Below are 72,089 nucleotides of genomic sequence, written 5' to 3' on the forward strand. Positions count from 1 at the left end.
ATTAATGGAGCAGATCGTGCAAGCAAATGAGATCAGTTTGTGCATCACATGCCTTGGCACCTTTAAAACAATAGTTAAATTCCCCCTTTTGAATGTCACCCTTTTTACAGCCCCAGATCATGCCAAGCTGAGCTGCCTCTGGTCACCTCAGCTGAATCTGGAGCTTGGGATCTGAAATTCAGCTGGAACACGGCCCTATTTTATATCCCTATATCTCTGTATATCTATCTCTGCACTGAACTTCACCGAATCAGGGAATGGAAGGGAAGTCTTGCCTTCCCTCAAGGCAGAATCAAGGATCAATATGAGTCCATTTGGCAAGAAGGCTGTGATAGATGATAGATAGATATAGATAGATGATAGATAGATAGATAGATAGATGATAGATAGATAGATGATAGATAGATAGATAGATAGATAGATAGATAGATATAGATAGATGATAGATAGATGATAGATAGATATCAGTCAAATCATTATCTGATATCCCTGAACCACTCCAGACAGGCCAAACATAACTGAAATGGTTTCTTTATTTACAGCACTCAACAAGGCACTGGCTTTTATGTCATCCTAACAGAACATTTTCTAAAGTGTAGAATGCAATATGTTTCATTTGGCATGGAAGCACCACCTGCACCAGAAATTCTTGACAAGATTGTGTCCTGACCTTTCTGTAGATAAGCAGGCTTAAGAAAGTTGACAAGATGTTTCTCAGCCCCCCACCCCTTGAAAAAGCAGCATGGGTGGGGCAGGGGGAATGACTGACAGGCTCGGTGCCATGTAAAATTAATCCACAATAGATTATGGGTTGTCTCGGTATATTTTTCTGCCTGAGGTAAAAGGCAAGCTGGAACACCCACCCACACCATTTCTTTTAAATCATTATATATATTTCTGTTGCTGATGCTTTTATTCGGAAACGGCCCAGAGTGGCTGTGGTAACCCAGTCAGATGGGTGGGATACAAATAATAAAATTATTATTATAAATAATAATAATTTATTATTATTGTGAAATCACTGTGAGATGTTTCATGGGAAGTGATTCATAAACTGAATTAAATATATAAATAAAGGCCTTGTACAGAAATGAACTTGACTTGCAGTTGACTCTTACTTTCAGTACTGGTGGCAGCATCCTGCACCACACCTGAGAACACAGTCTAGCTTTGGGGTTGGAGTGGTAAAGGGGGGGCAGGGCAGGCTATGTGGGACACACAGCTCAGTCCTTCGACACTATACTGCACCACCCTGCCCCTATTTTATGCCACCTGAGGCAGACACCTCATTCTGCCTAATGTCAGCCATGTGGGCTGTCCTCAAGTGTGGGGCATCAAACAGAAACCATTGCAAATTGTACACATAGGGTTTGTCCAAATGAGCTGCTTCTGGAGTATTCATCCTCATCTGCCAGCACAAAGCTTACATGAAGGTTAGTCTATGGGTACTTCCAGCCTGTTGCTATGTTCCAGTTCACATTCAATCACATACTGTAATTTTTGTGTTGTTATATTTAAAACCATCCTGTGATCCTTGGAGAAAGTATAGAAAATTTGATAAATAAATAAACATATTGCAGTTATAGTTGCGTGGGATGCCTTGCAGAACAAATCCGCTTTTTCCAAATATGTCAGATGGTGTCAGGTGATTGACAGGTGGGCAGCCACACCTACCTGTCAAAGTTGGTCCAAAGGTTGGGGGGACATAATGACAGGGCCTGCTGAATGGATCAACCCTCGATTTAACCCTTGATTATACCTCAATAACCACTGATATATACCATTGCTGTACTGTGTATTTGGGGTCTATTAACTGCAGTAAAGCTGTGTGTGATTTAAAGGAAATTCCCGATAGCATGAAGCATAGTTTACAATGGGCTCTTCCATCTCCATCTAGGACAACACCATATCATGTAAACATAAACCACTCCCTTCTCATCTCCCACTCAGGTAGGGTCTTACTCTGTGGCAGTTCGGTCTCTCACAATAAATGGGATTAAGCAGCTTTAGGACCCTCAAAAAATTACAAGCCAGACTCTCACTCTGGGCAACCAAACAACAAAACAAGCACACACACAATTCCAGTTCCCATCCATATACATGGCATAAATCTGTACACAATGTGCTGTATCTGTGCTCCAGGTGAAAGAAATATTATTCTCTCTGTGTTAGCTGGGTCCAAACAAAAAGCAGCCAACTTGTCATTTGTAGCATAGGTCCAGGTAGAAAGGATTCAGCTGCGCGGAGGATGCCATTTGCCACTGCCAAACCCACTGGATTTTCCCCTAGACAGTCCTAGCTGCCCTTTGTTCCATGCTATCTCATGCACTCAGGAGGCTTGCAAAAACATAATGGGCTCTAAATAAATCTATTGGCAGAAATCGGAGTCAGAATCTTCAGGCCAGCACGGACCAAAATTTGGCGACTTGTCACTGGGCACTCCTCAAAGCTTTGATGAACACCAGGCGCAAGTCTCCAGGCACGTCTTCAAGAAGCATTAGCTGAAGGTCAAAGGTCATTGGCTGCCAGCCACACAGTTAAAGCTGTACAATATTAAGTGCACCTGTGGTTCTTTGTGAGAAGAATGTCTTTTTTATGGCAGTAATTGCCAAGGGAGCTGAACTACAAAGTTCCCTACTGCTACTCTACTAAAGTTACTTAATAAAACTGGAGTGATTAGATTCTTCTAGCAGAGGAATGAAATGTGGGGCATATTGGGGCTTGCTGGAAGCAGAGCTTAGGTTGACCCAACAGACTTGGAACCCATAAGTTTGCCCCTTTATCATTCTGTGAAATAAGGATAAAGGAAAGAGGACCTTTGAGCACATCTAAAGTGTATTTCCATCACAAACAAGCTAGCACAGCCTAGAACATGTGACATCATGCTAAGGTTTATATTGATGCTGCTTTAGTCTTTGCAAACACTTGAGTGAATAGGTTTTTTCCCATCCAAAGGAAACTCGACTACAGTAGCCAGATCTGAAAGAAAACCAAATGTGAAGGAAGGCTCTTGTACCTGTAACAGTTATACAGAAGAGGAAATTGCAAAGGTGTTACTTTTCATTGAGGTGTCCAGAACGGCATCTGCCCAAATGTCTTCTTCTGTGACACTACAGGAGCCCAGTGCTTTGCTTTTGGTTACCTTTAAAAGACCAAAAGCAATAATCATAAATTCAGGATCACAGCTGTGAGACAACTTTCAGCTGGATAGCTGCAGGTTTTGCTGGATGTGTGACAGGTATCCACCGCTGACTAACATTTACAGAACTGGCTGTAATAATATGCTAAATGAAATAATGAGGCCCATTTCAGTATGTGGCACAGAGCAGTGGCTTGCTCAGCACTCTCTACACCATTATTTTTTTTAAATGGTTCATTTTTTTTTATCTTCCTCCCATAGGAGCCAGGGCACCTAACCAGAAAATACAAAAATAACTTTGAAAAATGGTTAAAATAGCTAAATAGCTAAATCTGTAAGAACCATTAAAATGCAACACAATATCAGCTGTTTGTTATGAAAAAAATCACACTAAAATACTGCTGGATTTTCATGGGGTGTTTTTTTTTTAAAGTGTACAAATTGCTATAGAAATGTGGACTGAGTTTAAGACTGAGAAAATGAAAAACTGAAATTGACAAATTGGCCCATTCCTAGTCAAGAGTATGATTCTGCTTGCCCTCCACATGTCGACTCTACACGCAGTTGTTGTATGAAAAGGGTTTTATTCTCTGCACAATGGTGAATTGGGCATTTTTCTATTCTGCTCGATAAAGAGTTCTTTGTAACCTCTTTTTTTTTTTTTTTTTTTTGCATCCACTAGCTTACTTGAATGCTCAGTGCAAGAGAAAAAGAAATGCACCAAATGATCTAGAGACTACCATGAAGATTTATTGGTGGATAAGCAGTATTCCAGCACAATATTATTAATCACATAAGCCATGCTGGTCAGCATTACAGTTTCAGCTGAACTCCATTTAGCAGCAGCAATGTTCGTAGAAACCCAGATAGAATAGAATAGATAGCAGCTCTACATGCCACAATACTGACGCTGGTGGTTTGAAAAGAACAGAGCTTACACAGAGGAGATTATGTATGGGAGGCAAACAGAAGGTTTATTTGTAAGTTGATGCACTGTTCATAAAAAGAGTGCTACGTAATGTAGTTTTTTGTTTAGCATACTGCAATTGAAGAGTTGGCTTATTGCAGTTTAGTAATTCACTGAAATTTCCAGCTGAGAGGTGGTCAGCATAATAAAGTCAGCCTTCGGAGCAAGTACAGTGGTACCTTGGAAGTTGAACGGAATCCGTTCCGGAAGCCTGTTCGACTTCCAAAATGTTCAGAAACCAAGGCGCGGCTTCTGATTAGCTGCAGGAAGCTCCTGCAGCCAATCGGAAGCCACAGAAGTTGCAGCGGACGTTCAGGTTCCAAAGAAGGTTCACAAACTGGAACACTCACTTCCAGGTTTGCGGCATTTGGGAGCCAAAACATTCGAGTAGCAAGGTGTTCGGGATCCAAGGTATGACTGTATATGAAAACAAATAGCTCAAGTCTAGACTGCTACAATGCACAGTATGCAGGACTACCCTTGGAACCTGCTCAGAAGTTTCATCTGATTCAAAGTGCGGCAGCCTGTGTTCTAACTCCATAGATCTCCACTGATCGTCAAGTACATAAAAAGTTATTGTGTTCATAGGATGCCTACTGTATAGTATAACAGAAAAGGGTAGTCTAGGAGTCAACAGAAAGAAAGAGCACAACATTCTTCCACTGGGGCAAGGCAGGCTGTGTGGCTACTCACTGGAACCAGTTGTTCCAACTGAGGAGTTGACTTGGACATGAGGCGGCTGCTCTCTCTTGGCCTGTGAGCTCAGTTGGGTTCAGGCTGTTCAAGCAATATTCAGAGTAGAGTTGCAGCCTGGATGGTACAGAATCTGATTTACCTGTTTATTAAAAGACCAGAGAACCAGTGGTGTACAAGGCAAGGCACTGCAGACTGGCTGCTGAGCCTGTTCTATATAGTTGTAAAACCATAGTCCTGTTCACTCATTGCTCTCATGTAAGGCAGGAGTGCATAAATGCTCAGAGCCTCCTCACCCCTGGTGCCTGTGTGACTGGTACAGGGAAGCCTAAAGGAAGTCTGATGCATGAACTATTGCTCATGCCTTGGGGTGTGATATGACCAGGGCACCTGGTTGCATAGACATCCCAACTGTAGGGAGCTCCTATATACAAACAGCTATTTATGCATAGAGGTTTGGGAGAAGGATCACAGGCCAGAGATGGGGAACCTCAGGCCCAAGGAGCCCACGTGCCCCTCCTCTGGCCTCTCTGTCTGACCCTTTGGGCTCTTCCAGGCCACACCCCTTTGCCAAGGCCCAGACCACCACCCTCACTAGTCCTGCTCTGCAACCTCCTTGGCTGCTTTTGCATGGCTGGAATTTGTGATAATAATGCCTTGGTGTCTTAGTGTGACCTCTGGTGAAGAAAACTTCTAAATGCTACCCCCCAAAAGACAATACTTTCTCATGGTTCTCTTCAAGAAAGCAATAAATCTTTATGCTGAGGGGATAAATTCCTATTCCTCTCTGTAGGGATGAGGAAGCTGCAGCCCTCCAGAAGTTGTACTACAACTCCCATCCCTCCTGACCATTGGCCATGCTGACTGAGGCTGGAGTCCAACAACACCTGAAGGGCCAAAGGTTTTCCACTCCTTGTTCCAAATGTCCAAATGTCATAGTCTTATTATATAGACATTTACTTGAACTAACCCTATGGTAAATTCTACGTATGTTTCCCCTCCACTTAATAATTAGGGATGCAGCTACACAGCTGCAAATAAAACGTTTTAAATGTGTTGCAATGTACAATATACAAATGTGACACTAGATAGTGACAGTGAGCTATGCAAAATTCAATGTATTTTTCAAAACATTTTTTTAAAGAAGCATTTTAAAAATATGTGTGTAGATTCCACCTAGGTGTCTGATAAACACCAGGAATAGCTGTGGAAGACTTTTAGTCAAATTCCCAGCGTCTTGAGACTAATAACTATAATGTCCAATATTATCCCATCTTTTCTCGCCAATATTTGTGTGTGTGTGTGTGTGTAGGGAAGAGCAATCTGCCTGGTCATTTAGTTATTAAGTCTTCATCATTGCTCAATATTTTTGGAGGGCAGTGAAGCCTAAATGTTCTTATGAGTTGGGAATCTTCCTGTCTTCCTTGAGCTTGTGTCCTTTCATGAAGGAGAAACCTTTAAGGAAAAGGCAGCCCGCCAGTCACAGTTTCTTCTCGGATGAGGAGACCAGATGTGCCTCTGTCAGAAGCCTATTAAAAATTGAAGTGTGCGTATCTGCCAGGCAGCCGAAAGCAACATATTGATTGACACACTCTTTTTCTCTGAGCGGAAAGGTTGTGTGATATGACATGGAAAAGCCGTCTGTTCCTTTCCTCTTTTGTCTGTTAGAAAGCAGACTTGCAGAAAAGGTCTCTAATGCAAGTGCAAAGTCATGAGGCCCATTACATCAGTATTGATCCCTGGGCTAAGAATGGGCCTTCTAGCGCTTGGTGTCGGTGATGGTCTAAGCTACTTACAGATTGTGCTTGGCAGCTGCTGTGGTATCAAGTGTTCAGCGCATGCAAACAAAGGCTTTTACATTCACTTGGGGCTTGTAAATGGCCTGTTGTTAATACCTTAACATCTGCATGGTAAACATAGGCAATTTTATAGCTTTCGGCATAAGATGCAGCCGGGGTCATGTAGCTTCAAACATACAAACACGGCGATTGGGTTCCATGAGGATTTATTAGTTCAGTGGGTGTCTAGGTAACTTGCAACACTTGGGAAAGTTCATGACCTGCTCAGATTTAGATGTGCTGCTCTGAATCAATATTGGTGAATTCATTTACTTTTAAATGCCATCTTTAATAGACATACCGTACAGTAACATGCTAGACACTGTATGAAATATATACATAATTGGTTAGGTGATTGAAAAAAAACCCCAAACTATGCCATGAACATAGTCCCATCAACCTCTGGATTTTCACACTAATCAGTCTATTCAAACGTTTTACTAAACTGCAATAAATCATGTATTTTAGTGCAATTTTCTTGGATCTCCCCATATGTGCCACCCTTCCCTTCTCTCAAAACTATTCCTATCCCACCTTTAAATTCCCTTCCCTATAATTTGCAGCAGTAAAAGTAGCATTGGTGGCAAGGAGTAAGGTATTTTTCCTTTCCTTTTCTCCTCCCCATTACTCTGACATGACAGGTAACAGCATGCCAAGGTATGGGGAAAGTTTGGGAGATGTAGTTCTCTTGAGAGTTTGTTAGAATTGCTATTATTATTAAAGATGGTGGATTTAGAAGCAACAGAGATACCCCCTTTTTGCTGTTGCATTTTGTTCCTCCATTTTCTACCACTTAAAATATTTTAGTCTTTGAATCATTTAGTAGAATGATTCCCCATCTACTTCCTTGAGGACAAGTTGGATAACCTATCTGAACTGTGTAATTCAATGATGTATAGGTGGTACGACTTGTACTGACTCATGTCCAGTTATTATCTACTGTTTAGAATTGTTTATCTTTCTGGAAGGTGATGGGTCAAGAGAAGGTAAAGTCCCAGAAGGTCACCAGCTTGTTAGTTTTTACAAGAACTTACTTAAATTATCTTTCAAATTCCATTGTTATCTGCCTTGTTGTCCTTTTGGCTTTCACTTGATTTATGGTACTACCATAAAACCAGAAGGAATTGTCTCTCTAACGGTATGTAAATGACAAGCACCAGTAGCTACATAGTTTACGTGTATGGTAATAATAAATCAACAAAAGCCCTTAGAAAGCTAGTCTCATTAACTCTGAAGTTAACAAGCCTCACTCCCTCGGTTTGCGCTCTTAAATAGTTTGAAAGAATAGAGAGCCATTAGTGATTATGTGCTGCTTCTAAGCCATGCTTCAAAATGTTCTTTATTCACTTCTAGAAAAAAAATGATTCTAATGAAACCCTGATAAATTATCAGGCTGACATCCTATGCACATTTCATTGGAATAGACACATTGAGCTTAATTGTATGCTTGATGAAATAGTAATAGGACAGCAGGAAGCTGCAGTATCACAAGTCAGACTAAGTCCACCTGGCTTGGTGTTTTCTATACTAGAGGTGGGAAACCTGTGGCTCTTAGAGGATGTTGAATGTCAGCTCCCATTAGCCCCTGCTAGAATGGCCAATGGTCAAGGATGAAATGTAGTCTAGCAACATCAGAAGGACCACAGGTGACCTACAGTGACTGACCTACAGTGACTGGTAGCAGTTCTCCAGGGTTACAGCTCTCAAATGAAACTATTTTCTGAAGAAGCGCTTTTCATTGATTCTAGAATAAAGTGTTTGAATGCAGCGTGGGATTCATTGGAACCACCAGGGGTTATGTCACGGACTGGCTGGATGCCAAGGAGGGATCAGCTGGGAAACCCCCAAGGGAACCCCCGGGAGAAGAAGACTCAGAGCCAGGGGATTGGTGGTGGGACAATGATGAATGGTCAGAGGGAGCAGACGGGGAGGAGCAGGTGTCAGAAACTGAAGAAGCAACAGAGTTTCGTGAGCAGAGAGCAGTCCAAACTCAGTGGCAAGAGAGGAGAGGGGCCAGGAGACAGAGATGAGGCAGGCAGCTCTCTCCCCACACACAGTCTCCCAGAACACAGAGAGAAATGAACAGGGCAGAGCAATGACAGACAAGACAATGGAGTCTCAGGTTGCTGAAGAAGGAACTAGGGAAGGACCCTTAGAGAGAGTTGAGAAGGCGGAGACCTTCAGTCCTTGCAAGACCTACTGGGAAGAGCTGCTATGATCAGTAGGCCTGTGCTGTTTTGCTTTCTTTGAATAAAGAGTTAACTTCACTGACATTGGGGTTTTTATTGCTGAACTATTCCTGATGCCGACTCCTGACATTAAGACTGCAATACCAAGATGAGAAACCTTTTATAGCCTAAGAGTTGTGTTCCCTTCTTGGCAAGATTTTCCCACGTCCTGCAATTAAAAATCCTATTCTTATTTCTTATGAAGGTAAGCTGATAATGTTTTTGATTGTCAACCTGAAGGCAGGGACTTTGTAAGCTGCTCTGGGAGTCCTTTCAGCTAAGGTTAGCTAAAGGCACTTCAAATAAATAAATAATTCCAGATTGCTGGGGAGCAGGATTAATTTTGCAATATGGCTTGAATGCAGTAAGCTTCTTTTCAAATTGTCTTCAATGATAAATACTCCCAGGTAAGTGTGAGAAAATCCCATTGAACTGAACTGATTAGACAGGCATAGGCTTTCATAGTACATCATTATGTGTGCACATATAACTTAAAAAACACACATAAGAAACCTACAACATCTACTCATGTTGCACTTACACATGTGATCTATCACTGAGGGAACATTGTGCAATGCAACATGCCCTCCACGCTTCATGTTGTTTCTTCCCAGTGGTAAAACCAGCACTAGTGTGATCTTCCAAGAGATGTTGCTTGTTCTACATTGTGGCTGAAACTTGAATGAGCTGAACTGAGTCAACTACTGGGCAAAAAGATAGCAGTTTGAGAAGGAAGTTCTAATCCACTGAGCTCTGTTTATCATGAGCTTGAATGTTTGACTACATAAGAATTGATACTCCAAAGAAGGAGAGCAGGGCAGATACTGCCCCAGTCTCCAACACATGAGCCCATTTGCCAGCGTGGCTGAATTTCTTCATCATTTGAGACAGTTTCCTTACAACTCCTTGTGCCCCTGGGGACACATAGCCCATTATTTCCTGCTTGGTGAAAGATTAATTGCATGTTTTAACTACCGTTGCTTAGTAGTCTCAGTGGAACACTGCCATTTTAAATATTTCCTAATGGCAAACAAGATGACTATTTAGAATGACACTGCCTAATCGACCTAAAATCATTTTCCCTTACAGTGTTCTCTAAGAGCAACCATCAGATGCACAATTCCTCAAGCGCCGTTGGCTCACTTGCTACAGAAGACCAAGGAAAGGCCATAGCTCTCTGGTAGAGCACATGAGGTCCATCTCAGTCTTGGAAATCTCTACCTAGAAGGACTTCATTTAGCAGGCCTACAAAAACCCCAGCCAGAGATGTGGGGGAATAGCTACCAATCATGATAGACCTTCACCCCTTTGGCAGAACACTTGTAAAACCGTGATTGCTGTTTTATCCATTCAATGAACTGATTGGAAGAGAAAACACTTTTCTTGTTGTGGGTCCCATACATGGGCAAAATTGTTCTTGGAGGAAACGATAATTCTTATGAAGAGTGGACTCTTCATAATAATTGGAAGTTTCTTATTATCATTCCTTTGATTTAAGGTGTTTTCAATTATATTTAGAGCCTCACATTGGACAATGCTGTAATATTTAGTGATACATGTATATGCCTAACACCATTTACCAGGGAGTAAGCACCACTGAATTCTATTGGACTTATTGTGAGTTAGGATTGTGCTGTAAAATACCTTCTTGACTAATGTCATAGAATCATAAAATTGTAGAGTTGGAAGGGTTCCTGAGGGTCATCTAGTCCAACCCCCTGCAATGCAGGAATCTCAACACATGGTCTTTCCATCCAATTAGAAACCATACTGGACCCTGCTTAGCTTTGCAAATGGGCTAGCAGTTTTATTGCTGCACTGTCAAATGCCTATTTTAGTAAGGAGATCCATGGAGTCTCTTAAACATGTTAAGTTTAGGAATGAAGGTATTTAAAAAGTTTTGTTCTTTAAAAAAATGTTTGTAGAAATTCTTGGTAGTTCAAGAGACCAGATTTTGATAACAAGTGAATATTCTTTTTCACTCTGCGTTGCTACAGTTCTCATTGTATTAGAAATAATTATAATGAAGGTTGTCGTTTTTTTAAAAAAGAAGTTCCAATGAAAAGGGGTTGAATAGCCCAAAACACCTTGAGTTTGCAGATATGTTTATGATTCTGTACATTTTCTGTGCATCTTCTTGATTCAATATATGACAGCCTCCATATGCTCACACAGGAAAGCAATTCATGTATTTGAAGATCCTTTAAGTCTCTTTTGATATTATTTTCATCCTTTTAGTAAATCCCTCCACAGGTTAAATCCCTTTGAATCAAAAAGCTTATTCAGCATTTTTCCATACATTCCAGGAAAATGTGCGAAAATGGACATTTGCTAAGGTTCTTTTTGCCTTTTTCATCAATCAGCTTTGTATACAAAACTGGCAGCAGAAAAAGAATTCACCGTAAGGTCTTTTCCCCAGACTGGAATAAAAAGCATCACAGCAACCTACAATAGAATTGATCAGCATCCTTGTAGGTTCCTTGCCATTGTTGGGCCTCTTAACCTTTGGGATGAATTTTGTGATTGGCTTTAAGGAGACTATGATTGTCAAGTCCAGGGATGGTCCAGGGAGGGTGAAGCAACCTGAAATACATGAAAGGAAGGTGAATGGTGGAACACACCTTTATAAAATCAAGGAAGCTCCTTTGTACATAGTCAGACCATGGGTCCCTCTAGTTCAGTGACTAGCTGTGGATTTCCAATTTGGTTACTTTCAAATATTTTAGTCTACAACTCCCACCAACCCTAGTCAGCAAAAGCCTATGCTATTGAATTTCTACCCCAAGCTTGGTTTTGCTAGCTTGATGTAGTTTTTATAGTAATAAAATCTCACAGAGCAGCAGAAGGGATTTTTTTTTCACACCTGCTCACGCTATTTTCTTTCTCTTGGATTCCTAGTATCAACTTTCAAAGGTATTTTCTCATTAAAGTTGGTGTTTGAAGAAATCACCAACCGAAAATGGAGGGGAAAGTGAGCATTTCAAATGTTAAAAAAACATTTTTTAAAAAAATTCAATACATGTGCTTGTGTTGACTTAGATTGTTGCATCCCTGCTAGACCTGCATCCCTGCATTGGAGGGAAATGCACTTGGCCAAAAAAGTTGAATGAAAGCAGGGCTGGTTTCTTTTAAATAAAACGAGCAAAGGAAGAATAACAGCAAGCTTTTGACAGGTGCTTAAGGGCTGTTTTATTTTGATTTTGGACTCAGCTAAGGGAATGGATAACTGATGTTTTGTTTCCTATATAAAAACTGTATGACAGACCATAAGTTGTAGTAATGAAAGAACCATTTGATAAACAACTAGCATTGTTATTATTGCCTATGATTCTGGTTATGAGGTAATAAGCATATATATAATGCACTCTAAAAAGCATTCAAAGCACTTCACATATACCAGTTATTTACAATAAAAATCGCTGACTGTGACTGTCTTCAGACCTCTTTTCTCTTTCACCCTTCAACTTACTCTCACACTTTTCCTTGACTTCCAACTTCTCAGCCTGCCATACCTCTGGCCTGGTTTACATGTGCAAATGCACCTAAAATGTAATAAAACACCCTCCAGCTAATGTGCAAAAAATATCCCCCAAATGCTCTTTGTTAAACAACATCTACTTATTGCATATTTCTGGATCACTTTCATTTAAAATATAATTACAATGCTGGAATAAGACAATAGCAACATAATAAAACATATCCACAAGACAAGAATAAAACATTTGCAGTACTATATTGGGCTCATTAAAAACTGGCACCATCAGTTAGGGAAATGCTAAGCAAAGAGGTATATTTTTAAAAGTAATGGAAGTGCATTGCTAAATTGCAGAGGGGAGCTCATCCCATAATGAAAGCCCAACTACAGAGAAGGCTCACTTCTGTTTTGCCACCTGCATGTATGTATATATTGGATTTATATCTCTTATTAATTTATTTTAGTCCACCCTCTTTTGTCCGTCCATCCCCAACTCTGACTTTCTAGTCTGGTCCACATATACAGCAGATATCCTTTGCAGAATTCATTAAGTTAGAATGAAAATGTGCATGAAAGCAACATCCTTGTGCCAACTCTGCCCTAATATATATGCTTTAATTTCAACATCTGAAGCAAATGTACAGGCGTAGGCTCACTCTGGAAACTGAAACAGATGTGTGCAAGTTAGGGCACAGCCCACCACCGCAATGTGGCTCTCATACCTATCCCATTGTGTGCTTTCCTTCTACCCAAATCAATTTCTGTCCAGGGCTAGAATGAGATGGGAATAAGTTGGTAGAGCCCTGACGTGGTATCACGGGAAGCATCCCTTCATGACAAAGAGTGGGACATCACATGTTTAATGTCCCTTTATGAGACATTATGCCAAGTGTAGACTGGAAGAACAGAGGATAGACTGAGCTAGATCTGCCTTTGCTATAGTTTTTTTTTTTTAAAAAAAAAAAAAAACCTCACAGGAAGGTTTTTTTAATGCCACCATGTACGGTAGCACTGCTGCTGGAAAAAAGGCACTGCCTGCCAATTAGCTGACAAGCCGAATTCTAGGTGCTGGTTTTGTGCATAAAGTCTTATAAAGCTTGGGACCAGGATATGTGAAAGATCATCTCACCCCTTATATACCCTGTTGATCACTGTACTATACAGGTGAAGTCTTCCTGCAGACACCATCTTATCAAGAGGGCCATTCCACACAGTACAGAAACTGGGCCTCTAGAGTTGTGGCTCCTACCTTTTGGAATTCCCTCCTATTATGCATTAGATCGGCACCATTTATGTTGACTTTTCGGTTCCTACTGAAGACCTTCTTCCTCCAACAAGCCTTTTAAGCCTCTTCCCCAGTCTGCAGCTGTATTGGAATTGTTTTTAGATGTTTGAATTCTTTTTCTCACGTGTGTTTGCTGCCCTGGGCTCCTTTGAGAGGAAGAACAGGATATTGGTGGTAATAATTTGAATAATTATAAGCATCCAAAAATGGCATTCTGTTTGGAGTCTAAAGTGGTGCTATCCACTGCAGTAGCTCTAGAGTCCATCACCTGTGGACCAGATCTGTTTTGATCCATTCACTGCTCCACTCTGGTGTCATGGCTTTGCAGGCCCTTCTAGAAGAAGATCCTCCTGGCTGATGGCAGCATGGAAACTCTGTTATCACTGCTGGGCTAGATAGTCAGATTGAAGCCAGATAGCAACATGCTTCAGGGGCCAATGATCTTGGATGTTAACTCTGAATCGCTTTTAGCAAATGAAATGCCTCCATCTATGGCAGTAGCCCATGGGTTTCCTAATGACATCTTGTTGGTGCCAATCAGCTTATAGGCTTTTCCTGGAAAAGGGCAGATAATGCTTGCCGCTTATGTGATTATGGCATGTTTATATACTTTTATAATTATTTGCTGAGTAGGTAACGGTGACAGTTTATGCTCTGGTGGTATTTAATATGATTGTGCCATTTGCATGCCACAGTGAAAAATCAGTTTTAAAATGTAAAGTTACGGTGAGGGGAAGGATTAGAAATTAGCTGATTCCAGTACAGAGGCACAGCCAGTACTCACGGCTCTTAGATTTCCCACAGAGTGCAGAGGAGATAAAATGAAACCCTTGAATAAAGAGCTTGTCTTGGCACTGCAGAACTGCATGCTTCACCTTTTTGAAGGCAAAGCAACTGAAGCTCTGACCTTTACCCTACTTAACAATGAAATAACAGATTCTTGTAGTGTGTTTAAAAATGAACTGGGACCATTAAAACCATGTAGCTGCTTTGATTTCGTCCACCTTCTGCTGCATGAATGCCCTTCTCTGTACTGTTAAAGACTTGCTCTATGTCTATGAACATTTATTTCTTTCCATTCCGTATGCTGTTTGATCTCAGCTTGGCCTGTGATGCAACTATCGCATCAGAAGCTAAAAGTAACATCTCCCCCAGCACACTCTCCTCACTGATCTGAATTCTAATTCATTTCTCCACCTGCCTAAAGAAATCAGCTAGATGCATTGTTTATACAGTTTCCCTTATTTCATTTCCCTGAAATCACATGCAATGAGCATAGAAGCAACACCACCAATCACTAGGTGGTGCTGTTCCATTCCCTTAATGCATAGCTCCCATAGGCTTGTTCACACATTACAATGAATGCAGGTGTAAGCTGTTTCTACACACACAAGTATTTGCATGAAAGGGTGTACTCTTGTTGGTTTGCAAAATTCAACTATTGTGCATGAAGGCACACAGACTATAGACATTCGTTTAAAAATTACATTATAATGAGTGTATCGCTTTACTATCTATGTAAACAGATACAGATGGGAAACGTGCTGAATGTAATGTGTGAACAGCCATAGTGTCTATGGCTGTTTAGGGAAGCTTTTAAGGTTTAATAGACGATTGCATTTTAATATTCCGTTGGAAGCCACCCAGAGTGGCTGGGGAAACCCAGCCAGATGGGTGGGGTATAAATAATAAATTATTATTATTATTATTATTATTATTATTATTATTATTATTATTATTTTGTTGATGATGTCGTTGTCGTCTTGTCTTCTTGTTCTGCTTTGCAGTCTTCCCTGGTTTGTGTTATCTTGCAAATGTTTCTTTAAGTAACAGCTCTTTTGTTAGGGGTCTGTTCTGCCAGTTTCACTACCAGATCATCAATGGTGTTTTATTCTCAGCCAGTATTGGTGCTGAGTTCCATCAGACATTGGGGGGGGGCTTGTCGCATGTACATGACATCACATGTATGACACACAGGTGTGATGTCACGCACGTCGGGAGGAGGTTGTGAGGCATGCCGAGGCATGCCACTACCGCGGAGAGGCCCAGCCCCTCAAGACTGGGGGGGCTAAGCCCTGTCCCCACATACTTGGTGCCTGTGTGTGTGTGTGCATGAGAGAGGGACAGAGGGGGGTCTCTCTGTGGGTGGAGATTTTTTATATATAGTTTTTAGATTCTGACTTGGTTCCAACAAACCTCTGGCAGGATGTTACGAATGCATCCTGTCTTACCACTTGCTACAGCCCACTATCAGGAACAGCATGAGATGCAACATATGGGTTGCAGCATGAAGATGATATCAACCCCATCATCCTCATTTGTTTGTATGCCACCTTTCCACAGTTAAACCAAGCTTTAGGCAGCTTACAGTATTTTAAAAGTATTACATAATTCGGTCCAGCAGCTAGCTACAAAAATATAACAACAAATTAAAAATTAAAAAACTAACAAAAACATCTCAGTAAAAACACAATATTTTTTAAAAAAAATAAAAATGATAATGATAAGGTCTACCAATAAAAAGAAAGCATAATTCCAATAACAGCAAAAACAATGAATCCCCAAAATTAAATCCTGAGCCCAATAAAAACTCTTAAACACCCCACCCTAATTGTCTGTATATACCCTGAGCAGCAGAATTTTCTGAAGTAAAAAAAGATGATCTCTGGCCCCTTCAAAGTAGCAGTGACTTCTGTAGCTGAGGTTAGTCTGGGCCCCACTGTCCAAGGCCAAGTGGAAAAACAGGTCAGCAAAGCAGGGAGAAGGTCTTGCATGACTCACAGGTAAGATGGTCTCTGGCCCCAGCAAGGATACAGGGATCATCCCTTCCTCTCACACTTATTGTGGGACTGGATCCAAGTCTCTCTGTTTTTCCATTTTCTGATAGTCAGGCTACATAAATGTATAATACATCATGCACTCCTTAGGCAAATAATGCAACCTTCATTTCCCTCCAATTGACCTGATTTTATTATACCTGCTGCTATGGGATCATCCTGCTTGCAGGATATTTCTAAGTTTAATTTGACTCCATATGTTCCTGCAAAATATCTCTGTTACGCAGTATTAAAATAGTCTAAAGTAGGGCAACAATCTGAATTTAAAACACACAATCAAACATTTTTATATTAACAAGTTCATGTTAGCTTTTCAAGAGAATTAATCATGGTGAATAGGCATCTGGCTAATATCAAGAGTATCATTTACATATTTACATTTGGTGAAATTCAACCCCCCCACATTTACGCCAATCTAACTATTGTAACCCATTTGTAAGAAACTCACATATGGGTTAAAAGGTAAAGGTAAAGGACCCCTGACAGTTAAGTCCAGTTGCGAACGACTCTGGGGTTGCAGCGCTCATCTCACTTTATGGGCCAAGGGAGCTGACGTTTGTCCGCAGACAGTTTTTCTGGGTCATGTGGCCAGCATGGTGAAACCAGAGCAGCACATGGAAACGCTGTTTACCTTCCCGCTGGAGCGGTACCTATTTATCTACTTGCACTTTGACATACTTTCGAACTGCTAGCTTGGCAGGAGCACATATAGGTTACTGTGAAACAAATTAGTCTAGCGCCCCCTCCCCAATTAATCAAGTCAATGGTTTATCCAAGCAGCGGTGAAATTTAAACCCCCATACAATTTTTAGTGGGAATGAGTTTGCAGAAAAATCTACCAAACTGTTATTAACAGATTAGAATAGCCAGATGTCCCTCATTTTTAGCATCATCCTTCAACAAGCTGTATTTTCAACAAGTTCTGCATTTTCCCAGAGGACAGCTGAGGAGCCTTAGGAAGTAGTGTAACTGCTTCCCCACTGGTAGTGAGGGAAATCCACCCACAGATTGATATTTATGTCCCCCAAAGGCCTCTTAGTGCACACAAAGAAAACTATACCAGGGCAGAAGTTTCATTGTAAAGAGGGGAAAGGGGCACATTGTGGATGCGTGTTTCGGGGTCAAGCATGAATATTCCTCCTCCAAAGACCTATCATTTCCCTGACACACTCATTGAACCAGCAAGACTCTATGCCAATCCTGCTGCTGATCTTTCCTCCTTCCTTGGGCACAGCAAACCCGGAGGGTTGTAGATGTGGTGGCAGCTGCACCAGTGGATCTCCCGTCCACTCATAAGACACCATAAGTGAAAGATTAGCTAGTATTTTGTGTGTGTGTGTGTGTGTGTGTGTGAGAGAGAGAGAGAGAGAGAGAGAGAGAGAGACCCAATGTTTCTTTCACTTTAGCACTTCTTTATTTAAGTCAGTTTCAAATACTTGTGGTGAAAGTGTTGGGGATTTTACATTTTAAAATCATAATGAATTGTAAGCCATCATTCAACGAAGATTATTAGTTCTCACTGAATAAATAAGATATGCAAATCAGAGGCTGGTAGTTCTGTGGGAAATATGCCCTCCTTATTCCTGAAAGTTGTAGAGGACATTTCCTTGGAGTTATGAATTAGGAAATCATTGATTAATAAAATCCCAATATTTTATTGGGATTAGAATGTGCTGCCACAAGTACTAGGTTTGGGTTTCTCTAACCAAATGGCTAGGAAACAACCATATATTGCTTTAGGCCTGTTTGTCTATTTCCCCAGAGAATAATAATTATTTACCGTAATAACGGGTAGTATTAACAAAGATTATGCAATAAATAAAGGCATATGATGTGTTAGAGATATCTGAATCATAAACACTTGTCACATTAATTCGTTAGGTAGAGGGATTTTACATAGCTAGAAAAAAAACCCCATAAAATTCACAGCAAAACAGGTTTTGGTTTTCCTCAAAATAATCAATTCCAGTCTTGGAAAGGATACAGAGACTAATTTCCAGTTTTCAGATCAATAAGATTGTTTGACTCACCTCGAATGCCTTTTAGACAAGAATCCAATATGCACTTACCTGAGTGTAAGCTTCATTTAACTCCATCCCTGAGTAGACACGACTAGCACAGGTGGCTAATCTCTGAATCACCAGATGAAGTTGGATAACAGCTCCCATAACCATTGGCTATGCTGACCATTGGCTATGCTGGCTGGGGCTGGTGAAAACTGTGATCCAACAACATGTGGAGGACACCATGTTGGCTATCCCTGATGGATAGGAATCCACATATATAACTACTACTTTGCTGAAACCTGTCCTCCAATTTCCTGAAAGTTCTCTTCCATTTCATTGATTCTCAAGGCACTTTAGCATTTCAACGGATGTGGGGCTAAACTTACCTCATTGCAAGGTGGCATGTATGTTTCTCTAGTGTTCCACTATCTTCCTGGCTGTCTGATCTGAAAAAGCCCTATTGGAGAAGTCATCTCATGAGATCTTTCCCTGAGATTTAATTGAAGCACAGTAAATCAGATCGGTTGGCTTCTGAGCAGACATCATGGAGTTTTCAGAAAATATTCAGAAAGGTTGCAGAGTGCAGACCTATGAGGAGATGATTTGAAGAATGAATGAATGAATGAATGAATGTGTACCTTGAAAATCAAGTAAATGAAGAATCCTGAATATTTCACTGAAATATTATCTCTATTTTGGTAACTTTCAGATGTGATCCATTTGTGCACGAATTGATGGTGGGTGATTAAAAAGATGGGGGAGACATTTTCATCATAACCCTAGATATAATTCTTTCACACCTAATCACCAAAGACAAATGTTTATTGTTTTAATATTCTCCAAGGGAGGGGGGTTGGCAGTGACAAGCCATGAAGGAATGCCATGCTGGAGAAAGATGTGTGTCCTTTGGGGGCAGAGCACTAAATGCATCTCTTTTCTTTGGTGGCTACCTTTGAGAACCCTGGAACAGTATTTCTGTGCTAGGCCCAAGTAAACATGTGCAACATCCCTATTTGTTCTTCTGTAGGTGTTGGGCACCATACTTTCTGTTCCAATGGGCGTTTCATGTTTATCAATGTTCTTCCCTTATTGAACCAACTGAAGGATGAGATTAGCAAGAAGAGATACTTGGAAGTATGGCTGTAAGGAAGATAGAGAATGAACTGCAGAATGGACACTACAGCTATGGTGGTAAATCCAGTATACCTTGTGAATAATATGGTAGCTGCAAACACCTCCTAAGTCATTTGGAAGTCTCCCATCCTTCTTTTTTATTGCCTAATTACACCTGAGAAAGTATTTTCATCACCATTTTACTTCACAGTGTTAACCAAAAGTTAAACAAAAAACAGTTCTGTCTTCAGGCTTATGCTTAAACCAAGTCCAGAATTTGCCTCACAATGTTTCATTTCGTTATATGTGGCCCTTTTCCTTATCCTCAGCTTTTCAATGGGCAAGTCTTGGGCCTTTTTGTCGTTCACTTCCTTGCTTTTGCATTCTTTTCTTTACTTTGCATATCCTTCCTTTGGTTCTTTTATTACTTCATATTTGCCTCCTCGGAACAATCCACAAATTTAGTTCTAATGCAAGTGGCACTGAATATCCGTCAGCTTCCTCTGGTTTCATATCCAGTGAAAGAGCTCCTCTATTTAATTCAGCCCTGTCAAAAAGCAACAACAGTTATGATGACAATAGCAACCGAATTCATATTAATCAGCAGGCCTGTAAACTTGGCTGTGAACATTTCCTGAAGCAAATCTATCACAACCTCTAAGCCTTTCTAACTGAATAAACTTTATCGTTCACTCCCCTTTGTGTGCAGGCTGTTGTTACCATACACCTGCTACATTGAGTCAGCAGGAATCAATCAACATTTGCCTTCAAGGCTTCAACACCTGTTAACTGGGAGGGTCAACGCAGACAACATTCTTCTCTTAATACAGTAACGCAGAAGACTCACCACGTTAAAAGACTTTCAGTAATACTGAGCCGGAAGGTATAAGGAAATAGCTTGCTGGTCTAACGACACTGAATGCACAGCGGCAGTTGAAAAGTTCATAAAGAAATGTAAGATCTTTGCTAGATGTCAGTACTATTCATAAATGGGCAGAGCTATCTAAACCCCCTTTGCAATGGTTTGGGCAGGTGGTCCTGGACTGAGTAGAGGTAGCCACCTGTGGGCTGACACTAGTGTCACGCTGTTACCATGGTTTCCCCCCTCCCACCCAGTAAGCATGTAGCCTTTATTGTTGTTGTTGTTTAGTCATTTAGTCGTGTCCGACTCTTCGTGACCCCATGGACCAGAGCATGCCAGGCACTCCTGTCTTCCACTGCCTTCCACAGTTTGGTCAAACTCATGTTGGTAGCTTCAATAACACTCTCTTCTCATGAGGTAGGACCAACCAAAAGCTTGCAGAAATAATCAGCCAGCTTTTGAGTTCTCCAGAACTTTTCATCATGCTGGATCTTAAGCAAAACGGCATTATGCTTAAGCATAAAGGCATTTTGTGACATTTTGATTGGACCTAATAAGGATATTTTTCTTATGGGGCAACATGCCTTTTCATGCGTATGTGACCAAATTTATTCAACGTCTTTCTGCTGTGGGAAGATCTTCACAACCATCTGGCAACCTAAATACTGAAGCTCTTAGCCAAGTAAGATGGTCTTCCATGAAAACAGTCTTAACAGTGAGTCCATAAGTGACTGTGGAGGCCAATTCTGGATCCACACATCCTTCCACAGTGAGAACATATGTTTCCAGGTGGGAGCTGATCACGGTGAGGATCTGCCAAACATGCCTTTCTCTTAGCTCATTTCTCCTTTTCCCCCTGAGTTCATCCTTCTTCAAAGCCCACAACACCTTTGGTAAAGGCTGTTCTCCAATTGGAGTGCTCAAAGCAGCACGGTTGTGAGAAGAATGCCACGGCTCCACTCCACATGTTCATATGCATCTTGTTTGGCACATTGATCCCTTGTCCTTCAATCAGTCAACTTGATGACTTGCAACTGAAAACAGGAATTAGCTCCCCAGAAAACCATTGTGTATAGGATGTGATATGAAAGTTCTCTCTGCTGTATTTGATCTGTGGTGGTTGGTTCATACCTGTAAGTCATTGAGTGATGGACATGCATGTGTGAACCAACCTTCTCTAATCCAGAGTGAAGCTGGAATTCATGAAACCATGTGTGGCAAAAGAAAGATACTTTATGGCATGCTGTGATATATTGCTCCTATCTCACCATCACTGTTCAATGCCAGCCTGTTTCATACAACTCTGACATACACAGTGATTCTCAGTGTAAAATATGGGTATTTTAAGAATGGATCTGTCACACGTTTCTTTCAGCTAATGACAATGAGTATCTCTTCAGAACTTCCTGTGCCCTTTGCTGTAAAACCTGCTTCTGAAACCAGAATGAATAGCATTACGCCAAATTAATACATTCGAAAATGGTCTGAGCAGAAGAGCTGTTAAGTAAAGGCACTGCGGTACAATAATAGACCACACAATAGCAGCCTTCCAGTATTTCAGTAACATTACCAGCAAGGTAATTGCCTGTCCTCTTCCCTAGGAGAGAAATAATAGAGTTTGGCATTAATCCTCCTTGTCTCACTGTGTAGCCTGCTCCACTCAGCCTGTCCTCAAATCAGTCCTGCCAGCAGTTTTCCCCTTCAAGCCTCTTCTCCATTGTAAGGTATTATTTTGCAATAGCCCATCAAAGCTGAACTATGGATTAGAGGGTCAGGATTTATTTTTTTCTCTCTCCCCCATCCAATATCACTACCAGTAGAAAGAGAGATGGTCAGAGAAAAGGGCTTTCAGGAGAGCTCGAGAGATGTTGCCTGCAATGCTAATTTCATTTCTCGGCCTTGAGCCTTAGATGTTCTGTGGCTTTAGAATGTATATTTATAGTTAACTTTCAAAACAGTTTTTTTGTATTATAGGGAGCACAGAATGTCTGGGGACTATATATGGAAATGCTGCAGCAACAAGAGTCTAAACGTGCAATTGCTTTTCTTCTGGAAAATGTTGGAAGTTGTCCCTCTAATTAAAATTACCAATATAAACCAACTCTTCTGCATTGTGCTGCATTTCCCGGTATCGCCTATTGCTATGAATTTCGTTGCTACAACTGTGCATTTATTTTAAAGATGAGGTTGTGAGATCTTTCCTAAGTGTTGCAGAAATATCATTTTAAAAAAACTGATCCTGCCACTCAGAATGTGCCCACAAGCATACTTTCCTGCGTGGAAAGCTGCAGAGCAGTGCTCAGATCTGAGCATCTGGCACCCAGTGACAGATTCATGCAACACCCCCTCCCACACTTGATTTGCATTATAGGCCCTGATTTCTGACCCACCAGCAAAAACTGTTAGATTGGAGGGTACTAGGGACAGGTCTTTTCAGTGGCAGCCCCACTGAAAGTTATACACTGTTGGGTTTTTTGCGGGGGGGGGGTTAGGGGTGGTTGCTACATTTTAAAGGTTCCTAGTGCACTCATATTTATTTTTTTATTTTAAAAAACAAACCACCTTAGATATATTTACCTGTAATCTGGCAGTCTTTATCAATTCTGGGGAATCAACTGTGCCTGCAAATTTCACCCACTTCTGTCAAAAGGAATAAAATGTACAGTCATTTTGATTTCCCTGTACTAGGGAATTGAGGGTGGGGTGGCAGGAATTAAAGACTTGAACCCTGAGCCAAATCAGGGTTTGGACCAAGGTGGGCTGTTTTCTGAAATGCTTAATCAAGGTTTGAACCAAATATTGTAGCCAGTGAACATCCCTAGTATCATCTTATGGAAGGCCGTGGAACTCATATGCTGTTTTAACTGATAGCTTTGCTAATATAAATGTGGTATAAAAATAATCAGCACCATTCAGAGGAACTCTTTAGGGAAGCTGTTAAGCTATCTTTATATCCCTGAACTGGCAAGTCAGCATGAAGCTTTCACCGCAAAGGTGTCTGACAGACTGCACTTGATTCTCAGTGGTGCATACTGTCATTACATGTAGATGTAGTTTAGTATCCATGACACTTTGCTCTTTCAGTGGGACTCATCTGACACCCTTCACTCTACAGAGATGCTGGAAGGCAAATCATGCTTTAACGATCAGATCATCTGCCTGGGCTATGCAACTGAATGATTGTCTTAATCTTTAAATCTGTGAACCATGACAGAAATGTAGGAGGAGGCACTGCTTAATTCCTCATTAAAAATACCTTGGAGGATTCAGTCTCACAGACAAAAATACATTGTGACCTAGAAAAGGACTTAGCAGGTGAGAGCTAGGAATGGCATCCCCCCCCCACTACAAGTGGGACCACAACAAAATGTTGCAGTGTGGGTACTCCTTGTTCAGGATTCCAGCCATTCCATTCTCTCTCCCTTCCCTGATTTTCTGTTTTCCTCACAACAGTCAATATTCCATGGCCACCATTGGGCTGTTTTGGGCATCTCCTCCCTTTTAGGCATGGTATTCAACTATGTTTTACTCACTGAAAGGAATGAACATTAAGTCCATTTATTTCAATAGGTCTTAGTAAAATGTAGTTGAATACCAGACTAGAGGAGTTTCCTTTTTTAAAAAAAGAAGTACTTCTGCAAATATTGGGGTTGACTTGAGCCTCCTTATACTTTTCTGTGGTGTGTGGCTGGCGACATTTTAGCTCCTAAACAATAACACTCACGGTCTGAATGCTGGAAATACAGTCATACCTCATGTTACGTTTGCTTCATGTTACGTTTTTTCAGGTTGTGTCCCGCGGCAACCCGGAAGTACCTGAAAGGGTTACTTCCAGGTTTCGCTGCTCATGCATGCACAGAAATGCTAAATTGTGCTTCGCGCATGTGCATAAGCGCCAAATCGTGCTGCGCACCTGCGCAGATACACCGCTTCAGGTTGTGGGCTTTTCATGTTGCGAACGGGCCTCTGGAATGGATCCCGTTGGCCACCAGAGGTACCACTGTAGAGGGACTGAGTCACTTGATTATCCCAGAAGGGCTAAGTGTAGTTACCCAAATTGTTCTTCACGACAACACTGTGAGGCACAAGATCACCCAGTGAGCTTCTTGTCTAAGCAGGGATTTGAACTGGTGTCCTTCAGGTTCAATGCTAACACCTTGTCCACTTCAATGCTAACACCTTGTCCACTTGTCTGTGTATCTGAAGAAGTGTGCATGCACACGAAAGCTCATACCAAGAACTAACTTAGTTGGTCTTTAAGGTGCTACTGGAAGGGAAAAGTTTTTTTTGTTTTTTTTGTTTTGACTATGGCAGACCAACACGGCTACCTATCTGTAACTGGAACCTTGTCCACTATATCAGATTTGTTTGCTGTCAGAATATTAAAGGGGGAAAGTGGCATTATTTTGTGGGTGGCACTGGGAAGAACATTGAACTTTGCTTCCTGTTTCTGGGTTTGTCAGAGTAAATTGAACTCAAACAAGGAACGCTGAGATATTCCTATTATGCACACCACATCACCAGCCATTCAGATGCTGCATCTCACTGTGGCAATTCCTCCATGCCACTGCAATTGGCAAGAAAATATCATTCCAAGTATGGGGGATGCTAAAACTCTTAAGACGTGCCTGAAATATAAATGCAGTCCAACATTTGTATGTTGATGTTTTGACAAAGAGTACAAACCAAACCAAATTGAGCTGACTTGAAACACCATATACTTCCGCAGAATGTACCTTTTGAAGTTGCTGCATAAGGTAATATTGTTCAGTTATTGTGTTATTTTCATAAAATAAGCAAGGATATGAAACAGACCTGTTTCATGGAATAGGGAGAGGAACAGTAACCACAAAGGTTAGAAAACACATTTCCATTATGTCTTATAATACCACAGTATATATCCCAGTGAAGCAGGGCTGCCTATGCAATAGCTGCTGGACTCCATCTCTCAGCATCCCCACCCAGCATTGCCATTGGTCAGGGATGATGGGAGTTGTAGTCCAGCTGGAGAGACACTGGTTACCCACACCTGCAGTAAACAATAAAATTCACCAATTTTTCTACTACATTCTTTTTTGAAGAATGTACAGTGGTACCTCTGGTTAAGAACTTAATTCGTTCCGGAGCTCTGTTCTTAACCTGAAATTGTTCTTAACCTGAGGTACCAGTTTAACTAATGTGGCCTCCCACTGCTGCTGTGCCTCCGCCTCACAATTTCTGTTCTCATCCTGAGGTAAAGTTCTTAACCCGAGGTACTAGTTCCGGGTTAGTGGAGTCTGTAACCTGAAGTTTTTGTAACCTGAAGTGTTTGTAACCCGAAGCATTTGTAACCCGAGGTACCACTGTAGTAGAAAATGGGGATGATTTTTCTATGAATGATTTTCTTTCCTTGAACCATTTCACCTAAATCCAGGCATTTTAGTAACCATTTCTAAACTGATGACAGCAGAGAGTTTTCCCAATGTCTTGCTCATGTACCAGGAATGGCGAAGCTGTGGCCCTTCAGATATTGTTAGGCTCTAACTCCTGTCAGTCCCAGCCAGTGGGGCTGTTATGTACTGAGTTGAATAGGATCCAAACTGCAGCAGTCTGATTGGTCCTAGAACAATAGGATCCAAAAGGCAGCAGTCTGATTGGTCCTAGAACAATAGGATTCAGAATGCAGCAGTCTGATTGGTCCTAGAACAATGCATCAGTATGATTGGTTGGCAGGAACCACCCAATCATGCTCCAGATAGAAGTGAATCCACAACCTGATTGGCTTACAGTAGAATTCCGGAATTAGCCAATCATGTGCAGCCCATTGTGTAAATAATGTATATAAAGCAGATACCTTGAGGGGACTTTCATTCATTCCTCCTCACCACTATGAGCTGAATAAAGAGCATGAAATCACTTTGCGACTCTGAGTATATTTCAGGGGCAATCATAGAATCATAGAATCTTAGAGTTGGAAAGGACCCCAAGGATCATCTAGTCGAACCCCCTGCAATGCAGGAATCTCAGCTAAAACATCCATGACAGATGGCTATCCAACAGCTGCTTAAAAATCTCCAAGGAAGGAGAGTCCACCACCTCTCGTGGGAGTCTATTCCACTGCTGAACAGCTCTTACTATCAGAAAGTTTTTCCGAATGTTTAGTCGGAATCTCCTTTGCTGCAAGTTGAAGTCCTGCCCACCAGAGCAGGAGAAAACAAGATGCTCCCTTCTCTGTGTGACTTAAGATATTTGAAGATGGCTATCATATCTCCTCTCAGTCTCCTCTTTTTCAAGCTAAATATACCCAACTCCTTCAAGCCTTCCTCAAAAGACTTAGTTTCCAGACCCTTGATCATCTTAGCTGCCCTCCTCTGCACACGTTCCAGCTTGTCAACATCCTTCTTAAATTGTGGTGCCCAGAACTGGACACAGTATTCCAAGTGTGGTCTGACTAAGGTAGAATAAAGTAAAGGGACCCCTGAACATTAGGTCCAGTCATGGCCGACTCTGGAGTTGCAGCACTCATCTTGCTTTATTGGCCAAGGGAGCCAGTGTACAGCTTCCAGGTCATGTGGCCAGCATGACTAAGCCGCTTCTGGCGAACCAGAGCAGCGCACGGAAATGCCGTTTACCTTCCCGCCGGAGTGGTACCTGTTTATCTACTTGCACTTTGACGTGTTTTCGAACTGCTAGGTTGGCAGGAGCAGGGACCGAGCAACGGGAGCTTACCCCATTGCGGGGATTCAAACCACCAACCTTCTGATCGGCAAGCCCTAGGCTCTGTGGTTTAACCCACAGCGCCACCTTCTTCCCTTGATCTGGACACTATATTTCTCTTGATGCAGCCTAGAATAGTGTGAGGTTTTTTTGCTGCTGCATCACACTGCTGACTCACATTAAGCTTGGGGTCCACCAAGACACAACAATGTGTTGAATCAAGCCAGCCATATCAGTCAGAGGAATTTGGCCACTCTCCAGGTGCCCGGCTTGATTCCCTGTTGATCTCCCCCGTCTCGGCTCCCGGCAAGACAAGGCCAGATCTCTATCGGCCGATCCTTCTTCATACGTGAGAAGAACACAGCCACTCCTCCCCATTCCCTGCCATCCCCAGGGAGGGGAAAGAGACAGACAGAAATGTCTTTACATGCCTTTATTTCTGTCTTTCCAGTAGTGCAGAGAAACGTGTCTGCACCCTCTCACATCAGCAGCCAGAGAGAGAATTACTCCACCCATGTACTCCCAGTACAGGGTCATGTGACACTCTGAGCTAACATCCGGTGCTCAGAGCACATAATAGACTGTCCCTTGTTCCCACGGTACAGTCCCATAACATCAACATCCTGTTTGGCTTTCCAGCCATCTGGAGCACTCAGCAGCATTGCTCCTTTTTCGTAACAACCTCCCCCAAAAGAATCAATGCATGTTGTGGCAAGCAAAGCGTGATCCAGAGAAGAAAACAAACAGTTGTTATACACATAACACTCCCCTGTTGTTTCAGTTCCACCCTTGGAACTCCCCGCCACTGGTTTCCCCAGTGTACCTCTCTGGTTGTCTGGTTTCCAAGGAACGAGTGCATCTGCACTCCCTTGGCTAGCAACTCTCTGTTGTGTCTTTGTCTCTGACTTAGACACAGCTCCAACCTGTCCTTGGTTGTTTACAACAGCAACACATGCAACAGCTAAATTAGCATACTCTTCTAAGTACCTTTTGGGTGGTTCACCCTTTGTAACTCTCTCAGACCTGCGTATGAGGTGCTGATCCTCTCTGCTCACTGGTTCAGTCTCAGGACTCTTAGGAGAACCAGTTCCAACAGTAAACAGTGGTTCCTCCTTCACCTGTGAAGGTCTATCCATTGTGTGAGATTTCCTCTCAATGACTGTGACAACAGAGCTCTCTGAGCTATCACTGTCACTCTCAGTACCACTGTATTCTGTGAAATCATCATCATCATCTGAATCGTCCTCTGTGGGAAATGTGTGTACTATCACTCTCTCCTTTTCAGGAGCACTCTCTAGGAATTTTGTGAGAATCACCTGACCAGATTCAGACAAAATTACTCTGTAGAGACCCTTTTCATATCCCACAAAAATGCCTCTGGCATTCTTTACTCCACCTGGAGCTTCTGTCCTCACATGAGACCCAAAAACCTTGAAATGGGCAACAGAAGGTTTTCTCTGGAACAGTTTCTCAAAAGGAGAACTTCCCAACTCTTTTGAAACCTTTCTCACCCACGCATGACAAAACGACATGAGTGACTCCGCCCAGAACTCATGTGGCAGATGTGAACTAAGCAATTGCGCATTCATCCCCTTTTGCAATTCTTTGTTCACCCGTACACAGACACCCCTGTTCCACGCTTCCGCTGAAACGGCAACCTTGTGTCTTATCCCTTCCTTCTGCAGGAACCTCTGGAAATCCTGTAAAAGAAAAATCTGCTTCTCATCTGTCAAAAGACAATCAATGTTAGCATCATGCATGTCTTTAACCTTGTCACAAAACTCCTGAAACCTTTCCAAGGCTTCCTGTGGCTTCTTTAACACATAAACCCAGACAAAGTTAGAGAAATGATCCACACACACAAGATAAAATCTTGCTTTGCCTCTAGATGGTTCTAGAGGACCAATCACATCAGCATACACCCGCTGAAACGCTCTGTCGATCCTGGCCACCTTCTTGGCGCTTGTTTTGGTCACACCTGCAAGAGAAATCATGTTAGACTCAGAATTACATTCCATGTAATCACTTTGGTCAAAAGTCAACAAATACAGTCCATCTTTCTGTCTGGCAGAAAGATATAACTCTCCATCTTTGAAGATCTTGCAGCTCTTATCATCATAGGACAGTTTCAGTCCTTTCTTTGCAATCTGCGAAACACTCAGCAGATTGAACTTCAATTCAGGAACCAAGTAAACATTGTGTATAGTCAGGTTCGATACACAGTTCCAACCCCGGTCGCTTCCAGCTTCTGACCGTTGGCTTGTTCCACAGCGAAGCTTTGCTTCTTAAACGTCGAAAAGAGTCCTCTGTGCGGGGACATATGAAAATTACAGCCCGTATCGATTACAAAAGAGTGTCCAACATCTGGCGTGGTTCCTTTCGCCATCAGGGCCTTTGCAGGTTTCACCGAAGACTTGGTACGACCTTTGCCTGCTGCCTCAGGCTTTGCTGAGCGGCCCTTCGCTCCTTTCGGCTGGCGTGGCTTCTTGCAGTTCCGCTGAAGATGCCCAGCCTGTCCGCAATTGTAACATCGGACAGCGTTCGAAGCTACAGCATCCTCTCCAGTAGCTACATCAGTGGGGGAATTAGAACTTCGTTCTTCCCTCCCCCTGTCCTTGGCATCCATTTTGAATCCAAGTCTCAGCTCTTCTTCCTCGAGCTAGAAAAATCCAAAAGCTCTTTTTTGAGCTGTCTTTCTGCCTCTCTCTCAGGCAGGCAATCTCCAAGCTGTCTCAAAGTCAAAACAACTTTCGCTTTCCCGGCTCTGACTGAGCCAGCCCCAGGTGTCAGTAGTTTTCCACTGTCCTGACTGTCGTTGCTTAGCAACTGTGCATACTTCTCTTTCTTATCTCACCGCAAATATGCCTGGTATGCAAGCCTAGGCTCTCAGAGCTGTTTTTCCAAACGCAGCTCTCGTGAACCAGAGAATAAATCAATCTGCATTCACACTTTTAGCCCGATATTCAGCATACCTTTTTGGGGCTCCGTTGCTTGGAAAACACCCCCTCTTGGTGTCCAGCCGTCTGTTCAGCTGATCAGACGTTATCTTCTTTCCTTGGTGCAGAGGATGGCACACGATCCATCAACCTCTCACCTCTCATGCTGATTCCCATGGATCAGATAACCAGCAGCGTATGCTACCATATGTTGAATCAAGCCAGCCATATCAGTCAGAGGAATTTGGCCACTCTCCAGGTGTCCGGCTTGATTTCTTGTTGATCTCCCCCGTCTCGGCTCCCGGCAAGACAAGGCCAGATCTCTATCGGCCGATCCTTCTTCATACGTGAGAAGAACACAGCCACTCCTCCCCATTCCCTGCCATCCCCAGGGAGGGGAAAGAGACAGACAGAAATGTCTTTACATGCCTTTATTTCTGTCTTTCCAGTAGTGCAGAGAAACGTGTCTGCACCCTCTCACATCAGCAGCCAGAGAGAGAATTACTCCACCCATGTACTCCCAGTACAGGGTCATGTGACACTCTGAGCTAACATCCGGTGCTCAGAGCACATAATAGACTGTCCCTTGTTCCCACGGTACAGTCCCATAACATCAACATCCTGTTTGGCTTTCCAGCCATCTGGAGCACTCAGCAGCATTGCTCCTTTTTCGTAACACAATGTTGTTGTGATATCAATAAAGGACCCCACCAAAAGAATGGCATACTAATGGTGAAATAATATGTAATATTTGCTGCCAGTAATTCTGTGCATAGTAGATAGCATACTTCATGCTGTTCTATTTTATTATGATCTTGTGTACTGCTCTTAAGATAATCTTACAAGACAGGGTTAAAGACAGTGAGATTGTCATATTCTCACTTTTTATAACGAACATTCAAATTACCGTCTTATTATTATTTTGAAAAATCGGTCTTGCCTTGTATTATTATTTATGAATGGCGGTCATCTATTGCCCAGCAAACTGTAACATCTACTTTTATTTAATTTCCATTTTATACATAGGTGAACTGTGCTTGTCATTTAGGGTAAAGAACCTTGGAAGAAACAGTGCTGGGGAGGTGGTAATACAATAGGTAAGTGCATGTGTTCCCTGCAAGCTACAGCAAAAAAGGGGACTGCTTTCCTCAGAAGCAAATGAAATTACGCTAAATGTGAACTTAAAAAAGAAGAAGAAGCCATAGGTTTACAAGTTGCCTGTGACTTCACATTACAAACATAGAGACTTGCCTTCTGTTGAGTCAGACCATTGGTCTACAGAGGGATGTGAATTCTTCCTTTGCCATCCTGTGTGCAGCTTGAGTCCTTCTGCCGCCATGTCCCATCGTACACATGAAAGCAGAATTCTTCCTGTTCTTTTCCATCCCCCACAGAGTGAATTATACATTGTTTTTGCACTGTTCAAAATGCTTATATTTAGCTGCCCTCATTTTGCTCTCACTATATAAAGAATTACTTCAGAATCCAGTTTCTTTTGTTAAAGAGTTAACAAGGCACATACTGTTTTGTTGGGAGAATGGACCTTTGCATAACTAAAGAAGTTGGCCATGTATAGATTATTTGTCACCACCATAATAGCTGATGGTCAGAAATGTTGTTTGGAAGCAAAAATACCGATATAATTTACAAAAAGGGTAATTCTGTTGAGACTCAAGACACCCTCCCTTAAATATATACTGTATATAAATTGTCACATGTGTATTGCGGGTACCTAGAGAGAATAATCATAGAGGTGCTCAAATGATGTTGAGCCTACTGAGACTCATGAACCTCTTTTAAAAAATCTACCAACTCCATCCACTCCAGACATTTTATAGCTATAAGATTTGAGTCCACAGAACAAAAGGATTGCAAAGCATGATCAAACCAGCTTATTTTGTTATGAAGATAGCCTGGCACATTCTGTTTTGCTGGGATAAAAACAAAAGAGTAGCTAATGTTCAGAGATGTAATGACAACATATCAATATCATTATGTTATGTTAAAAATATTTCCCCCTTTTTTGTGGAAGCAAAAGCCACCCATTAAGTGATGGAGCATATAAAATAAGGAGTCATTCTGGGATGGACTTTGGGGTGCCAGAATAGCCCCCCATACATGCATAAATACAAATTTGGATAATTTCTTTAATATCTCTACACTGAGTCAAATCTTTTCTTCTCTGACTGACAGCAGCTCTTCAAGATTTCCCCAGAATCTGCTACCTGAGACCCTTTCACCTGGAGATTCCATGGATTCAACCTGCATGCAACAGTAGGTGGTACCAGAGTCAATGATAGGCAGAGCCAGAGTCAAAGAAAAGCAGAAGCAACTAATTCTACTTTTGTCATCATCCTCCTCCTTCCTGCTGAATTCCATATTCTCCAACATTTCTCTGATGAAAATAGGGACATCATGTTTAATAATAATAATAATAATAATAATAATAATAATAACAACAACAATAATACAATTTTATTAATTATAACCCATCCATCTGCTTGGGTTTCCCCTGCCACTCTGGGCAGCTTCCAACATATATAAAAGCATAATAAAACGTTAAACATTAAAAACCTTGCCTATACAGGGCTGCCTTCAGATGTCTTCTATTTATTTATTTATTTATTTATTTATTTATTTTTATTAAAGATTTTGTTGATTTACAAAAGTGTGCAATGTCTCTCTCTCGTGTGTGTTTTTCCCCATGTAAGATTTTTACAAATCATTTTCATTTGTTGAGACATTAGGAAGGAAAGGGGGAAAGAGGTGGAGAGGGGGAGAGATGGGTGAGAGTGGGGTGGGGGGGCAATGTTTCTATTTCACTTACTATATATAGGGTTTGGTGTCAGCGTTGCTTGTGCAGGTTCTTTGCTGTTTGCTTGTGTTCCTTTGGTGGTGAGAGAGGTTGGGGTTGGCCTAGGGTGTGGTTATTCATTTGTGGTTGGCTGTGGTGGTCTTTGTTTTCATGTGTGAGTGGGTGGGTGGGTGTTTTGGAACAGGTTAGCCATATTGATTTGTATGCTGTTGGTAGGTTTTTGTCATTGTCTTGTTGGGCTGTGTATGTGATAAAGGGGAGCCATAGCTCCCCTTTGTCCCCGTGTTCAGATGTCTTCTAGAGGTTGTATAATTACTTATCTCCTTGGTTATTGGGTTGCATAACTCATAACCGTTCAACATTTCTCCAGTGAAAATAAGGGCATCCTAAGGAAAAACAGGACATTCCTGGATCAAATCTGAAACTGGGATGACTTCAGTAAATCTGGGACTCTCCCTGGAAAATCAGAACACTTGGAGGGTCTGGGATTCTTTAAGGGCAACACTGAGACTAAAGAGGAGACAGCAAGGGCCACCCTCCAGAGTGGTTGTAATTAAGGAGACAGGTTTGGAGGAATCGAGAGTGAGGCAGTGCCCCCATTTGCCCTGAATAGACAAGACTCCACCGGAAGCATTCAACATTTGGATAAATAATATGCTGTTTTCAGCAATAGTCTCACATTACCTATCCCTTATTCTGAAGAACACAATAGATGGCAGTCATTTCTTGCAGCAAATACTTCCTCCATCACAATCTCCACTGCAGAGATCGTGGGCATGATTCAGCTGGGGTGTCTTCTGCACAAATCCCTTCGAGGCCTTCCTGCTGAGTTTTGTCTATTCGTCAGAGCAAAGAGTTGTGTTCTCAGACGCTTTCTTCCTATTGATCAAATGATTAAGGAGACATGAAAGATTATAGGCAAAGTTGGAAATTCATCACAAATACATTTTAATTAAAAAGAGACAGCATTACTCAACAAAGTCATACATAATACCCAAATAAATCAATATGAGAAGTCAACAACATCTTCGTAACAAATTGCCTCTTTATCTCTGCATTCTGTTATGTTTTCTCTATGGATATTTAACAGCAATAGATTTTAAGATGCATTATCATTTTTTGTTAAGAAAAGTGTGTGGCTCAATATAATGCTCCGTGAAAGAGAATAAAACAGTCATCTATGGAGTTGAAATGAATAAGGTTTGAACTGATAAGCTGAGGAAGTTAGGCTGAAGTCAGCTAATTCCCAGTTGTCATTTAGTTGAGAAGCAGACTTTTTAATAACCTCCATAGTAAGGTTTCTGCAAGCCGGATCACAAAAAAGTGTAGCTGAACAGCTGCCACCAAAGGCATCTGGTGGAAACAAACCTAGATACAGCCACTGCCAACTGGTGACCAAAATCAGTGTGAAATGCAGTAACAACAGCAACAACAAGGCAACACAGATCAGTTCTTAACACTGACAAATTGTGGCCATCATTCCCAATACAGTGGTACCTCAGGTCACAAACACTTCAGGTTACAGACTCTGCTAACCCAGAAATATTACCTCAGGTTAAGAACTTTGCTTCAGGATGAGAACAGAAATCGTGTTCTGGCGGCGTGGCAGCAGCAGGAGGAGGACCCATTAGCTAAAGTGGTGCTTCAGGTTAAGAACAGTTTCAGGTTAAGTATGGACCTCCGGAATGAATTAAGTACTTAACCTGAGGTACTACTGTATACTTCTTTCTGCCTTTTGTGTATTGTAATATGTACATGAGTTTTAAATAACTTACTAATGACCAATGTTTTGTGTTCCACTGCATTATTGAGGGATTCCCCATTCCCCACCCAAAACATTAGGCTATTAGAATCCTGGCAGCCAGACGCTAAATCAGCTGAGTATTTGTCTCAAACCAGTGCCATTTTTCTAGAAAAAGAGGTGGCGGAAGTCACCATGAATGCCTCCCTTATTCTCTTATAACAGCAATGGTGCCCACCAGAGAGGTGCTGGAACAGAGTTCCATCGAGTTCCATCTGAAAAAAAGCCCTGCTCATACCTACCGGTAATTCATTCAAATATCCCCAAATCATGTCTACAACTTCAAATGGCTCTTAGCCACCAATATAATCTTCAGGTATATGGAACTTCACGGAGTCACCAAATCTTGGACACAAAATGTCTACCTTACTTTTTAATGAGACAGCATTTTCTCCCTGATTCCATCAAAGAGGAAGAGGAATTCTACCTTGCCTAGCTATGGACTATTCCATCACAATCATAATAATAGCCAGCAAAATAGTTGTGGCTCGTTCTTCCCAAGGTGGACTATGGTCACATTTCTGAGGGTCAGAACTTGGAGAAGACTTAGACTTAATCTCCACGAAGGCCACAGAAATCACCTATAACTCATAGCTAAATTGATTTTGATGGAGATATTGTACATTGCATTTTTTTTTTTTTTTTTAGGATGGGAATCTTTTAGTTGTCTGTAATTTCTCTGTTCCTGGGTATTGACTCATTCTGTGCAATCTCAGTTCATGGAAAATAACATGTTATGAGTGTTAACTAAGGTGCTATATGACTCTATTTATTTTCATTTGTTGCATTTCCTAGCAACATGGTTAATAAACATTCTATAGTGGTGGGAATGGGGTGAGGTTGAAGGGAATTGAGTATAGACTTGTTGGATCATCACCAGAAGCTGTCCCTCTTTCCTAAAAAGATCTGTACTTCAGAGAAATATTGTAGGCCAACCTTTTCCCAGAGGCCCACAGGCCATCAAAATGCTTTTGCAATCCATCCAGTCTCTGTCTTTCTGCCTAGATACAGTGGATTATCATTATAATTTCATTTCATGACACAGAATGTATGGAAGAAGGGATGTTATATAAACCACAGCTAAGATTATCTTATTGTGGATGTTTTCTGATGGGATAATCCATTCTTGCAGACCTTTGCTGAAGTCAAGGCTCACAAGGGCTTAGCTGGAAGATCCAAAGTAGTAATAAGTGTTTCTGAGAATAAGTAGAGTATCATTCATTTTTGCAATGTCAGCCACAAAATATTACGGTTGCTCGTAACTGTAGCTATGCCTATGGCTATGTGCTACAGTATGTCTGTATGTACCTGTGTACCTACAGTATGTCTGTATGTACCTGTGGCTTGGAATCACAAGTGGAGAGAGTGCTGTGATGTTCAGGTCCTGGCTGAGAGCTTACCAAAGGGATCTGCTTGGTCACTGGAAGAAAAGGATGCTGGGGTAGATTGTCTTTGGTCCTATCCTGCAGGGATCTTCTCATGTTCTTGGCATTTGAGATATGATTCAATTCCCTGGCAAGTTTCAATTCTAAAACTTGTTGTTGTTTTTTTAACTGTTTATCCCAGATATCCCAGTGAGCAGGGCCTTTTTTCAGCCAGAACTCACTGGAACTCAATTCCGGCAACTCTATACTGGGTGCCATTGCCATTGTAAGTGAACAAGGGAGGTGTCCATGGTGTGTTCTTTTTCTGCATATGTTTATTGATTTATTGATTTTGTATTTTTTTTTGTATACACCACAATTGTCATTTTCCATCAGAAATAAACATAAATAAAAATATTTCGATGTTGGAAATAAAGTAAATTTATATAATAAAGTAAAGTGTTAAGACTTCCCTCCACCTGAACGTGGTTCCTCCTGCAAGGTGACATAACATGGATTTATTAGATAAATATAATCTAGATATTACTTAATATGCAGTAAATATAGAATTGTTGAGGAGTCTGTGGTGTGTTCTGGCACATCTTTTTCTAAAAAAAAAAAAATAGCACTGTCTCAGTGAGCATTTCTTGAATCCCAGATAGGAAGCTATTCTACACATACACCAAATACTTGAAAGTAACTGGTAAAAAATGAATTAGATACCAGTGAAGATCAGTTCAAACAATCCACTTTTAAATCCAGCCTTCTTGACTGATTTGAAATTACTTCCCCCCCCCAAAAAAAAAAGTTCAGAAATCCAACAACATTGAACTTACTGCAGTATGATTTTTTTGGCCACTTAGCTCCAACTCAAGAAGATGATCTGATTTAATTACTTCAACCTCTTGACCTACAGTGATAATTTAAACATAGCTAGAAGTTCTGAGAGTGGTGAGCTCATTTTTCCCCCTGAGAGAATGAAATGAGCGCTACAGCCCTCAGGTTCATTGAAACGCTAGTTGAGCTCATGATCAGACCTACTGAACTGTAATAAATCACAGAGACACTGCAACATGCAGATTTTATATTGCATGTCATACATAATAAAGGGTGCCTGATATTATGATTGTAGCCTGGTGCTGCATTCAGTGAAAGGTGTTGTGGGTTTTTTCAATTATCACTCTTTTTCTAAAAATACAAAATGTGACTAAGGGGTGCCAACAAAGTAGCATGCAATCTGAGAAACACGCCAGTGGGTTGTAGTGGTTAGAGTACTGGACTGGGGCCTGGTTTGAATCCCCAGTCCGCAGTGAGCCAGTTACTGCCTCTCAGCCTAATGTACCTCACAGTACCTTTGTGTGGATAAAATGGGGGAGAGGAAAAGTATGTACACCACCTTGAGCTCCTTGGAGGAAAGGCAGGATATAAAGGTAATAAATAAATAATAAACTTTTTAAAAGGATTACTGAGGCATAGCTCTTGGCTGGATCCAGATTTAGAGTATTCTTCTTGGATAGCGTGCATAATTATCCTTGGAGTAACAAAGGAGTTTTCTCTGGCCCTATGTAAGGGGCAGTTTTTGATTTCCATAGGTTTACTTTTGTGTAGGGATTTCCTCTGTACAGCTATTATTAAATGAATTTTATAATTTCGGTCACAGACCAGTTCCAGCCCACATACAATATCAAGGAAGTCATAAAACACGATAGGAATACATTTGAATTTGCACTTAGGTATAACAGGGACAATACAGATATAGCAACAGTTTTAAAATATATAAATTAAAACTTAAGGTAAAGGTAAAGGTAAAGGGACCCCTGACCATTAGGTCCAGTCGTGACCGACTCTGGGGTTGCAGCGCTCATCTCGCTTTATTGGCCGAGGGAGCCGGCGTACAGCTTCCAGGTCATGTGGCCAGCATGACTAAGCCGCTTCTGGCGAACCAGAGCAGCGCACGGAAACGCCGTTTACCTTCCCGCCGGAACGGTACCTATTTATCTACTTGCACTTTGACATGCTTTCAAACTGCTAGGTTGGCAGGAGCAGGGACTGAGCAACGGGAGCTCACCCCGTCGTGGGGATTCGAACCGCCGACCTTCTGATCGGCAAGTCCTAGGCTCTGTGGTTTAACCCACAGCACCATCCGCGTCCCTAAATTAAAACTTAGTCACTAACATATAACCTAAAATTATCATTTAAGGCCTTAATCATTATGATAGTACAGCTATTATTATTATTTGTAATAATAAAGAGAACCTTGAGATGTATTTCTGGACACCTCATGGGAGATTAGAGACAGTAGAATATCCCATTGGTAGAGTACCTGCTTTGTAGAACAGAAGGTCGCAGATTCTGGCATCTCTAGTAGGGTTAGGAAAGGGATTGAAAATAAAACTGCGAAATCATAATGCCATTATACAAATCCATGATGTGATGGTGCTTGGAATACTGAATAGAATTCAGTGCTAGTTCTGTATTCAGGTGACTGGTTGTTGCTGCTAAAGTACCCCTAAGCAAATGGTTTGAATCTTTGGCATAAATTAATAAGAACCAACATATACTTTTTAAGGCTACATCCTCCTACAGTAAGAAAAGTTTTCTTTGTATCTGAATGTATCCATCTCATTAAAGACACTACTGTGGCAAAGAATGATGATATAGTTTCAGTTCTTTTGCTTGTAATGGAAAATTCCACATGGTTTCTAAGACATGTTATTAAAAGGGATGGGTAACAAACAAACAGATATCTGTCATATTGTAACTGACATTTTCTGATGTTAGTCTTCCTCTTGGTGAAAGATTAGACTTGCGGACAGTCCAGCGCACAATTTGGGCAGCACCTTCTTCAACACCACAGCTAAAAGATAGTTCCTAGAACTCCCATTGGTTTTCAGAAAATTTGACGAGCATCCCCCCACCAAAAAAAGTACCCCAATAACAACAACTAGGCAACAAGTTCCCTGTGACAAAATTGGATTTGGACATACATTTCTTAAAAAGCAGTCTCCTATTCCATGTAACCAGTTATGTTTGAAGCTGATAGGATTTTCAAATGCAGGTTGTGATGTGGGAGTCCACCATTCATTTGAGAAAAGACAAAACATGTCACAAAACCAGGCCCTCAGGAATAAGCAAAGCAGTTCTATAGATGCCAACCATTATATATAATATGCAATCAATTCACTTGCAAGTCAAATCTTTTGTGACTTATTTCCTTATGGCTTTTACCTCATATAAATGAGAAGCTTAAGTGATTTCACACCATTTATCTTTATTTTGCAAGAGGCAGAAAAACAGTACTGTGGCAAAGTACCAAGACAATGGGGCTCAGATTTCTTATTCAAGTTGAACTGCTGAGAGGCATTCACAAAATAAATACCCAGCTTTCCCTTTATACAGCTAATTCTATTGTGCATTTTTCACACCTCATAAGATTCTCAATGGGAGGGAAAGTGTTAGTCACTGAAACTAGAATTCATATAGTTTGGGGTTGTTTCCCCACACTTTCAAGAGAGCCTGACATATCCTTGATGAGGGTAAACCATTCAAATAAGCAGTGGGACATTCCCCAATGTGTTATGCTAGTAGCTCAGTCAGAGAAGTTATAATAAGGATGTATGAACAAACTGTAGCATATTTCAATTCTGTTGATTTCACTGAGAGAGATCTGGGACAAGGGCATTGCTAGATACATAAATGACAGGCCCATAATATGTTTAGAATTTGCACCTGCTGATTTATGCATATAGGCCAATTTTCAGAAGAGATAAAAACAAACCCTGACTAGAGCTTACTCTGAGCTATAGAGTGCCAGTGGGGTTTTTTAGGGTCAGTACACCAAAAAGATCTGCACCAAAACCATAATACAAGTTGTCTGGCCCATGAAATTTCTAACCCTTAGACTTTTAACGGGATGCACTATACGAAACAATTCTTAATCACAGAACCATAAGAGCAAAATATCTTGTTATTCAGTTACAAAAAAAGGTTTGCTGGCATTGTCCACCCCAAATTCTGTCACAGGGGCCTAACAAGTCCCATTTAGAAATTTTATACAAGATACAATATAGAACATAATGTGGCAGATCTTCAATGGTCTCTGTACCACATGAGCAAATTCTGTGTCACATAGCCACAACCACCATTGACAGAAATGAATATTTTAATTGATAATTTACTTGGTTCAGGGATTGCTTCAAAAAGAAAAATCAAAGGAAAGTCTGGAAGCTTGAATTCCTGCTAGAGCCTCTTGAAGCTTGATATCTAGAAACCTCATTGTTTGAAGCAAGGCCATTGCATATAAAAGGTCTTGCTCCAAAAGGAAGCTCTCTGAAAATCCACATATCTTCAATAGTTTATAAATCTGAGCCAGTTATTATAAAAAGTTACACAAGAGGCCTACTCATTTAAAACTAGTTTGGGGGAACCTAGAATTGTACATGAACTTCATTTTTAGCTGGTAATTTAACATAATAAACTCTAATTTCAGTTGACATAGAAAGTATATTGGCTTCTAGTTGGTGGGGGGAAAGCCAAGTGTGTTGTCTGCCACAAAAAGGAATTTATTTTTAACTGTTTTGGTTCCTGGAATATTTTAACTACCTCATGCCTGGGCATGATATGACAACTGTGTGCATAGGTAGGAAAACTTTAAGCACAGTCATCTTTGAAGAAGACCCTATTTTGCCCCTTTCTTGCTCCCCCACCCCACCCAGGGTAATTGTAAAAATGTTCACCTCCCACTGGGGGGAGGGGATAGTTTCTCAATTCTACCTTTAGAAAAATACTATAATAATCTGATTTTGGAAATATTTAATAAGATGATCTGCTTTGCATTACAGAAGTTTTTTTTAAGTGTGACTCTGACAGTTCTATTAGTAATTTTCATTTTGCTGCTATGTCCCTGATTTTGACAGAAATTATCCTTGCTGAATTTCAACACCTTGTCTTTACCAAACCTCCATTCGTAGCACATGGGAAATGCTATTTTAGTTTTATTCTGCTTTTCACAGCCTGCCTGAATAGATATGTCATATGGACTCAAACAGAAGTTGATTAAAAATGGAAGGCGAGCCAAAGTTTTGGCTTAATGAACTCATTCCATGTCTGCAAAATACTAATCGCATTTGTAATTTCAAGCCTACACAGGCTGTTTTTTTAACAGGGTCAACATTTTGCAGATTTGTTGAATTTTTATGGCCTTACTGTAATTGTACCTGGTATGAATACTTGCATATATTTATGCCCATTGAACACCACACTGGGAATACGGCCATGAAGGGGAAAGGCTGTCTTAACAATTTTTTTAAAATGTTCCCCTCAAAAGAATTACAGAACTAGACTGCACACACAGCACACATTTAAAGAACCCCCACCAAAGAATTCTGGGAATTGGAGTTTGTTAAGGGTGCTTGGATCTGCAGCTCCATGAGGGGTACACTGCAGTTCCCAGAATGCTTTGTGAGGGGAGGAATGTGCTTTGAATGCACCAGAGAAAGCCTGATGTGCATGCTTTTGGACCATAAGGAATTGTGGCCAGTATCTGCACAATGTTACTACTGTCTGTGATTTTGACATGGAGCCAGGGAAACACCTATCTGCTTTCACTGAACTGCCAAGTTAATTTATCAAATGATTTGGCATCCTGCAGTAGCCTGATGTTCACAGCAGGCTTTTATATCTCCTTGAAACAGCAGAGTAGGATCCTTCCACCAAGACCCGTTTATATTTTGCAAGGCTGTGCAGGTGCAGTCTTTGGTACCCCTGCAGAATGCTTATCTGCTAGCGCTGCAACTCTTGGAATCACTCAAGATGTCTTTTAAGGAAACTGAACACAAGCTCCTAAATCACATGGACTCTGTTATACATACCAAATATAATCACATCCATCACTGTCAGGGGTAATTATTTTTTCCGCGCTGTATTTTAAGCTGCTTTGCACATATTTTGAATTGCTAAAACAGAGAAGATGATGCATAATGAGTCATCATTGCTATTCTAACCACTTGCTATGAAACCTGATGTGTTAGAACTAATGTAGACCTAAAAAAAAACATGCACAGAAAACACACACACGTATTAATGTTCATTTATATCATAAAGCCATTTTACATTTGATCTCTTAAATACAGTAATAAGATACATTTTCCGTATGATGAAATACACACACACTTGCTTAAGCAATACTGATTACAGCTTGCTTTGCATTTTACATTACCCTCCATTGTGTACCAAATGCTCTGCTCATTGGAGTTGGCATTCACCAAGCAGCCAGAAAATTGCTGCAATCATTTGAAACGACTGAAATTTGAATGTAAATGCACAACCCTTCCTACAAACCCTTCCCACACTGTTGTTTCAGTGCTGTGGTTTTGTCCATTATGAAAGGAACAATGATAATTCCAGCTAATATTACAATATCACTGTCAAAAACACAGTCAATTCTCAACACTGTTTCATCATTCTTGAGTTAAGAGTAGGAGAACCCTGGCAGATTTTGGATTCAAAAGGCTGGATTTATGCATATTAGACCTGTCAATCTTTTGAACATTTTTTATTAACTGTCTTACGTGTAACTAATCTACCAGTTAAAACAAATATTAGCATATTATTCAATTGAAACCATTGAGTGAGTCATTCTTGGGGGATTCTCCACAGTAATGAAACACTTTTCCTGCAGAACAATCCAAAAGTTTGAACATGCTGAGGAAGCATTATAACATCTTCCTAATTCATGTTTTTTCTTTTTTTCTTTTTTGCACCAGGAATTAAATTGGGTAGGTGTCTATGTTTGTATATATAGCTATTATTTATCCCAAACTCATATGATCCCTAGTGGCAAGAGGCAGCATTTCCAAGTTCTCCTGTCTCCTTTTGAGAAAGCATGGTGGTAACTAGGAATGAATGAATCTGACAATTCCAGTTTCCCTGGGTTCTCATTTTTACAATCTTAATTTCTGTTCTCTATGTTTCCACACCAGTTTCTGAATTATTATGTTTAAAGCCCTTGTAGATTTTCACCTGCATTTTAATGCAAATTTCACCTAGTACGTTCAAGTTTGTCTTATATACAATTTTGTGCAAAACATTGTTTCCCTAAGATGATGCAGTTTTGTACCTTCCTTTTACTAATATATGGCTTTTTAATGCACACTTTACTGCAGTATATATACTTTTGTACACATTACTTGGCTGGGGAATTATTGAAGGATGGCTGTGTTTCAACTTGAGTATTGTTTCAGATACATTTGGTGGGTTTGCCTTAAATGTGAAGTGATTCAAATTTCTCCCACATCCCACTGTGTAACCATTGTAATATATTTTATATATTATGGTAAGGCAATTTAAATGGGCAGAGTAGTGGAATTAGAAAGTCAAAAAGGAATGGAGACAAGGAGAACAGGTGAGATCCCTGCAGACAGGAGATGCACAAATCTTGTCCCCGTCTGTTAAAGATAGGGGGAAGAGGACTCAGGCAACTACCATCAGCTTGTTGTTGATGATACCAGGAAAGGTCCTGGAACTGATAATTAAACAGTCTGTGAGAACTTAGAAAAGGATGCTGTGATTACTAAGACCCATCATGGATTTTTCAAAAGCAAGTCATGCCAAACGAATCTCACTTCTTTTTTTGATAGTGTTACAAGCTTGGTAGATCACAGGAATACTGTAGATGTAATGTATCTTGATTTCAGTAAGGCTTTTGACAAAGTGCCCCATGATATTCCTGCAAAGAAGCTGGTAGAATGTGGGCTGGACAAGATTACTGTTAGATGGATCTGCAGCTGGTAGACTGACTGAACCGAAAGAGTGCTTGCTAAAGTTTCTTCAACATCCTGGGGAAAAGTGACATCTGGGGTGCCACAGGGTTTGATCCTAGGCCCTTTGTTGTTCAACACCTTTATCAATGACTTGGACAAAGGAATTGAGGTGATGTTCGTCAAATTTGTCAATGACACCAGACTGGGAGGGGTAGCCAATGATGCTGAAGGCAAAATCAGGATTCAAGATGACCTTAACAGATTAGAGAACTGGGCTAAAACTAACAAAATGACTTTCAGTAGAGCCAAATGTTAGATTCTGCACTTAGGCAAGAAGAACCAGATGTGCAAATATAAGGTGGGGGACAACTGGCTTGCCAGTAGTACATGTGAAAAGTTGAAGAAGGATATGGCAAGCTGGAACTTGTGCTGAGGATAATAAAGTGAAGACTGCAAGGTGATATGATAATCATCTTCAACTATCTAAAATGTTGTCATATGGAAGGTGGAGCAAGCTTGTTTTCTGCTGCTTCAGAGGGTAGGACCTGAACTAATGGTGGTAATGGATGCTCCTTCATTGAAGGTTTTTAAACAGAAGTTTGATGGCCATTTTTCAGGGATACTTTAGTTGTGATTCCTGCTTTGTCTAGATGGGCCTTGGGGGTCCCTTCCATCTTTACAATTCTGTGAGTCTGTGATCTGCTGCCTGAGGCAGTTGCCTTATTCAGGTAGAGCCAGCCCTGATGGCAAACGTTGCATCACACATTGTGGAATGAGGGAGAACATTTCTGAAATAGTTGTGTGTCTTTTCACCCTTAGGCTATTATAATGAAACTTTAATTCATTGCTGTTTTTGCTTATCAAAACAGCAATGAAATTAGAGCAAAAACAAAAAATAGCAACAGAGGGAAAACAACAATAGAAACAAATATTATTAGTCTTGACTCTAACTGCATCAATGACTGTAACTGTGTCTCACATCAGAGAATCGTCTCTTGCATACCTTTAGCACTGCTCTTAGACATGTTTCTGTGGAATAACCAAACTAAAGCCTTAACTTGCACGTTCCTCTTTCATGGTTTTGCGTGGGGCATATAATAAAATTAATGCAACATAGTTTTTCAGTTTCAGTTTGTTGTGTTTGCTTTACTCAAATGGACAGCATATCTTGCTGTCACACAGAATATCTCACAAGTGAATGCATGATTGAAATTTAGGCTTATGAAGCAGGATAGGACACCAAAGTTCATCTGTTAGTTCGTGCTCAGAATTGTTATTTGTTGCTTACTTGGAATCAAAATCATGGATATTTTCAAAAGCATTTTCTGCTAAACTGGTTACACATGGAATAAGAAGGAATGAAGATTGGCTTGACATAATTCTTTTTTAACAAATCCAGGTTCACATCTTATTTTCAATCCAAAGTTGTCTAACAGGTATATATAATTGGTATAAGATTCCTTGGGGGCCTCACCCACCACCGTTCAACAGAAAGACATGATTCATTCCTCTGGAGAATTACTGATTTCCATGACTTTTTAAAAAATATTATTGTTAATCACTCCAGGTTTGTTTTTCAATCCCCTCCTTTGGCACCACGGTGCACTTTTCATTAGGGGCACCTCACATGCACCTGATCCAATGCATGTTTATTCAGAAGAAAATCCCTAAGGTAGTCACTAACGCTTTGGCAAAAAAGAAGAAAGGCATCACCCCCAAAATGGCACAGATTTGCAGAAACTTTGCATATGATAATTTATATGCATGGATGCAAATTTAGAACTTACTGTTATCATTTAAATCTGGAATGAGGAATGCATTAACAACAACAAAAAGAGGACAAAAAAGGAGAGTGGTTTGCATAAAATGTACAGATGCTAATTTATATGTATAGATGTAATTTTATAAATAATTGCTGTCATTAAATATCCATTTAAATCAGGTGTAGAAAACTGGGTTCAGCTGGAGGGCTGGATCCAGAACTGGTGCACTATATGAGAGCCATTTTTGACATATGGGCACAGCCACCCATTGGCCATTCACTTGAAGTCATATGACTGTGTCAAGATGGCCTGTTTGGATGCTCAGTCTATTGATAAATTACTACTCTTCATTATATTACTTATTTTCCTTATTATATTTACTTAACACTCCCATTTGTTACATTTGCATTTTTTTTAGTTTAAAAACGACATGTTCAGATGATGTGTTTAATCTACTGTCTCAGGTACTATTATTTATTTTTAGTTATCTATTCAAAATATGTTTATCCTGCCCCTCGACACACATGATCAGGACTGGCCCCATTGCAGGATGGAGCTAACATGTGTGACATCATGTAACTTGTCCTGCTGCCCACAGGTGTAGTGGATGCCACAATCCCATCACTGGTATTAAAACGAGATTCTGCTGCCAGGCCAGTCAGCTGTTGTACATGGAAAAGTGGGGAAGCATTTTGTCCTTTACCTCAGGCAGCAAAATGTCTCGGGCCGGACCGATACACACTACCAGGCCACGGTACAATCATAACATTGTAGATTTCACTTCAGAGTCTGAGCCTGAAGAGAACTTTGGAGGGCAACGCCAATTGATTCATGAGACAACCAAGCATTGTGAATGTTCTGGTATGAAATGAGAGCCCACCTGCAAAATGGCTGTGGTCTGAAAGTGACCAGTGAGGAAATGATGGAGTGTAGAAGCAACTGCTCCTTATGCTGCTATAGCAGCAGATAGTTAAGAGAATCTGAAGACTCACAAGGGATCGGAATCTTGTGAAAAGATTGGGAGGAGGGACTCAAAATCCTATTGCTTTTCTGATCATGGCACCAACACAATTGAATTTTTTTGTTTCTGAATCCCTGTGCTAAACAGGGCAGGTGTGAAGGAGTGGGTGTCACCCAATAGTAGATAACAGCTTTCTGAATCATCCAGTTGTTTTAGTAGATAGATATGAGGCAGTATAATGGTGTGGGGAGCGCTATTGTATTCATGTCCTCCTGGATGCAACTGACTGACCATGGTGGGAAACAAGACACTTGACCAGGAGATATGATCCAGCAGAGCTCTTTTCAAGGCAGATAGTTATGAATTCTGGATAGATGGGAAGATAAAAAGGAAACAGATATTTGACAAGTGATTACCAGTATTCAAGTGTCTGACAAGTGATTACAAGTGATTACCATTGTCTCCTGCTTTGCTAGCAGATCTAATAATTTTACTAGGGCAAACTGTTTTAAAATGTTACATCCCACAGGGATTTTACAGTGTTGCTAGGGATGAAATATTCAAAATGCAGCAAAGTACCTGGTTACTGGAGCAAGCATAGCACGTCGCCACATTCACACACACGCACCCCACCAAAAAACCATAAACTTATTGCTTCAGCTGTCCTTAACACATCACAAATTTTGGTTGAGGCCAAGTCTGCTTGCTGTTTTGAAAAGTATTTAGAAGTAAGTGTTACGAAAAAGGAGCAATGCTGAGGAGTGCTCCAGATGGCTGGAAAGCCAAACAGGATGTTGATGTTTTGGGACTGTACCGTGGGAACAGGGAACAGTCTATTCTGTGCACTGAGCACCGGATGTTAGCTCAGAGTGTCACATGACCCTGTACTGGAAGTACATGGGAGGAGTTATTCTCTCTCTGCTGTTGGTGTTGAGAGAGTGCAGACATGTTTTCTCTGCACTGCTGGAAAGACAGAAATAAAGGCATGTAAATATATTTCTGTCTGTCTCTCTCCCCTCCCTGGGAATGGGGGGGGGGGAGGAGTGGTTGTGTTCTTCTCACGTTTGAGGAGGATCGCCGGGATCTCGCCTTGTCTTGCCGGGAGTCGCTGACGGGGGAGATCAACAAGGAACTCAAGCCGGGCACCTGGAGAGTGGCCAATTCCTCTGACTGACTAAGGCTTGATTCCGACAATAAGATGTTTTATTACGAACAAATGCACATTTGGGGGTTATTTAAATGGACACATAAAAGGTTTTGTGTGTTGTTGTTTTTTTGCATCTTGGGGAAAGAATGTTCTATTTGGCATGCTAGCCACCTCAACATGATGGGAGCCTCATGCTCCTACCATTTACCCTCTTTCACACTACAAAGAACTAACCTTTGAGTGCACATAATTTCATCTGACAGATATTGGAAGCTATGCATCTAATTCATGCCTGCAGGACCTGTATTTTCTTACATTAATATTGGCAACACTTGTGTCATTAGATATGCCAATAAAGTCTCATTTTAATAAAATGATTTGAAATTATAAGCATTAGATGCACAGAGGAAGCAAAAGGCAAACCTGAAGCAAACTGATTCTTAACTGGCCAAACACACGGTTTCAGTTTTCAGTTCATGGCATATAAAGCAGTCCCCTTCACCCAAGAAAACCAGTGCCTGCCTTCAAACTGTAATTTCACCTAAGGATTGGTCAGTATGTCCATTTTGGTTTCTCCTTCTTCAAACTTTAAGTTTAGTTCTTCACATTTGCAGGTCAGTTTGCATTTTTTTTTAAAAAAAAAGCGCCTCATGAAAATTCATCAGGATTTTAGTACAAGCTTCTAGTAATATACATATCTTAAGTTGTTTTCATGCATATATGTATCTTTATTCACACTTGGTATATGTATTTTTGTACACATTACTTGGTTGGAGCACTGCCTTGCAAAATTCAGAAGTGTGAATTTTAAATAGCTGAGTTTCTGTGAACTGCTTCAGGGCGCATGAGTTGGGTGGGCTCTCCTTTAAATGTGAACTAAATTGAATTTCTCCTTCAATCCCTATACAGTGGTACCTCGGGTTACATATGCTTCAGGTTACATACGCTTCAGGTTACAGACTCCGCTAACCCAGAAATAGTACATCGGGTTAAGAACTTTGCTTCAGGATAAGAACAGAAATTGTGCTCTGGCGGCGCGGCGGCAGCAGGAGGCCCCATTAGCTAAAGTGGTGCTTCAGGTAAAGAACAGTTTCAGGTTAAGTATGGACCTCCAGAACAAATTAAGTACTTAACCCGAGGTACCACTGTATTGTTTTGCTGTCAGGAGTAAGCCAGCAGGAAACCACACTGAGCAAGTTGAAGTTAACTCTTCAAAAACAGGAGTCGCAGACCTAGTGAGCACAGCAACTGTTCTCTTGCAGGTCTTGCTCCCTTGAAGCAGTTGTGGAGATTGAAGGTCCCTGCCTCCTCACAACTGCCTAAGTCCCCTTCTCTTCAGCGTTTTCCCCAAGCAATCTGAAACTGTTCCTGTGTGAAGCTAACTTCTCTTCTGTTTTCGTCATGCCTCTCCTGATTCTGGGAGACCAAGAGGGAGGGGAGCTTGTTGAAACACCTGTGCTTCATCACCAACTAGACTCATCTGCCTCTTGGCCTCCCTCTTCTGCTTCACCATCTGAGTCTGGACTGCTCTCTGTCAAAGATTCCCCCCTCTCACTAAGCCCTGTTACCTCTTCAGCTTCTGACACCTCTCCTCCAACTGTCTTCTCGCTCTTCTCCCTCTGACCACTGATCATCATCCTACCACCAATCCCCTGGCTCTGAGTCTTCTTCCCTTGGGGGTTCCCCAGCTGGTTCTTTCCATCATTCCTCTGTGACATTTGCTTTCCTGGGATATATGGCATTTCAGCTAATCCCTGGCCATTGTTTTACCAGGTTTCCCTTCCACCTCCTTTCTCTTTAGAAAGCAGGAAAAGAAATCTCTCACCTGGATATTATTTTGATCATTGAAGGCAATATTAATGGAGTTCACTCAACTACCAACCACAAAAAAACAGACAAAGCAAGATTCCTCTGTTACACAGTTTACGCAATGAGAATACAAGTTGTGGGTCTCTAATCCCAAATGTCTTTCACCATATTGGCAGTTCTCTAATATGCTCCAGGCCACATCACGGGGCCAGATGAATGTCCCATTGTCTGTTCAAATTCTGCAGTTGTGCCAAGAAAACAAAACGGATTCCATTTGAGTTTTGCAACTCAAGAGAAACAGAGGTAATACTTTATGGCATTCCAGATATTGCTTCAACTATCCTAAAATTAAAGTATAATATGAAAACTCTGAAATTCAGCACTGAATTTGATCACCCAGGGAGCCACCAGGAGTGCTGATTCAGCATAGCAATATATAGTCACTCTGTATTTGCTTCCCTCAATGAAACTCAATCTGGTTTCTTTTCCTTTCCTTATTCACCTTATGTTATGTGAACTCTGACATGCTACAAATTTACTTTAGAAATAAAATACCATTCCTTAGAAACAAGTAACATAGAAAAAGAAGTGAAATGAAAAGTGTGCAATAAAATAATTTTTATGACTGGTGACAAGAAGAAAAACCTCTTAGTATAGCTACATTCCTGCCTCTTAAGATGTATGTAAATTGTTTCTACTTTGGCATTTGCCCCACCGTTTCCACCAGGAAAACCCACTCTTTAATGCTAAATTGGAACAACCCACAGAAAACCCAATTGCTGTTTGTTCCAGCTCATCGCTAAAGATCAGGTTTCCCCCAGGGAAAGGGGAGGAGCGAATGAAAGTGTAAATAAGTCCTCACTCTCTAAGAACAGTGACATGTGACCAAGACTGCAGATCATCTGCTCCAAATTCCCTCTTAAAGATATCAGATCAAATAACAACTATAGTTGGTAAGTGCAGAAAAGCGCTAACTCCTTTTCTTTCTTGGTGCCCATGAATGTTTCCCTTGAAAGGCAAAAAGCAGATTCCCAGAAGTTCCCCACCCCCACCCCATCCAACCATCTCTTAATATCTGCATAATGTTTTCATCTGCACTTTATGGTTTTTTGGTTGGTTTTTAAATGTGCCCTTTAGATTGGGAAGGAATAAAATTTCCAGCTGCCATGTATGTATTTCACTTTTGTAGTGTGAGTTGGTTTCCCTCAGGGCACTGTGGCCTACAAACATAAATAGATGCTATTCAGTGTGAGCTGATAAGAAACACTTCTGGTCATGAGATTATTTGGGGTCTGACAATTAGACATGGTTTCTTAATCTAGCAGGGCTAATAGCAAGCAGTCTGTTGCTTTCCCATGCAGTGTTCTAGATCAATGTTTCTGGGCATATGCTTCTAACGTCTCTTTTTCTAACATACCATTATTGTGAGCAAAATGAAGTTTGCTGAATCACACCATTGTGGGAGATTAAGGAGGTGAATGCGTTTTGGGGGAATAATGGAATTTTTATGACAATAAGGAGTTGAAAATAATGACTTGTTCAGCTTCCGGTTTATCATTCAAAGCATTCTCCCCATTCAAGCAAAACCCAGTAGAGAATGTGACTTCAAATTGTTTTTAATTCCCTGCTAGGTTGTGTTATACTCTGACATCACAAACAGGGTCTTCTTCTTCTTCTTCTTCGGCGATCACTCATAGCCGAGTAAGATTATCTTCCATAAACATGGTTTTAACGTTTGGGTTGAGTTTTTGGAAAACGCCTGTGATTGAATTTGTTTTATGTGTGTAGATCAGTGCATGCTGACCAACGCACAGTCTTCGCAGGAAGGGCTCTCTTCCAATGGCATGAGTATCACAACGACCAGTAGATTCTCATCTGCCTTCACAGCCGTTGTAACACACTGCTTGTTATTGTCCACTTGTTCTGCTGCTGAGGACTTCTTGGATCATTCTTTGTCTGGCTTCTCCCCTTTGACCTTACCACTTTGGGTGACCCTGCTGGGAGTACGAGACTCCCGACAGCTTTGCTCACAAGGGACATAGGAACGTGCAAGCCCACTCACCACAACCAGGTGATAATCCAGGGTAAAATTGGGATTGCTGTTGTTTTCCCTGCTTCTTTCTGTGTTTCAGGAACATAACAGTATTTTATTTCATTGTAACTATTGATTTACACTGCAATGCTATTTCAGCTCCTGCCTACAGCGCTCTTCATGGTAACATTAAACACATAAATAAACATGAGCAGAATGTCCCAGGTTCAGTCCCTGGCATCTCCTATAAACATCCCTGAAACATCCCTTCTCAAAGTCTAAATAACTCTTGCCAACCCAAAATTGGCAAGATAACCAAGACAACCAAGAGTAGACAAAACTCAGTGGCCTGGTTCACATCCCATACTAAGTAAACCCCATCTGAGTTGATGATTGTGTTAAGGGTGCAGGTTTCAATGCAATGCCACACTGAGCTAAACCACAGTTTGGCTTAGCCTGTTATCACAGCCCAGGTTCATAGTTTTACTCTCTCAAGAGCTGTAACCAAGGTTTGTCTTATGGTTTGTTGCTCGTAGTTTATCTGGGAAAGCTAAACCCTGAATATGGATTCAGACAACACACTATGACAAACCATAGTTTACCACAGCATGGCACAGCAGCAAAATGACCAGGGCAAAGCAAAGCAGCTGTGATCTTTTTCTATTTAAATGCGTTTTACTTAAATTTGATGCACACCCCTTCTTAGGTAGAGTTTGGGTTTTAGTCACTTTCAAATTGTTTCATTTGTACCTGGTCTTCTTCATCATCATCATTCAGTGAATCATATGGGATATACCTGGGGTAATTTTCTTGAATTTTCTTCATGGCCATAATCTCTGTGAAGGAAAATGCCATGTCTATTATAAAGTCAGAAATATAGCACAAGTTTATTCCCTGCTGTGGACATAATTACATCCAGGCAGTGGATACGCACTGCTTCCCTTCTGAAGACTTCTGAACATGAGTTGGTCCACGCGGAAAATGTATTGATAATTCAGGCATCCTGTACAAGTGTTTATCTGATATGGACTGAGTGAAAAACAAATACATTCGGGGGAAAAAAATATGGCTCTATGAATAAGAAAGATACAGTTTCACATCATTGATTATTCTCAAGTGAGAGCCATCATACACAAACATCCAAAGTGCTAGACTAACACTGAGGAAACTCAGCTCTGAAAATTCCCTGGTGATTTTAGGTCAGACACTAACTTCCAACCTAATCTATCTCACAGGATTTTTGTGAGATAAAGACAGGTGGGTGACTTTGTTTGCAGCTCTGAGTTTCCTGCGGGAAAAGTGGACTAGAATTATAATGATTATTACTGTTATAATGCCCATTTACCTTACCAGACCCTCCAAGTGTCCCTATTTTCCAGGGACATCCCTGATTTAGAGAAGCCATCCTGGTTTTTGATTTGCTCCTAGAATGTCCCACTTTTCCTTGTGATGTCCCTATTTTCATGGGATAAATCTTGGAGGATATGGAGTTATTCAACCCCTGAGCTGTCAGAAAGCAATCCTGTAAAGGGAAGTTTTTTAATGTTTAACGTTTTATTGTGTGTGTTTTTTTTAATATGTTAGAAGCTGCCCAGAGTGCTGGGGCAACCCAATAAGATTTGTAGGGTATAAATAGTAAAATTATTATAATGGAATGGGACGTCTATATTTTCATTGGAGAAATGTTGGAGGGTATGCCTTACAAACATACCAGAATCCCAGTTTGTAATTGCCAATTTCTAGAGAAAACTGCCAACATTATATGCAGAGAGGTGGTGATGCAAATGACTGACAGATCTAGAACTGCTTTGGAAGAAAGCACAGGATCTACATTTGCTGTTGTTTAGTCGTTTAGTCGTATCCGACTCTTCGTGACCCCATGGACCAGAGCACGCCAGGCACTCCTGTCTTCCACTGCCTCCCGTAGTTTGGTCAGACTCATGTTTGTAGCTTCGAAAACACTGTCCAACCATCTCGTCCTCTGTGGTCCCCTTCTCCTTGTGCCCTCAATCTTTCCCAACATCAGGGTCTTTTCCAGGGAGTCTTCTCTTCTCATGAGGTGGCCAAAGTATTGGAGCCTCAGCTTCATGAACTGTCCTTCCAGTGAGCACTCAGGGCTGATTTCCTTCAGAATGGATAGGTTTGATCTTCTTGCAGTCCATGGGACTCTCAAGAGTCTCCTCCAGCACCATAATTCAAAAGCATCAATTCTTCGCCGATCAGCCTTCTTTATGGTCCAGCTCTCACTTCCATTTAATCTACATTTATAAATAAATAAATAAATAAATTCATACAAGAATCTTGAGGTTTCCCATTTTCTAATTCTTTTTTTTTAAAAAAAAGATATTTATTGAAATTTTCAAAAAATAAAGAAAAAACAAAAAAGAAAAAAAACAGAAAAAACCACACATATAATTTGCATTCCTTACTTTCAATAACATATTTCCCAGACTTCCCCACACCTCCCCTTCTTGTATTCCAGATCAATTTTTAGTTCAGCAAGTTCTTATCCCCAAATTTTACCTTATTATATTTAATTCATTTTAGTTAACCAATTTTAACCTAAACCTCAGTCTTTATACATCAGTACTTATTCTTAATATCTTTTTCTAAGATCGACCCCAATTCCCTTTCACGAGTTCCCCATTTTGATATAAGTAACAAAACAAAATACAAAAAGAAAACAAAGTAAAATTGTACACCCTTTGGATTCCCAAAGCCCCACTCCCCGCCTTTCCCGGTTTCGAGCTCCAACAGATGTCCATCAGTCTATCTGCTGTCAGCCTGGTGACCTCACGTCCGAGGCTCTTAAGTCTCTCTCATTTCCTCTCTGCCGGTTTTTTTGATAGTCCTTTGTATTAAACACCAAATCTCGGAGAAGCTCTGTCCCAATAAGGTCCATGTTTCTTCCAGCCAGACCTCCATATTTAAAATTGTAGTCCAAATCTTGTTTCTTACTTCTTTTAAGTCCAAATGTCCCAGAAACTCCAGCTTCCACTTTAGTCAGGTTTGTAATCCATAAGTCTTCAGATCTCCACATGAGGAGATCTCTCCATTCCTCATTCTTCCATTCAAACCAGATTTTCATAATCTCATTCTTCTTTTCCTTTATATCCATCTTAGCAGGCCTCTGGCTCTCCTTAATCATCTGCGGCGTTATAGCTCCTCCTTCCTTTCCCTCTAAATCGTCATATATCTCTTTCCCCACTTTCTCAAATTTCTCGGATTTCTTTTCTTGTTCAGCTGCAAAGTTTTTTAGCTCAGTTACAAAAACTTTTTGTTCAGATACAAAGACTTGATTCAAGTCAAGTCCCTTCCAGTTTCAGCAAGTTTATTTACTGTTTCATTCAATGTTGTAACATTTGTAGCCAAAACATTGCTTTGTTCTTGTAACTTTCCCAGGAGAAGAAAAGTCCTTTCCAGTTCAGTCAGTATTTTTCCACTTGCAGCCATTCTTGTAATGTCCCAGAGCCCCCTGTAGAGGAGTTCTGGTTACTTAGTATTCCTTCCAGTTCCAATCCAGAAGTCAAATTAACTTTTTCTCTTTATTTTCAACAATTTATTACCTGAATGTAACAAATATAACCAGCAGAGGCAATAAAAACAACTACTGGAAGGAATAAAAACAAAGTTCTCTTTTTCCCCCCCGCTTTGACAGCTAGTTTGACAGCTGTCAAAATCTTCTATGTCTCTTCAACAGGCTCTCTCACGGATCGCTCCCGGGTCCTGGGGGGGGGGTGACGGTTCCACTCTCAAAATTAACTCTTATCCTCCAGCAAATTCACTTATACTGTCAAAACGTGAAATTAATTACTTTTATCCTCTCAAGAAGAAGGTGTTCTCTCAACCTTAGTTATCTAGTCCTTGCTTTAAGATGTTTACAAGACGGGGAGACGGACTTCCTCTTTGCACCTTCCCCGCTCGTGCCAAATCCAAAAAAGAAATTTTAAATCCAATTTCCGTATTACTCACGGGTTGTTACTTTTAGTTCAAATGTTCAAAGGAAGAAGTCAGCGCTCTCCAACCATGGCATGCGGCTTCACTCCGTAGGGGAAGCAGTCGACTTACAGCACCACGCCGCTCCCTGTCCCCCGTTCCGAAGCCTTTAAAAAGGCTCCTTCGCGGGTCGGGGGGCGCAAATGGTGCCCGCCGAGTCACCAAGTCCACAGGCTTCAGCGCCTGTGGTTTCTGAGGGTCCTCGCGTCGCCGCCGCGGCAGGACCCGTCCCCTACTGAGCAGATTCCCTCCGGAGCTCGGAGGGAATCCGCCATTAGTCGATCGCGCTAACCCGGAAGTCTCCCATTTTCTAATTCACACAACTGAGACCATTTTAGAAATGCACCATATTTCAAGAACGGTTTATGGAAACATTTACAGTAGATATTCTTAAGTCTTCAGCCACTATATGTTCTCTGAAATTTCAAGCACTTAAGGTATGTCCACGTTCCAGAAATATATTTTTTTTAAGGAAATAAAATCAAGGTGGGATGTTGACTTTTTGGACCATCCTGATAGATTATTCGCTGTGCTGATAATAACCAGCTGACAGCAAACAGAATTCTGTAAATTTTCTCTAAGCCTGTATTTTAACACGCACAGCAAATTTAACTTCTATTCATGCATAAGTGAAATTATCCACAAAGGACACAGTTTTTAAAGTCTTATCAGATGAGAGACCACACATCGATTATCAATCAATACACTCATTTGTATGATCCTTGGGAGAATCTTCAGTTACAGTCGCCTGCAGCCCTACAATTTATTTATTTTTGTTTTAAAAAAATGAAATAGCAAGCTACAAAAGAGATTTGTTTTTGTGTCCTACATGCACAGCAGTCCACATGCTCAATCTTGGTTGGTCATATAATTTTAGATAGAAATGTATGACATTCCCCTGTGGCATTCAACCCAGAAAGAATTTCTCCATTAATCCTTTCATCTCCAAATGACTAGGAGGATGGTACTGTTTTCTATAACATATTTTCAATGTACGCAGACCATTACCACTTTAGGATATCACCTAGACAGGTTTACTCGACAGCAGAGTCATGTGAATATACCAATCTACTCCCCTTCCCTTAATTTCAATGAGAGGGCTTTAAAAAACAGAACTTCAAAAGCTATATTGGGAGAGAATTTTTCTCCATTGATAGCATATATTATCAAGAATTTCCCGGAAAGTTGCAAAATATGGCTTCCTTCTTCTATTTTTAGCTCCTAAAGATGTGCAACATTCTACAGAAGTAAAGGCATTTCCCTGAAGCTACAACTAACATTTGTCTCCTGAAATGATGCATTTGAAATGTGGGGGTAATCAATCCTCTAGGCAAAATAATCAGCCCTCTGTCTGCCTGCCTTTCTGTGTGTCTGTAGGGCCATGGAGGAGACAAATGGCTACATAGTTACAGTATGCTGCATGATGTATGTGACTGCAAATACTTAGCATAAGGCCATGAGCCTTTGAAAATCACATGACATCTTGCCTGATGATGTCTTGGGTCTAATTATTTCCGTTTTTAAGCAGGCAATAAATAAATAAATAAAGACACAATTGCATTGCTTTGAAATGCATTTGTAGCCATAATTATAATTTCAGCCTGCTGTCAAGAATACAATTAGGCAAGGGTCATGGAGCTCAATTAGAAATTACTGACTGACTGGCGGGCTCCTTCGAGTTAACAATGGCGCTGATGTCCTCAAATCATAGTTATTGCGGGAGGCTACATAGAAACAAATGATTGATGCTTTCTGGTTCAGAAAAATATCCCAACACCTTGTTCACTTTGTATAAAATTAGGCGGGGAATTTCCTTCAGAAAAGAGCCCGGGCCAGCAGCCGTGAAGATAATTAAATGTTTGATTTAAGAGTTGTGTCCTCTGTGTTCTAATAGGGTTTATTAATTAAAGATAAAGCTGTTCGAGAGGCAGGGAGGGGCATGGTGAGTTGATTTAGTAGATTGCTTGGAGCAGCTCCAGGAGCACAAATTAATTGGCCTGTGTCAAATTTTCACCCATGAAACTGTTGGGAGCAAAATGACTGTTTGGGGCAGAGGTGAAAAATTTCACATCTCCCTCACTTGTCTTTTTCTCCCACTGCTTTCCCCTTATTCACCATTGTCTCTTTCCTTGAGCTGCAGTTTTGGTGGTGCTGCTGGAAGCAAAAACTGTGAGTTTATTTCTGAGGTTTTCCTAGCAAAACAAGGATCACTTAGCAACCAGGCAGAGGGCCTTGTTGGTAGTGGTGCCCACCCTGTGGAACACCCTTCCATCAGATGTCAAAGAAATAAACAACTATATGACATTTAGAAGACATCTGAAGGCAGCCCTGTTTAGGGAAGTGTTATGTACTGAGTTGAATAGGATCCAAACTGCAGCAGTCTGATTGGTCCTAGAACAATAGGATCCAAAAGGCAGCAGTCTGATTGGTCCTAGAACAATAGGATTCAGAATGCAGCAGTCTGATTGGTCCTAGAACAATGCAGCAGTATGATTGGTTGGCAGGAACCACCCAATCATGCTCCAGATAGAAGTGAATCCACAACCTGATTGGCTTACAGTAGAATTCCGGAATTAGCCAATCATGTGCAGCCCACTGTGTAAATAATGTATATAAAGCAGATACTTTGAGGGGACATTCATTCATTCCTCCTCACCACTATGAGCTGAATAAAGAGCATGAAATCACTTTGCGACTCTGAGTATATTTCAGGAAGTTTTTAATGACTGATGTTTTAATGTATTTTTAATCTTTTGTTGGAAGCCATCCTGAGTGGCTGGGGAAACCCAATCAGATGGGTGGGGAAGAAAATACTACTACTACTACTACTACTACTACTACTAATAATAATAATAATGTACTGATATCACAATGGCCTGGTCTGAAAGAGATGCTTAACTTAGTGAAGCACAGCAGGAAAAAGGACCATGGAGGAGCAAAGTGGCTGCAGATTCTTCTCTGGAAGTCTGCATGTTTGCACAGTATCACTAAACCAAGGTTTGACTTCAGCATGAACCAGGCTTTATCACACAGCCCATTAGAGTTGACTACAGAATGGTACCATGAAACCAAATCACAGAGATGGGGGGGGAGCATTGTCTTCTAGCAGAACAGGCTTCCTAAAGGTGCTTTTTAAAGAAATGGATATGACTACATAATGCTGCTAGAAGTTCTGAGCCTCTGCCACCAAGCAGTGCGTTTTGTGGGGAGCAAAGGTTTTCGCTAAACAACCCTCTCATGCTCAACCCTCCCAAATGAATGGCATCCAGTTTGTTAAGTTGTGTATAGTTTCATTTTTTGCTTTCCTTTACGAAATCTAAGTTTGTAAGCAACTTGAAGAGTGTAGACATTGAGTTGGGTCACTACATTTACTTTTTGAAAATGTCTTAAAAGCAGGACTTCATTTGAACAAAGGCTTGCTGGGGTTTGTACCAGGCCTTGGTCATAGTTAAATAAGTCCAGCCCTACCATGAGACAGAGTGAAGCAACTACCTCAGGTGGCAGATGCTGGATTTATAGTGGTTCCTTCTAACTTCTCTGACCATGTCCTTGTGTTGGAGCAGGCATAGGCAAACTCGGCCCTCCAGATGTTTTGGGACTACAACTCCCATAATCCCTAGCTAACAGGACTAGTGGTTGGGGATGATGGGAGTTGTAGTCCCAAAACATCTGGAGGGCCGAGTTTGCCTATGCCTGTGTTGGAGGATAGAACTTTGCATGCCTTGTGGCTTGTCCTACACCCTCATAACTAACCTGCTGCCCTCAGAGAATGACACTGTCCCGTTGCTAGTACTAGAATAAGATTAATCTGCCAGCTGAGATGGCGGAATGTGAGGCGGGTACCATCTTGCAACAAAACGTCTTGGGCTGGCTCTGTAAATAAGACCGGAGGCCAATATAAATGAGAAAATGTCTCTGAGTATGAGCAGAATGTCTTCTTTTATCTGTTGGATGAGGAATGACAACCAATCCCTTCATATCACAAACTGAAAATCAGAAGGCATGGTTTCCAGACAGAGTTCATTTTACAAATTAACCACTGTTTACATGAATATGCTCGTCTTAGGACCATGTGATATATTACCGAGCATTTTGTGAGTAGATTGCAGCAATTAAATATCAGAAATCTCTTGGCAGTTTCTTGCTTGTATTTCTTTGAACTTAAGTCAGAAGTGCATGCAACCACACATTTTTCATTTGGCTGAAGTTGAATTTTCCAGACAGAGACTCATATTTCATGAGTACAATTCAAAGCATGATATATCTTTGATCACTTTCATTATGAAGGGCTGAACACCAGAGCTATGAAACTCAAATTAATTTTAATGAACTTAATCTACACGTTCTTTTTTAAAAAATCCAGACTATAAGTATGCAATTGCAATCAAGATAAAGCGAATATGTCTTTTCTTTAAAGCAATTAAATGCTAACAGTGCGACCCTATACATTTTTACTTAGAAGTAAACTCCAGTGAGTTCAGTGAAACGTACTCTGAGATAAATATGTATAGGATTTCTGCCTAAGTATTTTAATTATTTTTTGAGAACCACTGCTCTAGATGATTAACCCTCTAAGGCCAGCTAATTCTTCTCTGCAAATACTCCCTAGGCTTACTTCTAACTTTAATCTATATGAAGAAATAGGCAATGTGATGTCACATCACCATGAAGCCAAAAATATTTACTTGGAGAGAGAGAGGGGATCCCATTTTCTTTAAACCGTCTCAGTGGGAGTCCAGCAAAACTACTATCTGGGAGCACTACCAGACACAGGCTGTATGGTCTAGACCTAGCAAGGACCTTCTCAAATATGGAATAATATAATCTTATCTGACAGTCTCGCCTCTTCCTAATCTCACCTCCCCATTCCACACCCCAGTGGTATGTCATGAGTGGAGTGGGTGCAGTGCTTGATTCTGCAGAAAAATAAATAGATCAGGACCTCATTGGGCTAAATCCCTTACAATTGTATTTTAAAAAATAAAAATAAAAATGCCTTCTTGTCTACAAGAGCCAAAGGAATGATCTAAACCCTGTTAAATAATCTGAAAGATTCCAAAGGACTGCAGAAAGCATTGGCAAAGGATCTAACAATATGCAGAGAACAGTGTATAAAGCCGCTGTGTTAATTTGAAACAAGGCAATAATGAATAAATAAGGAAGAAAATAGACGCCAGGATTCCTCTCTTTAGGTTGTCTACACAGTTCGGCAGCAAATTAAATTCTTATTTCCAGCTAATAAATTATTGTCACGTTTGGTACAACATATGTATTTTTTACTGCCATAAGATCACAATAATGGTGTTTATTGGCTGAGGTTTGTGTAGAGGCAATGGAAGCATTTGCCAAAAAGAAAAAACAACTAAAATACTGGTTTATCTAAACAAAGCAGATGCATTTACTCCAAGGACTAATTACTTGACCATAATGAAAGCAGATGTGTTTAATGCAATCTGTGGGCTGTTTGAATTCCTAGCATCTTAAAGAATTTTTAAAAATGTCTTTTAAAGGCATTTTTAAAATAAAAAAGAGCAACATTTTTCAAAAGAATGAATACAAAGAACAATTTCCTTTTTGGCTTGCATTATATTTGTTGCCTACACACTGCTCAAAACAGACTTTGTAAACAAGAACAGTGTAAACAGTGAAGTAAATGTTTGCAATGAAAATGTATAGTTCCCTCAAAAACTACAGATCTGAAACACTTCTAAAAATACAATCCACTGGATATTTGTGAACACAGCTGTTGGTGTTCTGGGTGGGACTGAAGCCTCAGTTTCAGGTCCATCTCATGCATGAATTATTCTCTCTCTCTGTCAGTGGAAGAGTCATACAATCAATTTGGTGTGTTGAATGAAAGTGTCACAGTCCAGTTCACGGGCGATCAAAGTCCCGGCCGGGGATGTCAGGACTGGGGACAAGATGGCAGGGTGGGAGCAGGAACGGGAGTCAGGAAGCCAAGAGTCCGAGGGTCAAAGAGCCAAGAGTCAAGAAGCCAAGGGTCCGAGGTTCAGGAAGCAAGAAGTTACAAAGTCAAGGGTCTGAGGATCAAGAAGCAAGGAGTCATGAAGTCAGGGGTCCGAGGATCAAGAGGAAGGAGTCAAGGAACCAAATGCAGCAAGGCAGGGAACGTGTTGCTGTGGCAAAAAGCCAAAGGGAAAATGCTGACCTTATATCCCTTCCCGACTCTTGCCACCAGGTGCTGTGAGTTACCAATCGGCTTCACCTGTGTGGCCATGACTTGCCTCTTCAGAACAAACTTAGGAAGGCCCCAGTCCTGCAGAATCCTATTGGTCACAGGGCCTGGCTCCTGCATGCACACCTGACAGAGAGCTTCCTTGCAGAATTCATCAGGCAATGGAACGCCTATGAATATTTCAGTTCACATCCACTTCACAACTGAATATCACAGTGATATTTATATGCTGATGATACTAAATCAATGAAGGGAACGTCTGGCACTTATCCCTGCCTATTGGCCTTGCTGCATGGGGCAAATGGAAGTTGGGAGCCCAACAACATCTGAAGAAAACAGCATCAAAGCCTCCATACCCTCCACCATTTCTCCAATGAAAATAGAGATGTCCCATTCCATAATGATTTATACCCCACACATCTTACTGACTTGCCCCAGCCACTCTGAGCAGTTTCCAACATATATAAAACATTTTAAAAACTTTCCTATACAGGATTGCCTTCAGACAGCTCAGGTGTCAGATAACTCCAGACCATACAAGATTTCTCCAATGAAAATAGGGGCATCCTAAGGAAAAGTGGGACATTCCATGATCAAATCAGAAACCGGGGACGGCTTCTCTAAATTAGGGACGTCCCTGGAAAATAGGGACACTTGGAGAGTCTGAATCTTCTAGCCATGTACTAGATGGAGCATTGCGATATTATTTTGTGATTATGGCTTGGGTCCAAACTTACTCATGCTTGGGTCAACCCATTAAAATTATAGTGACTTAGAATAGTCATGATTAACGTAACACCCACTGGTTTTAACATCTCTGCTTTAAGCATGACTAAGCCTGAATTCAATCCTATGAGTTATCTACAAGATTACACAATTTGGGAGTTCTGGCACCTCAAACTTGCCAAGAACGGACAAGTTTACCAATTAAATTGTCCGTCTTAAATTACGTTCATATAAAAACCTGAATTAGTACCAAGTGGGAAGGCAAGTTGCAGATCCTTGCACACGGTTTCCCAATTGTGTGTAAAATCAATATTGTGTGATCTTCAAATCAGGGCCAGCAGGGCATAGCTGTCTTCCCATGGTAGGTATATTGTTATCTGGAGTGGCCGTCTTTTTAATTTTGTGTTATGCCATGCTCCCCATGGCAGCCACTTTGTGTTATGACATGAACCTCCCCACAGCAACTGTTTTGTGACTTGCACCTACAGCACTCTCAATCTTTCAAAATGTTACCATTGGTCCACAATGGTTTGGGGCACCCTTGCCATACATAGTGCTTTAAATCTATGGTGTGCATAGGTGTCGCCAGGGGGAGCAGGGGGGGCACTGGCCCTCCCAATCAATCAAAATCAATACAAATCAATGCAAATGTGAGGGGGGCTCCCCTCAAGAAAAGCCTGCCCCCCTAACAAAAATCCTGGCTATGTCCATGCATCTATGACTATTTTAATTATCATAACAATTTGAAAAGCAAATAATTCCATTAAAACCTGCAGGCATCTATTTTGGAAACCCACCTCAATCAGTAGAGAAAAAGAAAGCACTATACAACATTTGCCTGACTTAAGGACCCCTAAATATATATTAAATCACACCTTCAAAGCAGCCAGTTATCAGCTAGGTGGAAAACACATTTTAAACAAGAAAGACAGTTTGGTCATCTTCCTTCAATATGAGTAAACTGATTTTTTTTCTGCTGAAAACTGTCCAAAAAAGATTTGCTTTAGGCTTGCCTCTAGCATGGAAAATTTACAGAATAACCATATGCAAAGTTTTAATTTATTTATTAAGCAGGGGACAGGGAAGTACCCTAAAGTGGGCCAAGTTCTTATATGCCACTAGGTTTACTATCCTTTTCTCTGGCAAAGGTCTTGCATCTTTAATAGCTACTGACAGGCAGAGGTTCAACAGGTGAAACTTTTCCCAACATAAAGAAACATAAACCAATGTGGTGTAATAAGTGTTGGATGAGTTCCTAGGAGATCAGGGTTCAAAAGTGTTTGGTAGCGTGGAGCTGGGGCTATTATTGGCGTTGCTGACATATTCACAGAAGCATGTGGAAACACTCTCATTTTTAACCAAATTAAAATAAGTATTGCATGTGAAAGGCAACAAAGAAAGCAATAACATTTTGGCAAATAAAACATGCGCATTTGATTTTGGAAGAAATAAAATGTGAAAGGTTTAGTAGCACATAGAGGGAGCCATTTCATCCTTCCTTGCCAAAGCAATTGTGAAAAGCTAATGAATAATCTGATCAGTTATAATGGCCATTTTCTTGTATGCTAAATCCTAGCCCTTAGCAAGGTTTTATGCGTAGGATATAAATTATATAAAAGCTCGGCATTAAGAACTGAGAAACTGACAGATCTGTTTAGCAGAGTATGAGTAGGGATTTACCTTTTTATGCTTCAACTTATGAATTCACCAACATGAAGAAAGCGTATCTGGAATTCTTGAAGTGTTTACATTCCACAGTTCATTAAAAGGGGGCTAATGGAAATTGTTCACTGAATCAGCTCTAGAGACCAAGTCAGCCACTTGCAGGCAAATATTAATAGAGAGGGTTATTGTCACTGTCAGCATCAGCAGCATCAATATCAATGCTGTCGCCATCTTTATTTTGCTAACCTCAACGTCTTAGCAAAAAGAAAAAGAAAAAAGAGGAATTTAAAACACCACAAAAAGGGAATTTAAAACATCACAAAAAAAGGAACTTAAAACACCACAATGACTAATAAAGAATGAAAGAGGTGGGGATAACCTATATGCCATTTCATTTATATAGAATCCAAGTTTTTAAACCCTCATATTTCTTTCCAAGGTTAAGAGGAATGTTCCATTAAAAATACTTAGAAAATTGGCTCGGGTTTAGTCACTTAGATGAAATTTTAAAAGTACTAGCGTCTCCAATCTTTTGTGTGGAATATGTGGAAAAAATAGTCATTCTGAAATTCTTTCTACATCCACTGGGATGTTCTCCTGTGCATTACCCTATGAAATGAACTGGTGCTCAAAAGGAGCGATGGGGAATTTCTCTCTCTCTCACACACACACACCCATCTGGCAAACAAAATTTTAGGTAGTGTCTATGTGCGATGCAGGAACAGTTGCACTGCATTGACTCAGGTGTCCTTAAAAGTCATGGTTGGACCACTAGTCCATCCAGCTCAGCATTGGCCACAGTGAGTGGCAGCTGCTCCCCAAGAATTGAACCTGGGAACTTCTGCATGCAAAACAGATGTGCTACCACTGAGCTATGATTCTTCCCATTAATGCAATGATGATATGGGTAGCGCTGCAAAAAAATTCCAGCAAGTCTGCATTTATTATAGATATTAAATAATAGTGCTATGCCATAGGAGGGACGCGGGTGGCATTGTGGGTTAAACCACAGAGCCTAGGGCTTGCCAATCAGAAGGTTGGCGGTTCGAATCCCCATGACGGGGTGAGCTCCTGTTGCTCTGTCCCAGCTCCTGCCAACCTAGCAGTTCGAAAGCACGTCAAAGTGCAAGTAGATAAATAGGTACCGCTCCGGCAGGAAGGTAAACGGTGTTTCCGTGCACTGCTCTGGTTTCGCCAGAAGTGGCTTAGTCATGCTGGCCACATGACCCGGAAAAACTGTCTGCGGAAGTGGACAAACGCTGGCTCCCTCAGCCTGTAAAGAGAGATGAGCACTGCAACCCCAATCGTTCGCGACTGGACTTAATGGTCAAGGGTCCTTTACCTTTATGACATAGGAACACAGTTACACTGTGAATATTATGCAGTCTCTAGCCAAGCCTTTCCGACCTGGTGTCCTGCAGATGTTTGGCGTTACACCCACACCATGCATTTATTTTAATTTTTTGATATTTATTTGCATTTCTACTACATTTCAATGCAAACAGAAATAATACAAAAACCCCATTATTTCTTCCAGTACTGCTGGTATGCTTTCTAGTGGGTTTTCCAAAGTTAGAACCATGTCATTGGCATATGCCTTTAGCTTATAATTTTGCCGACCCACTCACACCATGCATTTAAATAATATTTAAAGCGTGTGAATTCCCCGAATAATCATGGGAACTACAGTTTAGCCCTCATAGTGCTACAATTCATAGCACCCTTAACAAACTACTGCTTTCTATACTTTAAATAAGTGGTGTGGATATGACCTTGGATTGCAGCCTTCATCAGCCTCATCTAGCTAATAGTCAAGGATGCTGGGACTTGAAGCCTGAAGCATCTGGAGGGCAACAGGTTGGGGAAATCTGTACTAGGTTTTCATTAAAAACTTGCACCCATATGCTGCAATCCCCTACAGCTGCAAAATGCATGCAAATGTTGTAAGATTCTGTTTATACAAACCATTAACCTATCCTAGAGTGAGAGAGCTCTTTTCAGAGTCATCTGAATGTATTCCAACTATTGATCCTGTTTGTCAGGTTAATTTCTCTAAATGTCATATAACTTTCAGTGTATTTTATATAGCTCGGTAGTGGCACCCGCCCTGTGGAACGCCCTCCCACCAGATGTCAAAGAGAAAAACAACTACCAGACTTTTCAGAAGACATCTGAAGGCAGCCCTGGTTAGCGAAGCTTTTAATGTTTAATAGGTTATTGTATTTTCGTGTTTTGTTGGAAGCCGCCCAGAGTGGCTGGGGAAACCCAGCCAGATGGGTGGGGTATAAATAATAAATTATTTCAAGTGAGATCTCTTTTCAAGTGTGATCTCATTAGTTTTGTACATGCATTTCGTGTAGGGACTAGATCAGGAATAGTTGACTTGGTGCTCTCCATCTGGCTGGCTGGGGCTGATGGCAACAGTAGAGTACAATGCTGGATAAAAAAAGGTAAAGGTACCCCTGCCCGTACAGGCCAGTCTTGACAGACTCTAGGGTTGTGCGCTCATCTCACTCTAGAGGCCGGGAGCCAGCGCTGTCCGCAGACACTTCCGGGTCACGTAGCCAGCGTGACAAGCTGCATCTGGTGAGCCAGCGCATCACACGGAAACGCCATTTACCTTCCCGCTGGTAAGCGGTCCCTATTTATCTACTTGCACCCGGGGGTGCTTTCGAACTGCTAGGTTGGCAGGCGCTGGGACCGAACGACGGGAGCGCACCCCGCCGCGGGGATTTGAACCGCCGACCATGCGATCGGCAAGTCCTAGGCGCTGAGGTTTTACCCACAGCGCCACCCGCGTCCCTACAATGCTGGATACCCCTAGACTAATATACGTATAGGGACAAACATTTTTTTTAAAAAATCCCTCCATTAAAATGATTGGAGGTGAGGAAGTTTCATGTTCATATTTGAGCTCCCTCAAACAAAAGGATTCCCTTGATAGGGATGTATATATTCTTCCTGTTCTCATATTAGGAAGGCAATTTTAACTAAATCTCATAGGGGAAATAGTTGCCTCTCCTTTCAGCAATCTGGAATGCCTGACAATATTTTTCATCTCAAATGGGACAAAAACTCCCGTTTCAGAGTCACTTTCATAAGAGCTCTGTATCTCTCTTTCTCTCTCAAACTTTAGTATTGAAACAGGATGAGCTTTGAGTCTGAAACTCATTAGCCTCCACTGCTTCAGGCTGACCTCATGTAACTCCTGCAGAAAAAGTTGCTGAAGAAGTTTTATGCCCACGCAAAAATGAATTGTGGAAGTTGTGAAACACACACAATGGGATATAACTGGTGTTCATTGTTTATGTTTATCTACATACTTGTTCTTGTGTGTAAATTTATGCAATAGCCCAATCCTATGATGCGGGTGGTGCTGTGGGTTAAACCACAGAGCCTAGGACTTGCCGATCAGAAGGTCGGCGGTTCGAATCCCCGCGACGGGGTGAGCTCCCGTTGCTCGGTCCCTGCTCCTGCCAACCTAACAGTTCGAAAGCACGTCAAAGTGCAAGTAGATAAATAGGTACCGCTCCAACGGGAAGGTAAACAGTGTTTCCGTGTGCTGATCTGGTTTGCCAGAAGCGGCTTAGTCATGCTGACCACATGACCCGGAAGCTGTTACCCGGCTCCCTCGGCCAATAAAGCGAGATGAGCACCGCAACCCCAGAGTCGGCCACGACTGGACCTAATGGTCAGGGGTCCCTTTACCTTTACCTGTGACATGCTTAAACAGTGGCACCGGCTGGAGCCCGCAACTGCAGGTGCCTGTGGCCATGTGCTGTCACCTGGATGTGCGCACATGCCAAGAGCTTGTACAAGCCATGTTAGCACCCCCCGACAGGTGGGTGCTACACCTTCATGCCCACCGGCATGCATACACTACATGCGCACACCAATGGGCGTCACTCATGCATGTAGTGGTGGCATGATGTTGCAGTGTGCGAAAACCCCCACAGAGTACATGTGGCCACCGCCACACTTTGTGGGTGCCCCTCACCTCCCCCATTTAAAATTTTGTGGGGGCTAGAGCACTCACAGCCCCAGAGAGTTGGTGCACCTATGTTTAAAAGTGCCACCAGATGGTAACTGTGTGGTCTGGGGACATCTCAGTTCCATGTCCAAGATTATCGCTCAGTTATAATCACTGAACATGACCACGATGCTCTTTTTCAGATTTAAAATCTCACTGCTGTTCATCATGCCTAAGAGCTTTTACTGGAGCAAAGTAAATGCAGATTGTTGTGAGTGAATTAATAATCCCCTTCTCGTGCTCCCCATCAGAATACGAATTTCAGTCATTTATCAGCTTCGTTACTCTAGCACTTTTGTCACAGCACTGTTATATGCTGGACTAATTTAAATCAAATTTTGGACACTATATCACAAAGAGCAGGCATGTCTAATGATAAGTGTTAGAACTGAGGGCAATTATAATGGAGACAGTTCTCATGCTGTGTAATAATAAATGGATCACATGCTTCAGGGACAGTAATGAAAATGTTATGCATGATAGTCAAACACACAGGGATCTAAAAATCCTAAAATACCATGTGAGGTGGTTTCTCTCCTTAATCTATTATCTTACTTTCTGTACTAAAAACAGTTCAGTACAAAGAAGTGGTTCCTAAAACTTGGGTATAAAGAAGATCAGGGATGAGGAGTCAAAGGAGAGGGAGAAATCAACAAAGAAATAACAGCCAAACAGCCAGATTGGATGGAGGTTGTGCAATGTAAAACTCTGAGTTAAGAAATCGTACAATAAACTGTTTTACAGAGCAAGCCCACACAGTCAATGGAGCTTACTCTCAGGAAGTGGGTATAGGATTGGACCTTCAATAAGAAAATAACCCCAAAATGATTAGGTATTGTGTAGATGTCATTTTTTCCAGTGTGGATCAAATGATTGTGGGTAGAATGATTAAAACCATTTATTTTTCCAAACAGTAGAAAATGTTGCATTTCAGCTTTAAAAAGAAATGTTTAGAGATACTCTCATTTTTCTACTCATATTGAAATACTGCCCCTAAATGAGGCCAAACTTACTGGTAGATTCATGAAAGGTTTAGGGGTATGATACCCCCACGTACCCCCGAAGAAAAGCACTGGTTATATGCATTTGTACATATAGATGTTTCCAACCATGTATCATTTAGGACCCTACATGTCTAATATGTCTAATATGTCTGTGTATTTTATTTGGCCATGCATATGATATTTGTTAGCATGGTCAAATACCCTCCAACATTTCTCCGATGAGAATAGGGACGTCCCATTCCATACTGATAATTTTACCATGTATACCCCACACATCTTACTGGGTTGTCCCAGCCACTCTGGGCAGCTTCCAACATATATAAAAACATAATAAAACATTAAGCATTCAAAAAACTTCCCTATACAGGATTGCCTTCAGATGGCTTGGGGGGTCGGATAACTCCATAGCATCCAACATTTCTCCAATGAACCTCTTCAATCAGAGGTTTTGGCATTTTTTGTGAGCAAACAAGCACAAATTATGGAATTTGTGAGTGTCTTTATTTTCAAAGCAATCGTTAATTTGCAGAAGAAAACAGTTTGTAACACTGAGATGTTCTGATAAAACATTTAAAAAGAGTTCCCTTATTTAATGCATTGCAATTATTTTGTGTTCTTGTGTGAGAGTTCTGGAAGGACCTACTTTCCTTAAATACTTTGCCAAGAATCCGATGCATTGTCAGAAGCAACATGTAACTCATGTTGGTTTAGTACAGCTGTTGAAAAAAAGGTAACAATATTAAAAAGAGATTTCCTGTGCCATCTTTCTATGGATATGTTTACCAAAGGTTTGGGGAAAATACTAACTATGCAATGAAAATCATCACAATTTAGTATTTAATTGTGAGTTGTGATGATAATGCCTAGTTCCGATCCCTGTATGGGGCAGCTGCATATTCGGATAGTGCTAAATGATCCTCAGGATCCCTTCCAACTCTATGATTCTACGAAAATCCTAATACATATAAAGCCTCTTCTGCAAAATCACCACCATTTTGTCCCTCTTCCGTGTTTCAGTTTCCATCTTGTCTGGCCAAGATTGGCAACATAGGACAATGAAGAAGGATAGTCAGAACCAGCTCCCTTCTTCCACTGTTGGAATAGGGACCTTTTATGCAACCTGGGGGCTATTTTTCTTCATAGGCGACTTCCAGGTGCAAAATTACAGGGATGGATGGGAGCAGAAGTCAAAGTGAGTGAAGCAATGGACACAATTCTTCAACTCTTACCTTTCTGCAGTAGGCTGTGGGTGGCGCTGTGGGTTAAACCACAGAGCCTAGGGTTTGCCGATCAGAAGGTCGGCGGTTCAAATCCCCGCGACGGGGTGAGCTCCCATTGCTCGGTCCCTGCTCCTGCCCACCTAGCAGTTTGAAAGCACCTCAAAGCGCAAGTAGATAAATAGGTACCGCTCCGGCAGGAAGGTAAACGGCGTTTCCGTGCGCTGCTCTGGTTCGCCAGAAGCGGCTTAGTCATGCTGGCCACATGAACCAGAAGCTGTACGCCAGCTCCCTCGGCCAGTAAAGCGAGATGAGCGCCGCAACCCCAGAGTCGGTCACGACTGGACCTAATGGTCAGGGGTCCCTTTACCTTTATGTTGAAGCACACATAAGTCTCTTAATCCTTCAGGAAAAATGGGATGGAGTGAGAAGATGGAAAGGAGGATTAAATTATAGCAGAAGTGTGTGGGGGGGGTGGACACATTATAATCCATTAAACTTGCTCTTCGGTGGCCACGATCTCTGCTCAGAAACCATGCTTTTCTGCTACAAGAGCCGAGCAAATTGTCCCAAGAAAATCCAATAAACTTGTCATAGCACTTGCCTGTCTCCAGAATGCATGGCTGAGAGAGACCTGTTATTGCCATTGACTGATTTAAGCTGTTCCGGCCTAAGAGCCATTAACTGATGCATCCAGTGACATGGACTGTAAAAGGTTAAACTCCTCTCAATCTTGGCTTTGAAGCCCCCTGTGACATGCAGTCAATATGTATTGAGTGTGTAATTGAATGCAGTTATGGGACTGGTACTGAAATCTGAGAGTTAGAGGAAATCTCTCTAGGAGTGTTAATTCGTTCTTGTCTGTCTGTGGCGTGGTTCCTGAGTGCCTGAAGGACAGCCGTCTTCCATACAACTGTGTCAGGGGATAAAGATATTTGTCAGAGGTCCTTGTCCAAACACCGTCCACTTCAGAAATCAGGCAGGATATTTTTGGTGGTGGCACTGAACTTGGGAAAACCTCTACTGTCAAAGATCCGCCTTGTGCCTTCACTGTTAAAGTTTATGTACTAGGGTAATTCCTTAATTTGCTTTGGCTTTTAATTCCTAGAGATTCACAAACCTCTCATGAGAATAAAATGGTGGAAGCCTAAAATGCACTTGTCAGAGCTCGTTGAAGAAATACAGGCAAGAAATGTCATGAAGAAGACCTGAAAGAATACAGTGGTACCTCAGGTTAAGTACTTAATTCGTTCTGGAGGTCTGTTCTTAACCTGAAACTGTTCTTAACCTGAGACACCACTTTAGCTAATGGGGCCTCCTGCTGCCGCTGCGCCACCACTGCATGATTTCTGTTCTCATCCTGAAGCAAAGTTCTTAACCTGAAGCACTATTTCTGGGTTAGCAAAGTCTGTAACCTCAAGCGTATGTAACCCGAGGTACCACTGTACTACCCTTTTAGGCAATATAGCTTAGAATCCATAAGTGAAATGGCACTTAAATGAAAAGGCTGTCTTTTAAAGCTGTCACTGGAAAACAAAAGTGTTATGCTTCCTGTTGTAAGGATGAGGGAAATGAATGCAAGCAGGCTCCTGAGTCGGTTGTCAGTGCTGCAGTAACCAGCTGTACAAATAACTGTAATGTTAGGAGCAGGTTTGTTGGCCAAAAAGGCCATTGAAACTAGTCTGACTGCTAAGCCTCATGTAAGAATTGGCTTATCGCCTCGCAGTG

This window comes from Podarcis filfolensis (assembly GCF_964270895.1).
Source record: "Podarcis filfolensis genome assembly, chromosome: 9".
Taxonomy (NCBI): Eukaryota; Metazoa; Chordata; class Lepidosauria; order Squamata; family Lacertidae; genus Podarcis; species Podarcis filfolensis.